The sequence below is a fragment of the Bidens hawaiensis genome, unplaced genomic scaffold (genome assembly GCF_021521415.1).
Source record: "Bidens hawaiensis isolate Kalapana, Puna unplaced genomic scaffold, B.hawaiensis_p1.1 tig00006773_1, whole genome shotgun sequence".
In the NCBI taxonomy this organism is placed as follows: Eukaryota; Viridiplantae; Streptophyta; class Magnoliopsida; order Asterales; family Asteraceae; genus Bidens; species Bidens hawaiensis.
Window position 1 is genome coordinate 931,129 of NW_027491462.1, and position 72,089 is coordinate 1,003,217.

Below are 72,089 nucleotides of genomic sequence, written 5' to 3' on the forward strand. Positions count from 1 at the left end.
ATCTTCGCGATCGCCATCGGGTGCACCTCGGTCAGGTGTACACCGTGCCTCTCCAGGACACGGAACACAAACTTTGTCAAAGGGAACCTAAGATTCCCATAGACAAAGAATGCGGCATATACCCCGATCTTGCCTCTGGGGGCATCATACACCGTCTGATGAGGTTCAGGAAACTCAGGCGCGAGAGACTCGAGCATGAACTTCCTGACGATGTACTGATATAGATCGACAGGCAGAGCACACTGGCACTCGCCAGCAGTACTCTTGTCATCCTTGTCGGATGTGGATGACGGGTGCTCGGCGTACACCCCAGCCTCCTGGGCTGTAGCCTCAAGGTCGTAAGCAGAAGACATCTTGCAGGTATGAAAAAGAGAACAATTTCAAGAGAATGCTCGACTGAAAAGGTGAGTATTCGCCGGAAATCGTTTTGAAGATGAAGAGAAAAGTGAAAGTGTGGATTACAAAGGACCCTCTCCCCCTTTATATACTAATCGCAATTAATGCGATGAATTTAATGCGGAAGAGAGTGAAATCGCAGGTGCAATGAAACTATGACACGTGGCAATGAGCAAGCTGGCAACAGCTGTTGAAAGGACGCGTGCCATTAATTTCGCGGCCACGCGCCCGAAAATTCGCGCCCACGCGCCTGAAAAAGCGCCTGGAATGACCATATACTGTCACGTCGCCATAATTTCCTGCACGTCCTGACACTGTCAGAAGAAACCGTCGGACGTTTCAACAGTTTGGACTGTTCTTATCCTTTCACCAACTCTTCGAATTTCAAAATTTCAAAAAGATTCAAAAGTAAGCGGGAAAATACCCCTTACCCTGGCAACCAAGTAACTATAAGACAGGTGCGAGTATAGTGTTAAGGCAAAACCCTTCACATACTTAGCACCCGCAGGGAATTGACGCCAGGAATACCTTGGAAGTAACCGTAAAACGAGTGCGGGTACAGTGTCAAGGCAAAACCCTTCACATACTTAGCGCTCCGCAGGGAATTCAAACCAAGAAGGATCTTCTGGGTCATGCTTGCGGAAACGGGAATAACATCCCTGCATAGCGGGAACGTCGAGAACTATATTATTTGAAACTCCAAGATGGAATTGGTGGTTTTAACATAATTGATCACTATGTTCAAAACTACCAAAACCTCATGGAGAATCCACACAAGTGGGACTCAACGCTCCTGACTTGCGAGGAGGTTACAGACCTCACGGAAAACCCAAAGATCAAGCAGAAAAGTCGGGAATTTCTGCGTGACATTAGGAAAACCGCGGGAAGAATCCCCACGGAAAACCTTAAAACTAAAAACCCTTTTCAAAACCCCTTGCTAAAGTCCAAAAGTTCACCTCACTTATTAATAATTCATGAGAAGAACATTGGACTGGGGGGACATGAAGAGGTAGGTCCTAGCAGAGCCCAGTTGGACCCGCAAGACTCACCTTGAAGAGGGACGTCTGCGCAAGGACCAACTGCTTCCGCAGGACCCACCATGCTCAGAGAAGACCTTACGCGCAGTACGCCAGCTGTTCCCGCAGGGAAAGCCTCCCAATGGTGAAGTACCCTGCTTGTTCCCTCAGCTGCGGATACAAGCCATCAGGGAAGGCTACCCGCACTGATAGCAAGGCTACACGCACAAGGCACTAACTCGATACTTCAGTAATGTCACCTGAAGGAATGAGCAAGGCGGGAATACTCCCGCCCAAATGAGCCAGTCTGTATGCTTCTGGAAGATCTTTTGTACTATACCTGCCAAGGTATGGGCAGAATAGACGATCTGACCAAAACAGCCCATGAACCAATCACAGGGTGACAGCTCACCGACAACAGTACGAGGAGGAGCACCCTCTAGTACTGTTTGTCACTATTAGCCGCTGCCTACTCACCAACCCTCACTGTGGGACGTGCGTAGCCTACAGTTGGTGGAACAGTGCATAGCCGGCAGTAAAGGAACAGTATACAGCCGGCCTTGTCACTGTCGGCCGCAGCCTATCCACCAACCAGCATGGCTTGTGCGTAGCCCACTGTTGGTAGAACAGGGATACTATTCAGCCGGCTGTACCTTCTTGGAAACCTACCTTCGGCTATAAATACTCCAACACCTTGGAATGGTAAGGACATCATCTGATATCTCATTATCCTATCTTCTCTAGCAATCTCTTAATATACACTTATATTCAGAGCAATCTAGTCTGATTCTCACGCCGGAGGGTGGTCACAAGGAGGAACCCCCCCCCCTTCTCAGTGACGAGCTTACGGTGTCTGTTTTGCAGGTCACCTGAAGAACAACTTTCTTTGCTGGACCTCATCCTCGTGGGAAACATTACTTAACCCCCAGATTATCCGTAATCTGCCCGGGGTCACTTAGTGTTTCTTCAACACATGAACTATAAATGGACAAGTGATACACCACTCGGTACAAAGTTCCATGATTAGTTTAATCGCGAAAGGTTTGAACGTTGTAAAATATGGTAGTAAACGTTTAGAGGCTCGTTCATTAGGCTATCCGCTATGGGGCGCTGAAGGGGGAGAAACGGGGCGCGGTGGGCGCCGTACACCGCGGGGCGCCGTCGGTGGGGGCGCGGAGGGGAGAGGAGTGAAGGGGACAGCCGAGCGCGGTGAGGGCTCTCTCTCTCTCTCCCTCTCTCTCTCTCTCTCTCTCTCTCACACACACATATATATATATTGGGGCGCCCAAGGGGCATTAAACCATAGCGGGACGGGCTTCGACCATTTTCTACGAGGCGATGACGTGGCACGGTGGAGGGGCTTCGATTCCCCCCACCCTAACATACAGCCTTAATGGCTGGAGATGGATTTGGGTGAGAGAACCAACTGCTTATGTTGAAGTTCAAGAACCTCATGAGAAATGCTTGAAATTATTATCATTCTTGCTCCTTAGACCCGATAAGGATGAATGGAGATAGTGCTTAGACAATGATGGAAATTTTTCTGCAAGATCTTGCTTTCAAGTTCTGAAAGGTAACAATCAAAATGCACCAACTTATTTAATGGGTTGGTGTGGATGGATATCTCTCAAGGTAAACTTGTTCGGCTAGAAACTGGAAATGGGCTAAGTACAAACATTTTTGTTGCACTTCAGAGATAAGGCGTTCTAGAAGCAACTAATGTGTGTCTTTTATGTGAAGATTAACTAGAACGGTTGAGCATGTGTTAATTTCTTGCTATCCGGCTTCAGTCATTTGACAATTTATAACTAATTGGTGTCGCACCCCCTCCCAATATAAAATGAAAACCCACTTGAGTTGTGAAAACTCTAGAAACTCATTCTCAACCATATATTTTTAATTAAAGTTTAAATTTTGTGGTCCACAATTAAAATGAATAAAAAATGTAAATATAAATATAACCTTTTCTTTCTCCTGAAACATATATAAAAATTAGTAAAAAAATAGCAAAACATTTTTTTTTATGTTTCAATATTTTGTATTAAATGTTACAACATATATTACATGTAACAAGAAAAAAAAACGATGTTACATAGGGTTTTCACGGGTTTTCACAACTCAAGGGAGTTTTCATTTTATACTTTGCCTATATATACACACACACGTGTGTGCCATTGAGATTAGAGACCTTTTCAAAGAACATTTTTAATATAAGAGCCAAAGAGGGGAAAAGGAAGGTTCTCCAATTGATTATCCTTAGAGCATTCACATTCCATTCTCCATCCCCATCTCTATAATTACACTACAAAACACTACATTTCTCTTTCCTGTTTAATTAAATAATACTTTTATCATTACAGTTTTCTCTCTCCCCTACTCACAACCAATCCAACAAATATTAAAAAATAAATAGGGGCAAACAATGTTCCCTAAATGTTTCCCCAAATTTACAAAAAATCACCACATTTCTCTCTCCACCCTATAATTTACACTCACAATCATTCAAAACTCATCCCTATAATTTACCAATCCCCTCACATAATTATGGGGGATGGGATGGGAATGCTCTTAAGACGTATTGGTTCTTGTGGAAGGCATGAAATGAAACAGTTTTTAACAAGAGCTTTTCTGTCGTTGGAATAAAGGAAGATACAAACACCTCTCGTGCTAATGGATAAAGAACATGGGAAAATGGTTAGGCTAGAATGAGAGGATTGGTGTACGTTCTTGTTTTGATTCTTTGTACCTAGGTGTGCCCTTAAGCAGGGGTGTTTGTTCTTATCGGTTTATGTTACTGTTGAGAATAGCTACCTGTTGATATTATCTTTTGTTTTTAATGAAATTTAGTTGTTCAAAAATAATTATAAGAAATAGGCAGAAAAAATATACGAATCTTAGGGTATATTTGGTTGGAGCTAATGGAATGAAGCCGAAATGGAATGGGACAAGGAATGGAATGGACAATGGAATGAAATTGATCATTATCATTTCTTTGTCTTGTTTAGTTAACCTATAGTATTAAATCAATTATTAATTTTTATTGTTTGGTATCTAAAAAAATTGTATAAATGAATTAGAAATAATAAAAACACTCCTATTAAATACTTTTTAACCCAAAAAAAACCTCTACAATGGCGACGGTGGTAGCTCCGGTGACGAAAATGGTGGTGGTGGCGGTGGCGGTGGCGGTGGCGATGGCGGCGGCGGCGGTGGTGGTGTTGTTGAGAACGTAAGGTGAATGAGGAATGAAATGAAAAAAAGAAGGGGTGGGAAGGAATGGTTTTGATGGAATGGGATTCCATGTGTAATGGATGATTTCATTCCTTTGAGCAACCAAACACTACGGGTATGTTTGGTTGGAGGTAATGGAATAAAGGAAGAATGAAATGGGAGAATGAATGGAATGGACAATGGAATGAAATTGATCATTACCATTCTTTTGTCTTGTTTAGTTAACCTATAGTAATGAAATCAATTATTAGTTTTTATTGTTTGGTATCAAAAAAATTGTAGAAATAAAATATAAATAATAAAAACAATCATATCTAAAAATACTTTTTAACCGCAAACCAAAAAAAAAAACCCTACAATGGCTACGGTGGTAGCTCTAGCGACGAAAATGGTGGTGGCGATGGCGATGGTAGCAGCGGCGGCGGTGGTGTTGGCGGAGTTGGTGGTGGTGCCGATGGTAGTGATGGTGGTGATGGTTGTTAAATGGTTGTTGTCACATCCCGACCAAAGACGGCGGAACATACCGAGGTGTAACGATTGTCCATAAGCACAAGACACTAATTAAAGTGACAGTATTTAATAAACTCATTTCATTTCACAACATCGAAAATGTCACATAACAATTATCCATAAAATAACCATAAACAAGATATCACAAAATATGACAAATTTGATATTGTTCTTTTTTACTAATATCCTAAGGTCTTTGATGTCGTTTTCTTCACAATCATAAATCAACCAAGATGCAAACCTGCAACATTTCATAAAATAAAGTTTGTCAACACAAAGGTTGGTGAGCAATTTATAAATTTAATCATATTAGTATATAATAAAGATAGCCACAAAACTTGCATACGAAACGATAAATAAAAGTGGTAATTTGGATAAATAGATTTCGCTAAACACATTAGCGACACCTAGCTATAAGGGGATGCCAAATAGTCTAGGATTTTATAGTTATCGTTAATTGCATTACGTTAACGACACCTTGCTATAAAGGGATACCAAATAGTCTAGGATTTTATAGTTCCACCAACAAAAAGCGATAAACACATAGGCATATAAGCATAGAACACCAAATCGAACAATTATTTAGGTAAAGTATACAACTACGTTTGTGGTTTAAGATTCAAATACAAAGCATTTTGTTGAATTAGTATGAAATGTCACCCTCAAAATAAAAGATGGAAAATGGGGTATGAAGTACGCACCTTCAAGTAGTAAACTTGAAAGATGATAATTTGGAGATTTGTCGGAACGACGAGTTTAACGCACAATGCCTAAAAAGAAAAGAAGTCTTGAATTTAGAAAGGTTGTCTTGAAGGTCTTTAAACAAAATAAATGTTGAGAAATGTAAACAATTAAAGTTTAAGGTTTTAAAATGTAACTATTTAAGAATTTATAATAATAACCCTTTAAAAATGTAAGTTTGCTCGAAACCGGGTTAAAGTATCTAACCTTAATATTTACTCAACCTATGTTAAGTAATAAGGTAGGTAAAATGCAAGAATGCAAATCCCTTTGGAATAAAGATACTAAAACGGTTTTTTTTATCGAGTGTTCGGTTGTCGGTTCGGGTCTTGATAATTGGTCAAAACCAAAGTCAACTTTCCAAAATATTGAATGTTATGAGATAACTCAATAAAATTTAATAAGACTTAACCAAGTATGTAGTTCCATTGTTTTAGAACTAACCACGCATGTTAAGCGAGTGTTCGGTTTTGTCGGTCTAAACTTTGTTATGAGATCAAGTTGGATCCAACATTTCCAAGTACTTAAGAAAATATTTAAAAATCAATTTGTAACTATTTTTAAAGAAATATACAAGTCTTGATGGTTAAAAAAACACACTTGTGTGTCTTAAGCGAGTAAGAATCGGTTTGGTTCGGTTTCCATCTCACAACAAGTTCATAGATGGTTTCCACATGTCCCAACACTAAAGAACTTGTATAATAATGTACAAATAAAAATACTTTAAGTTTTACAACCAAAAGTTAACATAAAGTCTTTAAACAAAAGTTTGGTTTTTGGTTCGGATCGTGTTTCGGGTTAAGACCGAGGTAAGATTCTACAAACCCATAACCATAGAATTTGTAAAAATGATTTTAAAAACTTAGATCTAACACTAAGTATGTTTAAACAATTATTTAACAAAACTAGTAACAAAGTTCGATTTAAGGTTTAGAGCTATTTATGATTAAACCGAAGCATAGACTCTTAAAAACCCATAACCACAAAACTTGTAAACATGACCAACAAACTAAAATAAGTAAGATTAATATGTATGAACAAGTTATAAAGATGTATATATATCAAGAACACGAAGTCCTCCATGAAGCCTTGCCTTATGAGGTCCGAAACCTCACCGATCAAAATCGGAGAAGTAACTACCAAAGGTAAACAAGGGTTGTATATTATATATATGTTGCACAACCATAAACAGGTATTAATAAGGCTACATAAACTAATTAAGATGAAAGACTAAAAACCTTCAGGAACACGTAAGAAGATAACCTTGAATCTTTGATGTTTGAGAGAGTTTTTTTTTTTTTGAGTTGTAGCAAGGGAAAATGAAGAGGAAAGGTGGTGTATATATAGGGTAATATTGGTGGTCAAATATGGGTGTGAGACACAAGAGTTTTCATGCAAAATGGATCAAGACAAAAACACAAAACAACAAAAATAAATAAATAAATAAATTAAAATAGGATGTTTTCAAGACCCAACAAGTGTGAAACAATATTGTAACATAAATCCATCATTTTGATTATAACATAAGATTCGATTTACAAATCAGGTCGGTTTACATAATAAACAAATACAAAAACAAATACAAACAAGACCCGAAATTGACGAATGTCACAGTGGTGTTGTTGAGAAAGTAAGATGAAGGAGGAATGGAATGAAAAAAAAGAAGGGGATGGGAAGGAATTGTTTTGATTGAATGTGATTCCATGTGTAATGGATGATTCCATTCCATTGAACAACCAAACCCCATTTTTTTCATTTCCACGTAATGAATCATTTCATTCTTACTGTCATTCATGCATACCAAACGCTATCTATTTTTTTTATTCCCACGTAATAGATTCTACTGTCATTTATACATACCAAACACTATCTTAAAGTTTAGAGAGTACTAGTGTTACGTTTTGCATACTATTACACTATTAGACTAAATGCGCAATTGATGATTCACATGCATGGATTATCCAAATAATTAATTCTAGTTAAATGTTATAAATAGCTATGGCATTTTAATGTCCGGTTATTTAATTCATTTCTTTTTACCTAAAATATAGTTGTTTTCCCCAATAAACTTGTTGATAACATGTTTGTCATTTTCAATTATATATGCTACCACTTAGATAAGAGCCATTAAAATAAAAAATAAAGGTAACTAAGGTAAGAGAAATAAAGGTAACTAAAAGATAAGAGATGATAAAATAAGGATAAAAGAAAATTATTAAAATGTTATCTAAATTTATCATTTTAAGAGAGGGGTGTTTATGATTTAGTTTGAAAATGTTTACACGGTCGTTTCGGTTTTTATTTTAACTTTTGAACGGTCAGTTTTATTAATTCAAATCACAGCGAATGGTTTGATTTATAATTTCTATAATTTTAAATCATATAAACTAAACCGAACCATAAGATTAAATATATTCTACTTTTTAAAGGGTTTGGATCAAATACAAATGACTTTTATCGTAAGAAATATACATATAACTAGAGTAATTATGTTAACATCATATTATTGCACTATAACTTTTGAACTAGAGTAACTATTGTTACACTATTTTATTTGTAACATAATTACTCAAGTTATTTATATGTTTATTAGATTAATTTTATTTGTCCCGAATCTCACTTTTTTTTAAATAACTTATGTAATATATTTTGATTATATATATTGTATATATTGCATATGAATGTACAGACTGTCGAGCAGCCAACAATCTAAGTGGGGTTTTATTTGGAGGTGTATGAATATTTATGGTTTAATGTTCTAGTGGGAAATGTTAAAATACAAAGGGAGACAAAAATGATAAATATGAGAAAGATTTGTGACCACACAAAAAAAACCCCTGAAAAAAATTCTAACAAATTAATTAAAAATCAAATCAAAATATAAATAAAAAACAAAAAAATTAAAAAACAAAAATGCTTCCCTTGTCATTCTCGTTTAAAAAAAACGACGAAAAGACACAATGCGGAGACAAAAGACACAATAAGAAAATGAACAAAAGACACAATTATAACTAAAAAAAGATACAGTAAATCGCAAAATATAGCACAATGCCGAACAAAATATAACACAATATCAAGAAAAAAAAGACACAATGTTAAGGAAAAAATAAACAATCACTGACGAAAATAAACACAATGATAAACAAAAAGGCACAATGATTTTTTTCCCTTAACATTGTGGTTTTTTTTAAGAACGAGGAAAACAGTAGAAACATTTTTGTGTTTTTATTTTTTTTTTTTGTTTTTTTATTAAATTTTAAGTTATAATTTTTTATTTAACTTTTTAAATTTTTTTTTAAATGGTTTTTTTGTGTGGCTATAAATCCTTCTCGTCCTTTTTATTTTTGTCTCATTTTATAAAATAACTTGATCCATGTTTTAATTATTTCTTGCATTTGGTTTTTAACAACATTATCCTAGTGATGGGACTACTGTAACAATGCTTAACATGGCTAGATAAGTTCCTCAAGTTTATTTTACAATTTTTTATGACCTCTTGGTAGATGGTGCCTATCCTATGTTTGGACCTTTTTTTCTTTTCTTTTTTTTATAATCTTTGGATATTTGGTGGTTGTGGACATCTTGTTTTATCTAATTCGAACGTTATCTTAGTGGCGGGACTACTATAATAATACATTATTTTCATGTTTTGTGCATTTTTATAAAGACCGCATGAGTCTAAGCCATGAAACAAACCATTGATAACGCTACGACTTGGTTCGGTTTAAAATCTCAATAGTTCATTTTCTGTTTCTCATGCTCGAAAAGAGTTATTAACGATTTAACTTGAATGTGAACACCCCCTATAAGATATCACATAAATATTAATAGCTTTTGAACCCGTGTATTACACGGAATTTGTCAAATAATACAAATAAATAAGGTCTTATTTTAATTATGTTTCTCAAAATACTTATGAAGGTATTAAAGTTGTGTAGTTGATCAAACCTCATGTATGAAAATGATATTTAACTCAATAATAATAAAATCCACACTATGTTATAACCCAATTGACAAAATGGTTTTGACCCATAACCCATCACCCGTGAATAAAATGAATGAGATGAGAGATTAGAAGTTAAGAGGAATGTAAGCTTGACACCTAAGTTTTAACATTTTCTTTTATTAATAGAGTAAGATTGTTGCATAGATACAGGCATATAGCATTTTAATTTTAATAAAAGTCAAAAGCATATTCATATTGTAAGATCCTAAAGTCAATGCATTTTCAGAAAAAGCCCCAACCCTAGATTGATTGGTTTAACAAATTAGCTACCATCACGAGACCAATGAGACGGTGGTGTAGGGTAGAGCCCAGCCGCCACGTGTAATGGGGCTAATAGACGGTGACGTGTGGACGTAACCGTATGTACTCACGCTCCATCCATCCTCATTTCATTTGATTATTATCCTTTCTTTCTCATATATATTATTATTATAATCAATCAACACACAGTCACCGTGTGGCAACTGGGTGTTGTTACACCCTTCATTCATCTCGACGATTTTGTACCAATTTGCAGTCTGTTTCCGATTATTAATAATAATAGTCAGTCCCATCTTCAAATTCGGTGATCTGGGTCTGGGTTTAATTGAGTGGAAATGGAGGGGTTTTTGACAGATGAACAGAGGGAGGTGCTGAAGACTGCAGCTGCTACGGAGGCAACGTTGCTGTCGGCTGGGATTGCGGTGAGGCATGTGCGCCGATCGCATTCGGCCAAGTTCGTTAGGGTTAAGAAAGGTGTGTGTGTGTGGAGTATAGTTTTAGGTTAATTTTGTTTTGCCTAATATTGATGGAGAATTGCATCTGGTTTTTTAGAGTAGATATTCTTATATGACTGAATATAGTTGAAACAATAGGTTCTGCCCTTTCAACTTGTGTTTTCCTGCATCTAGCTTCTCATAAATGTGTGCTTTGCTTTTGGAACCATATGGATGATTCGTTTGATTATTACGACTATCTTTCTGTCTAATTACTGTTTTAAGTGGTTTATTCACTATGCAACTTTCGAGCGATTATATAACAATTGTTTTAATACATAACGAGTTGAAATCAGATTATGTTATTCCGATTAGGGGCGCTATCTATTTATTTGTGATAATGTTGTCATGAAGATGATGATTTAAAATGTGTTTTAAGCTTCATATGCGTATGCCAAGATTACAGTTTATTTTCTAAACTTCATCCTACAACTTTTAGGAAGATTATGGCATTGCTTCATATATAGATGTTGATGACAAGTGTTGGATGTGACTCATGGTCTCATACTTTTAGGCTTCTATCATGTTAGCAAGAACATAATGCTTATAAGGAAGAGCATAAGTCTTCACAGCCATCTTTATGTTTGAATCTTGTTTTTTACTCTTTGTTCAGTTGCATCTTTATGTTTTAGTGCTTATAATATACTTTTTTTGCTGACCAACTTGAAATCAGATGGTGCTGGTGGTAAGGGTACATGGGGAAAGCTACCTGACACTGACGGTGATGCTCGTATTGATCGCAACGACCCAAATTACGATAGTGGCGAGGTAGTAATTTTCATCTACCAAATCCAATCTATGTTTTGAATTGTTTTTGTAGTGCCCATAGAGTTGTGATCTGTTTCTTGAATTTCAGGAGCCATATCAACTTGTGGGGTCTGCTGTTTCCGATCCGTTAGACGAATACAAACGGAAAGTAGCTTCCATCATTGATGAATACTTCACCACTGGTGATGTGATCTTAGCAGCATCTGAACTCAAGGAACTCGGGTCAACTGAATACCATCCATACTTCATTAAGAGACTTGTATCAATGGCGATGGACCGACATGACAAAGAGAAAGAAATGGCTTCGGTTCTTCTTTCAGCTTTGTATTCTGATATCATCAGCTCTACACAAATCAAGCAAGGTTTTTTCATGCTTCTAGAATCTGCTGATGACCTGGCAGTTGACATACTCGACACGGTTGAGATTCTTGCTTTGTTTTTTGCTCGTGCGATTGTTGATGATATCCTTCCACCAGCTTTTGTAACCCAAGCCAAGAAATCATTATCCGAATCATCAAAAGGGTTTCAAGTTCTTCAAACTGCTGAAAAAAGTTATCTTTTGGCTCCACATCACGCGGAGCTAGTCGAGCGGCGATGGGGTGGTACCACCCACATCACGGTGGAGGAAGTCAAGAAACGGATTTCTGACCTGTTAAGAGAATATGCAGAAAGTGGTGACACGTCAGAAGCGTGTAGGTGTATCCGCCAGCTAGGCGTTGCATTCTTTCATCACGAAGTTGTCAAGCGCGCCCTCATTCTAGCCATGGAGAATCGTGCAGCCGAGCCACTTATTTTAAAGCTGCTAAAAGAAGCATCAGAAGAAGGGTTGATCAGCTCGAGTCAAATGGTCAAAGGGTTTAACCGTTTACGTGACAGCCTTGATGACCTGGCACTTGATATCCCATCCGCCAAGTCGTTATTTGAGTCGTTAGTTGACTTTGCAGTTACCGACAACTGGCTTGATTCGTCATTTGTGAACCCACATGGAGATGGTGTGGTCACCGATGCTGAAATCGTTGTAAAACTTAAACGTTACAAAGAAGAAATCGTGAGCATAATTCACGAATATTTTCTATCAGATGATATACCCGAACTTATCAGGAGTTTAGAGGATCTAGGGTCACCTGAATACAACCCGATTTTTCTAAAAAGATTAATCACACTCGCAATGGATAGAAAAAACCGAGAGAAGGAAATGGCCTCGGTTTTACTCTCTGCACTTCACATCGAAATCTTTTCAACTCAAGACATCGTAGATGGTTTTACCCTTCTTCTTGAATCCGCAGACGACACAGCTCTGGACATACTTGACGCATCAAACGAGCTCGCACTGTTCCTCGCGCGAGCTGTGATCGACGACGTTTTGGCTCCGTTGAATTTGGAAGAAATCGGGAACCGGTTGGAACCGAACTGTAACGGGAGTGAGACAGTTCGCGTGGCTCAGTCGCTTATAGGCGCACGCCACGCGGGTGAGAGGCTGCTAAGGTGCTGGGGAGGTGGGACCGGTTGGGCAGTGGAGGATGCGAAGGACAAAATAGTAAAATTGCTGGAAGAGTATGCAACAGGGGGTGTGGTCGGTGAAGCGTGTCGGTGTATACGAGATCTGGGGATGCCGTTTTTTAACCACGAGGTGGTTAAAAAGGCTTTGGTGATGGCAATGGAGAAGAAGAATGAGAGGATGCTGGATCTGTTGCAGGAGTGTTACAGTGAAGGGCTGATTACTACTAATCAGATGACTAAAGGGTTTGGTAGGGTGAAAGATGGGCTTGATGACCTGGCACTTGATATACCTGATGCTGAGGATAAGTTCAAGGTTTATTATGAGCATGCTGTGGTCAGAGGATGGCTGGTTCCTGTAATGGATTAGATGGTTGGTGGTGTTGGTTTATATGTTTTCGTGGGATTTGTTTATTTACTTACGTTACTACTACTACTACCACCACCAGATGTATAAAAATGGTTGTTTTTATTTTTAAAAACCTAGTTTAGGGTGAGAAGGCTGGAACTTGATATGTTACTCATTTTCTTAGTTACTTTTTCTCATGTTATATCCATTGTGGTGTTATGACTGGTGGTGGACAGTTTAGCCTTTTCTTTTATGTGTGTACTTTTGGAATATGAAATTCTGCATATGCATGAATCGTCTTACATTTTACTACATACTTCAAAATGATTTTGAAACGACAAAAAACTGGTTCAAGATGGTTGCAATGTTAAAACTGTTGACATGGCCGACCCCTTTGACCCGTTTTTTTCGTAAGCTGTGGTTCCTTAAAACTAAAAAAGCAGATTTAACACCTCAAAAGTCAAAACTATCATCAAAGTTGACCTTAAAGGTCAAAATGCTTCATGCAGTCTTGTTCTTGTCAAACAAATATATTTAAGTTTTCGATGTTGTTTTCGAATTAGATAAGCGTCTCCAGGATGAATTTCATATTTCAATAAACCCCGTAATTAGAGTGAAGTGTCAAATCGTCCCCGAGGTTAGGTCAATTATGCGATTTTCGTTCAAAACGTGTGGTTTTTTTTTTAACTTGACCATTGAGATTTCTCATTTCTTTCAATTACGTCCAAATAGTTAACTGTGTCTATTTTTATCATTAAGATAGAGGCAGTTCTGTCCTTTTTTTTTTTATTTATTTATTTATTATTATTATTGTTGTTGTTAGTGTTATTATTTTAAATAATAAATAGACTTAAAAAACAATAAAAAAAAGTGTACATAAACCGGAAACCCCCACCACCACCGCTGTCGCATGAGGCCTTCATCACCGCCACCGGCTGATTCCGACACAAATGCATGATCGCTTGCACAATCTCCATCCTCTCAGTCAAGTCAAGGGGTGGGGGTGCTAAATCGGGAATTGATTTGCAGTTTCAGACCCATTTAGCCACCACCATTGAACTCGATTTGGAATTTACGGAAATTGTATGGGGGAAATTAACCGGAATTGATCCCCCTCTTTTGTTTCTATTAATTGAAGTTGATTGCACAAAACTAGAGCTTGAAACAAGTGCGTGTTGTTTGTTTAGCGGCTACGAGTTGATTGTGATCATTAATTTGGTTGTTTAGTTTAGTTTTGGAGTTAACCGGAAACATGCATGCAAGAAGTGGCCGGAAGAACGAGACCATGAAGGAAGGAATGAAATGAGTTTTTAAATTGTTACTTTCATTGAATTATTACATCTTAAACCCTTTCATTTTAACTTTCCATAATTACCCCCAACTTAATAATGAAAATAATTGACAAGAAACAGAAAACTCCGATGGTCCAGCTGCACAAAATAAACTTTTTAAACGAAAATCACATAATTGACCAAACCTCAGGGACGATTTGGGCACTTTAATTTCGTAATTATAAAAATTTAAGGTGACTTGCTGCAGATTTTTGGTTGTATTTGTATGAAAATTACAATAGTACCAAGTTTTTCCGGTCTCATCAAGTAAGCATTGCCAAGCCATAACAAAATTGATTGCCATGAGTATGGATGTATTGGATCAGATAACGGTTTATTATGTCGATGAACGCGGAGTCGATTTGCACCTAAGTGTTAAAAGTGGAACAGTTGAGTGACTTGTTAGGTCATTTTGGCATATAAATGTTTAATGGAACGAATAGTAGGGAGTTAAAGTTATTGTAAATATTGATGGATTTGGGAATCTAATCTAACTATCTAATCTAATCTAACTATACTATTAAAGCAACACAAGTTGTTCATATGGCATTTAACTAGGCATTCCACATAGGATGACAAGTAGATGCCATGTCACTATTTTCTATTATATTATGATCCATGACCCGTTTTCTAATTATAACTCATGACCCATAAAGCTTTATAAAATTTGAAAAATATATTATTGTGTGATACGGGTTTCGAACCTAAGACCTCATGTTTCAAATCAAATGTGCTATTTAACTAGACACTTCACATAGAATGCCAAGTAGATGTCATGCCACTATTTCTTATTATAGTATGACCCATGACCCGTTTTCCTATTATAACCCATGACTTGTAACTAAGTCTGTAAATGAACCAAACGTTCGGTGAACTATTCGTGAACTGTTCGACGAGAAGTTCGTTTATTTAATAAACGAATGAACATGAATAAAAAATTTGTGTCCGTTTAATTAAACGAACGAACATGAACACATGTTCCGTTCGTTAATTTATGATCATGAACATTCGTTTATGTCTGTTTATTTATTTTCGTTTATGTACTAATAGAAATTAATTAAATATTATCTGGATAGATCATCTGCTTAAAGGTTTTATATTTGTTAATTTGTGTTCTTTAAGTGTTTTCATATAAGTTCGTTTATATTTGTGTTCTTTTATATTTGTTCATACATGTTCGTTATCTTTGTTCAATTATGTTCGTTTAGATTTTAAACAAATGAACACAAATGTCCATTTTCAAATAAACGAACATGAACATATATATATTTGTTTGATTAAGTGTCCGTGTTCTTTTAAAGTTAAATGAATGAACACGAACATGCTATAACAAACCATACTAAAGACTAAAATAATCAAAGAAAGAAATGAAGAAATGAGAAAGAAAAGAGAAAAAGTAAAAGGAAGAATGGAAAATATAAAGGAAAAATTCCATCCCACATTGGTGGAGGAAAGAAAATGGAAGGCTTCCACCATGGTATAAATAGGATTTCTAACTCTTGTCCCACATCGCTAGATTACAAAACTTGTAAGCTCTTTATAAGGAAGAGAGTTCACATGATAATGTTCTTATGTGAACAACCGCTCTCCCTAGTCCTAGCGGAGGGTGCGAAGCACCTGATGGCGCACGGGCTCGGGCGCAATGTGGCGCTTTGATGGCGCACTTTGCACTTCGCACGCTCGTTTTGCACCTTTGCGATATGCGAAGAAGTATGCAACGTGTCGAGCCACGTGGCATAGCTAGGGCTGACTCGATAAACCTACTGCAACTTCGCGATACGCGAAGATTCCTTCGCGATATGCGAAGATGCTTGTCGAGCCACGTGGCATAGCTAGGGCTGACTCGACAACCCTACTGCGATACGCGAAGATGCTTCGCGATATGCGAAGATGCTCAAATCCGAGTATAAATAGGGAGGCATCCTGGACTACACAAATCGTTCAAAACTCTTGATCTCTCTCTAAAATTTTCTTATATAAGGCTAGTATTATACCAAGTAATTGTAACGGTACCTCTCCGATCGAAAGGAACTTTTATAACACGAATCCAAAAGCTCTACCTAACCAAGGTATGACATTGTGCCATCGTGTAAAGTTTCATGTCTCGTGATTATCGTTATAATTATGGGTTTATACTAATATAGTTATACTACATTGTGCTTAATCTAGGTGCTTAACATCAGAAGGCTTGTTAAATATAAACTTGCAAGGTGAGACATTCGAGTTTTTGCACAACTCACATTTGCGTGAGACAACTGATTTTCCAATGCTGTCATGATGCTTTTCTAAATCCATTAAACTCATGACGGATAGTTTAAATATTTTCAAAGGATTTAAACTACATTACAGTGATTAAGTCTCTGTAGACTTACGGGATGGTTACTACTGGTATTGTGGGGTTTTGTATACAAGGCTTGCCTACTGGGCTATTACACGTTACTTATTGGACAAGTGTTAGCCAATAAGTAATATGACCACAGTCACAGATACGGTCAAGTGACAAATACCTTTCGGTAATTTGTAAGCAGGCAGATGTAAAAACATCTTAATGCTGTAACTGTAAAATGTGTCATTTATAAATGAATGTACTCACCAGTATTTCCTGCTGATCAAATATTTTTAAACATGTTTCAGGTGACTTGTTAGACACAAAGGAATGATGCCTGCGGGCTTCCAGCTTAAATAAGTGGTTTGTCACCAGAATAAAGAAACGTGTTTTGTAAATTAGGGTTTATCCCTATAAAACTTATGTTTGTATAAAAATGGGTTTTATCCCAGTTTATGAAATAAGAATTATGGTGTTTTTATAGCTCTGATTAATTTTCCTAACTACGGTTCTGATTAAATATTCCGCTGCAAATTATTTTAATAAACATCGATACCACCACTCAACGTTCACGGTTCCCCTCCCGGGGTATAGGGATCGGGGGCTGTGACAGCTGAAGTGGTATCAGAGCCACTGGTTTAAGCAATATAGGTATTTTAACAATACCTAATTAAGTGTTAGGAAATAAATGTATTAACCTATGTGTTAACTTTATGGATGAAATTTTAACTACACATAAATATAAATAATATGATTTTCTTTTGGAAGTCGTTTTATTGTTTTTGATTGAATAGCATGAGTGAGCTTATAGAGGCTTTTGAGAACATATCGGTCAGTACGGAAGAGATGCAGACAGTAAACCCAACAACTGAAGAAAAACCAAATGAACCAATGGTATTCACTGCCCAGTCCTCGACTTCAACCCCAAATCAACCAAAAAGAAGAAAACGATATATGGACTGGAGAAAAGGAATGATAAAACAAAAAAAAGAAAAGTTATGATTCCAGTACCAAAACCACAACCACAAATTCAACCACCAACTGAACCACAACCCCCTACAAAACAACACATCGCTGAAATTCCCATGGAAGAAAGGCTAGACAAATGCCTAGATCAGTGTGAGTTCTTCAAACCAATAGTTAACAACATGGGAGCAGGAACCTCGACCAATCTCAGTTTGAGGAATGGTGGACAAACGATTGGCAATTCCACACAATGACCACAAACCCATACGCACCATTCCAGCCGGAAACTGCCAACTACCCCACGATGACACCGGAGCTTACCACACAACTCCGTCATTACGGGGAAGAACTTAATGAAACCGCCAACCGACTGAGAAACATCGGGGATAGCATGATCTGGAGATTTTACGATAGAGAACCCTGTATATAATATAACTAATATAATATATATATATATATATATATATATATATGTTTATTACCGTAATTTTCTCTTTGTAATATATATATATATGGTGTGTATGTATAAAATATAGTGATGCATATATAAAATATAAGATATTGTATGCTTCTAATCTCTTTATTAATGAAGCATTAGAATGGTGGAATACAGTCCTTCAGGCAAAAGGAAGCAACATAGTTGACATTTTGACCTGGGGTGAATTCAAAGAAATAGTAGAAAGAAAATTTTGTCCTCCACATGAAAGAGAAAAGATTGCTACTGTGTTCTTGAATCACAAGATGGAAGGTGCGAAATGTCGTGAGTATACAACAAAATTCTTTAAATATGCAAGAATGGTACCGGCTCTGGCTTCGCCAGAAACAGTACTAATTTCTCGTTATATTTGGGGATTAATAAGTGAAATCCGTGATCTAGTAAAATTGGCTAGACCTCATACTATTGAGGAAGCTGTTGAACTAGCCAATACCATGACAGACGGATTAATCCGAACACAGGAAGAAAACAAAAAGAAGGAATTAGCCCAGTAAATTTCTCAAGAATTCTGAAAGAAAGGGACAGGGCAAACCTATGCTCAGCCTTTCTATAAAGTCTGCAGAAAGAGACATTCAGGAAGATGTGCTTTTAAAAAGACTAAATTCTGCAACTACTGCAAGATGGCTGGTCATACGGATGAAGAGTGTAGAAGAAAAGAAACCCGTGTTTGCTATAATTGCGGAGAACCTGGCCACATCCGTCCTGAATGTCCCAAGTTGATAAAGGTGTCTGACAATAAAGCTAAGAATACGGATGGACCTAAGAGGAACGCACGAGCTTTTCAGCTTACTGCACAAGAGGCAGCAATGGTTCCAGACGTCATTGCGGGTACGTTTCTTATTAATGACGTTTACGCTAAAGTACTATTTGATTCCGGAGTAAATCAAAGTTTCATAAACAAGAATTTTTGTCAAGTCTTAAACCAACCATTAACCAAACTTAAACAAGTTTGCATAGTAGAAACCGTCGACGGAAATCCTACTTATATTCATGAAGTACTTCAAGGAGAAAATATAAATTTATTAGGTCACAAGTTCAAAGCAAATTTGCTTCCAATGAATTTGGTCGGATTTGATGTTATATTAGGAATGGACTGGTTAGTAGCCAATCATGCTCGAATCCTATGTAATAAGAATTCTGTTGAGATTCGTACTCCAACAGGAGAGATTATTACAATTCAAGGAGACAAAGTTCTTAGACCTAAGAAGTTTATATCGATAATGAAAGCGGAAAATTTCTTAAGAAAGCAGGGTATAGTATATATGATTTTTGTAATCATTAGCGCCAAAGGAAGGGAGCTAAAAGAAATTCCGGTAGTATCGGAATATTCTGATGTTTTTCCAGAAGATTTATCGGGACAACCGCCTGATCGTGAAGTAGAATTCAGAATTCATGTGATCCCAGGAACATCACCAATTGCTAAAGCACCGTATCGCTTAGCGTCAACAGAAATGTTAGAATTGAAAAGGCAATTAGACGATTTGCTAGAAAAAGGTTTTATACAACCAAGCTCATCACCCTGGGGAGCACCAGTGCTATTTGTTAAAAAGAAAGATGGATCGATGCGTATGTGTATCGATTATAGAGAATTAAACAAGGTCACAATTAAGAATCGGTATCCCTTACCGAGAATTGATGATCTATTTGATCAACTTCAAGGAGCTCGATATTTTTCAAAGATCGACTTACGCTCAGGATACCATCAATTAAAGGTGCAAGAAGAAGACGTTCCTAAAACTGCTTTTAGAACCAGATATGGTCACTACAAGTTTACAGTTATGCCGTTTGGTTTAACCAATGCACCAGCTGCATTCATGGATATGATGAATCGGATATGTAAACCGTATTTGGATAAATTTGTGATCATTTTTATAGACGATATACTTATTTATTCCAAAACTAGTGATGATCATGTCAAACATCTTCATACACTTTTAACACTATTGAGAAGAGAGAAGCTTAATGCTAAATTCTCAAAGTATGAGTTTTGGTTACAAGAAGTGCAATTTCTAGGTCACTTGATTAATCAGGAAGGTATTCATGTTGACCCTGCCAAAATAGAAGCGATCATTAAATGGGAAATTCCTAAAACTCCTACAGAAATTTGAAGTTTCTTAGGTTTAGCAGGATATTATAGACATTTCAATCAAAACTTTTCCCGAATAGCAGTTCCATTAACAAAGTTAACATGTAAAAATGTTAAGTTCGAATGGGGAGATAAGCAAGAAGAAGCTTTTGAAACTTTAAAACAAAAGTTAACAAATGCCCCAATACTTGCATTACCAGAAGGAACTGAAGATTTCACAGTTTGTTGTGATGCTTCCAAGTCAAGATTAGGATGTGTATTAATGCAAAGTGAAAAAGTTATTGCCTATGCATCCAAACAATTGAAGAAGCATGAAGAGAATTACACAACACATGATTTATAATTGGGAGCAATAATTTTTGCCCTAAAAATATGGAGACATTATTTGTATGGTAGCAAGTTTACTGTATTCACAGATCATAAAAGTTTAAAGTATATATTTGGGCAAAAGGAGCTCAATATGAGGCAAAGACGTTGGATGGAAATTCTTAACGACTATGATCGTGAAATCCAATATCGTGAAGGAAAGGCGAATGTAGTAGCCGATGATTAAGCAGAAAAGAGCATGAGAAACCTAAAAGAGTACGAGCTCTAAGATTAGAACTTCAAATCAATTTAATTGATGAAGTGAAAAATGCTCAAAAACAAGCAATGGAAGGAAATAACATTGCTGATGAAAAAAGAAATGGTACAATTGACCAATTGACCAAAGGAAATGATGAGATCCTCCGAATGGGGAATAGAATTTGGATACCAATCATTGGAAATTTATGAGAAAGGATTCTCGAAGAAGCTCATAAATCCAAGTATACGATGCATCCCGGAAAAGATAAAATGTATCAAGATTTAAAGAAAACCTACTAGTGGATAGGAATGAAAAAGGACGTAGCTAATTATGTTTCGAAATGTATAACTTGTTCGCAAGTTAAAGCTGAACATCAAAAACCGTCAGGATTACTTCAACAATTAGAAATGCCAGAATGAAATGGAAATTAATAACAATGGATTTTGTTACCAAATTACCTACAACAAGAAGAGGTAATGACACAATCTGGGTGATTGTGGATAGATTAACAAAATCAGCTCATTTCATACCAATGAAGGAAACTTTTAAAATGGAACAATTAGCTAAACTATATGTAGACAAGGTTGTCTCATTACATGGAGTTCCATTATCCATCGTATCTGATCGGGATAGCCGTTTTACTTCTCATTTTTGGAAAAGTTTCCAAATAGCCATGGGAACGAGGTTAAACTTGAGCACAACATACCATCCACAGACTGACGGTCAAAGTGAAAGGACCATACAAACGTTGGAAGACATGCTAAGAGCTTGTGTGATAGATTTTGGTGGAAATTGGGACGACCATTTACCACTGATAGAATTCTCTTACAACAACACTTATCATACAAGTATTAATGCTGCCCCATTTGAAGCACTTTATGGATGAAAGTGCAGAACACCAGTGTGTTGGGCAGAAATAGGAGGAAAACAATTATCAGGTCCTGAAATCATACAAGAAACTAATGACAAGATAATTCAAGTCAAGGAAAGATTAAAGACCGCACGAGATCGTCAGAAGAGTTATGCAGATCATCGCCGCAAACCATTAGAATTTCAAGTTGGAGATAAAGTGTTACTAGAGGTATCTCCATGGAAAGGAATAGTCCGATTTGGTAAGAAAGGAAAGTTAAGTCCAAGGTTTGTTGGACCATTCCAAATTATTAAAAGAATTGGACCAGTAGCCTATCAGCTGGAGTTACCAGAAGAAATGGCCGGTATACATGATGTATTTCATGTAAGCAACCTAAGGAAATGTCTAGCTGAAGAATCATTAAAAATACCCCTTCAAGATATAAAGGTAAACGAAAAATTGAAATGCGTCGAGAAACCATTACAAATTAAAGATAGGAAGATCAAGAATCTCAAGCATAAAAGAATAGTTCTGGTCAAAGTAAAATGGGATTCAAAACGTGGACCAGAATATACTTGGGAATTAGAATCAGAAATGAAGCGGAAGTACCCACACCTATTTCAATAGATCTCGGGGACGAGATTTAAAATAAGGAGGGGAGACTATAACAAACCATACTAAAGACTAAAATAATCAAAGAAAGAAATGAAGAAATGAGAAAGAAAAGAGAAGAAGTAAAAGGAAGAATGAAATATATAAAGGAAAAATTCCATCCCACATTGGTGGAGGAAAGAAAATGGAAGGCTTCCACCATGGTATAAATAGGATTTCTAACTCTTGTCCCACATCGCTAGATTACAAAACTTGTAAGCTCTTTATAAGGAAGAGAGTTCACATGATAATGTTCTTATGTAAACAACCACTCTCCCTAGTCATAGCGGAGAGTGCGAAGCACCCAACGAGCACGGGCTCGGGCGAAGTGCGATGGGCGCAATGATGGCGTACTTTGCACTTCGCATCGCCGCTTAAGGGTCGTCTTAGTATTTTTTTCACCTTTGCGTATCGCAAAAGTATGCAACGTGTCAAGCCACGTGGCATAGCTAGGGCTGACTCGATAAACCTACTGCAACTTCGCGATACGCGAAGATTCCTTCGCGATACGCGAAGATGCTTGTCGAGTCACGTGGCATAGCTAGGGCTGACTCGACAACCCTACTGCGATACGCGAAGATGCTTCGCGATATGCGAAGATGCTCAAATCCGAGTATAAATAGGGAGGCATCCTGGACTGCACAAATCGTTCAAAAACTCTTGATCTCTCTCTAAAATTTTCTTATATAAGGCTAGTATTATACCAAGTAATTGTAACGGTACCTCTCCGTTCGAAAGGAACTTTTATAACACGAATCCAAAAGCTCTACCTAACCAAGGTATGACATTGTGCCATCGTGTAAAGTTTCATGTCTCGTGATTATCGTTATAATTATGGGTTTATACTAATATAGTTATACTACATTGTGCTTAATCTAGATGCTTAACATCAGAAGGCTTGTTAAATATAAACTTGCAAGGTGAGACATTCGAGTTTTTGCACAATTCACATTTGCGTGAGACAACTGATTTCCAATGCTGTCATGATGCTTTTCTAAATCCATTAAACTCATGACGGATAGTTTAAATATTTTCAAAGGATTTAAACTACATTACAGTGATTAAGTCTCTGTAGACTTACGGGATGGTTACTACTGGTATTGCGGGGTTTCGTAACAAGGCTTGCCTACTGGGCTATTACACGTTACTTATTGGATAAGTGTTAGCCAATAAGTAATATGACCACAGTCACAGATACGGTCGAGTGACAAGTACCTTTCGGTAATTTATAAGCAGACAAATGTAAAAACATCTTAATGCTGTAACTGTAAAATGTGTCATTTATAAATGAATGTACTCACCAGTATTTCCTGCTGATCAAATATTTTTAAACATGTTTGAGGTGACTTGTTAGAGACAAAGGAATGATGCCTGCGGGCTTCCAGCTTAAATAAGTGGCTTGTCACAAGAATAAAGAAACGTGTTTTTGTAAATTAGGGTTTATCCCTATAAAACTTATGTTTGTATAAAAATGGGTTTTATCCCAGTTTATGAAATAAGAATTGTGGTGTTTTTATAGCTCTGATTAATTTTCCTAACTACGGTTCTGATGAAATATTCCGCTGCAAATTATTTTAATAAACATCGATACCACCACTCAACGTTCACGGCTCCCCTCCCGGGGTATAGGGATCGGGGGCTGTGACACATGCCCCTGTTCGTGCTCATTCGATTCGTTTATAGGCTTTCACTATTCACATTGATGAATACATCAGTCTCAATCTATAGGCTTTGCCGATTTTATTTGTGTTTGTTTGTGTTCGTGACCCGTTCATGAACACATTAATATCCTTAATGAACGAACATGAACATAAAACCTCATTCAGTAAGTGTTCGTGAACCGTTTGTGAACACATATATTCTTAACGAACGAACATGAACAAGACCTTGTTCGTGTTCGTTCGGTTCGTTTACAGCACTACTTGTAAGGCTTTATAAAATTTTGAAAAATATATTATTGTGTGATACGGGTTTCGAACCTAAGATATCATGTTTCAAATCAAATGTGCTTACCAACTCCACTAAAATGGTAATTGTGCTTGATTTCTTGTCTTAACATATATAAATGTGATTTTCTTCAAGTATAAAACCAAAATTATATTTAATTGTTAACATTTTTATAACTTAGAATATGATATTGTCTTTTCATATTTCTTTAACACAACCATTTAAGATTGTTCATCATTTCTCTCTTTATTTTAAAATATAATATATTTTTATTTATTTTTTTTACAACAAAACCATAGTCTTTGTAAATTTAGTTTTTAAATTTGTGACAACAATTTTTCATAAATATCATTTTTATACACACAATATTGAATATAACAATATCGATATGAATGTTTTATTTGAAATAAATCAAACATCAAGATTTGGTTTTCAACTTAAAATTATAGTGCGTAATATATCAAAAATTTAATAAAAAAAGTCATAGATAAAAATTATTATATGAAACAATTACATTTATGTATTACATATAATATTTTTTTTATTTTTATTAAATTTTCATCCGTGTGAAACACGGGCTCTAACCTCCACTAGAGGCACATGTTATTTATTCGGGCCTAATAGATATTTGATTAATCCGAACTATTTGAAAACTTTTAAAATCCATATCCAAATTCGAATTAGTTATTCATATTGGTTTATTTGGATTTCAGTTTTGGTTCAAATTTCGGCTTTCATGAACACCCCTACGACCCATGAAACACTCATAACATAACAAAAGAACTTAAGCTAACATGTTCAATAACTTTATGTTCACTTAGTCTAGTCTTAGTAGAATAACCAACAAAGACGAATTCAATATCATGGGATTAAGTCTAGTATAGGAATTAATGTACATAACCCATCTTAAAAAATCAACTAATCCTGTAAAAAAGGATGGATTTTACATCTTAATGGTCAATCCAAACAACCGCCGAAAACAACCTCAAGCAACCATGGACATGCTTAAAGCGGGTTTGATTGAATCTTCTCGGTTGACCATACCAACCACACACTAATCATAAAACTGAACCCAGCTCCCACGGTCGACCCTAACAACTGTGTCAAGCGACCGCCGACACTTCAAAGTGAAATATCTGGATTTTACTAAAACAATGTTTTATTCAATCATATTCAAATTCAAACCTTAATAATAGGGGTGTCATAACATATCAAACACAACACGATAAGACACGACACGATGACCTGTTGGGCTAAACACGAATACGACATGATAACTAATCGTGTCATTTTTTTCAAGCACGAACACGAACCTGTTTAGTAGCAGGTTAACCTGTTAAGGGACCTGCATAAAGACAAAATGAATAATGCATATGTAGCAAAACCAAAATTTTCAAAACGAACATAAAAGTCTTAATTAATAGATAATCCATAACATATTTGAAACAAAAAAAAACCACAAATCCAAAACATACTAGAAACAAAAGACGACAAATACATAACGTACTTGAAACAAAAAACTATAGATGCAAATAATAACATCCATAAAAAATATAATATCAGGTTCTGACGGGCATTAGTGAAATATCGTTTGTAGGTATGACTTTAGGTTTAAGACTTTAAGAGTGTATATATGTATTTATTTTTTAAACATAAAAATCTACACATATAACTAACTGGTTAACATGTCTTTAACTTGTTAGGACACGAATTTAAACATGTCTTAAATAGGTTAACCTGTTTAAGACACGAAACCTGTTAAGCTCAAACCCAAAACTGTTAAAACTCGTGTCGTGCCATGTCGTATTAACGGGTCCGTGTTATAAATTGGCAGCCCTACTTAGACTATATGATATAGATGCCATTTTGATTCTTGCTTTACAGTGCCATGTCAGCGACACATCATACCCTACTTTATTTTATTTTCGTCTACAATATCATGGAAATGGACACCAATTTACCAATTCACCACTTTTTAAATAAAATAATAATATTTATAATTCTAAAATTAATTTAATATAACTAAAATTAAAAATAAATCACATTTATTAGTTAAACACAATGTCTTTCATAACCGAAGATTTCCTGGTTAATGGTTGGAAGTAATAACCGGATATAAGCCCAATTCCGAAAAAAAAAGCCCAATTCTGAAAAAAAAAAAAAAAAGGTTTAGGTGCTGTTTGTTTTTTTAGAGGTAAAATGTCTGCAGTCTGCGTACCAAATCAATTGACAAAAAAAAACTAATCAATTAACAACTCAATTGAACAAATTAATTGACAAGAATTCAATTAACAAAAACTTAATAACTTAATTGATATCTGATGGAAATAATGAGTTTAGAAGAGGTTGGAAAACTATGGTCCAAGTCTTCACCAAGAAGAGGGCGCACAAACGTTTTTTAATGAAACGTCTTCGAAAAAACAAACAGTCTGTAGAGGGCAATGTTTGCGCGCTGCAGACAAAAGAGGCCAAGAAGATATTTTGTAAAAAAACAAACACCACCTTAATCATCATCCCCTTCATATACGCAGCCATCATCTCCTCACCTGTTCATTTGAAAAATAATAAAAACCTAAAATTATACCCTGCTCGTCTCTATATTCTTCTTCCTCTATTATTTTCAAGCTAATGAATAATTATGTTCCCTTCCATTTTGCAAACACGGAGGCAATTTGAGATTCAGAAATTCACCGCCATCGGTGCCGATTTGAGCACCTGCCACATCAACATGTTCATCGGTATAATGGCTTCCATACTTAATAACCTTTTAATCAGGGTATTAAAAAGCTCATTCTTTAATGTTTTTACCCATTTTATAAAAACAGTCCCTGCATTTAACTTTCTTCCAAATTGAATCCCTAGAAAGTATAAAAGGAAGTTTATCCACTCCAGAGTCAGACAGACTTGTTGAAAATGCAAAGCCTCTTAAACCCACATCCAATCTCCTTCCACCCACCCAAACCCCCTCTTAAACCCTCATCATCATCACACACTCCAAAACCCTTCCATCTCACCCTCAAAGCCAATGCCTTCTCCACCGACGAATTCCCAGTCGACGAAGACTTCATCCACAAATTCGGCCCCAAAGACGTCGAAACCGAGGACCAAGCTCGCCGCCGCAACTGGGTCGAAGGTGGATGGGCCCCATGGGAGGAAATCCTCACCCCCGAAGCCGATTTCGCCCGAAAATCCCTCAACGAGGGCGAGGAGGTCGAGTTACAGAACCCCGAAACCATTGAGGCCTTCAAGATGCTGCGCCCGAGCTACCGGAGGAAGAAAATGGAGGAATTGGGGTTAACGGAGGACGAATTTTACGACAAACAGTTTGAGTTTAAAGGGGAGATACCGGAGCCCTTGCGGACGGTGTGGGCCGGGCCGATGGTGGTGCGGCATGTGGCGCCGAGGGACTGGCCGCCGAGGGGGTGGGAGGTGGACCGGGAGGAGCTGGAGTTTATTAGGGAGGCTCATAGGTTTAATGAGAAGGTGGAGCTTCATCAGGTGTTGAATGTGGCTAGGAAGGATACTGATGGGTTGTGTTTGGATAGGTATAAGGTGTTTTTGAAGCAGTATAATGAGTGGGTTGAGGCTAATAGAGATAGATTGGAGGAAGAGTCTTACAAGGTTTACTTTTAATATTCTGATGATTGTTGTATCGGTTTTGGTAGGGGTGTGCACGGTTTGGTTTTGGGCGAGAAAATGGAACCAAAAACAGAAACTTTGGTTTTTGAATATTTCAAAACTGTTCAGTTTCAGTTTTGGTTTGGTTCAGTTTTGGTTTTGCCTCCATTTGAGCTTCAAATTTTTTAGCTGAAAAAGAAATTGGCTAAAAAAATGAATTTGGGCCTAAATCATTTTGTTAACTAATAACTAATTTATTATTTTACATTTACCCTAAAATAATTGAGTTTGATATTTATTAAATTCTTATAAATTACTTAAATAAAAATAAAAAAAATAAATAAATAATGTTTTGTTAGTTTTGATAATATGTTTGAAATTTTAGAGGATTCACTTTGTTCTAAAACTTGAAATATGGTTAACATTAAGCATGATTATCTGGTAATTTGACTTTGATATTATTTCTAGTGATTTATGTTTATATGTACTAATGATGATGATATCATCGGTAATGTGCATGCAGTATGATCAAGATTATTTTCCTGGTAGGAGGAAAAGAGGGAAAGATTATAAAGAAGGAATGGTAGGATTGATTGTTCTGTTTTGATTTGTATAATACAACTTGTATAGATTAATCTTAAAGTTTCTTACTTTTTTTTTACCTTTTATCAATTTCAGTATGAGCTACCATTTTACTACCCAGGACAAGTAAGTTCTTTGCACATCATGATCTTATATAGTATTTCATATAATATAAAGAAGTTAATTGGGAATATATATTATATTCTGCAGATTTGTGTTGGTAAAGTGACTACTTTGCATCTTTATCAAGGTGCTTTTGTTGACATTGGAGGTGTACATGACGGGTAAATATCTCTCTTTCAAATCTTATGTTAGCAATTTTAAGTTTTTAGTTATATTTTAGTTATTTGTGAAATTTCGAAGAGAAGACAAAGTTTAAGCTCTGGCTATTTCAGGTGGGTCCCCATTAAACGTAACGATTGGTTTTGGATCCGACATCATATAAAAGTCGGTATGCATGTCATTGTTGAAATTCTGGTGAGTTTTAACTCTATAAATACCTAAAGCTGTAATCATTTAATTGCATTTGAAATGCTGTATTATGCATTTGTTTTTAACATTAATTTTTATTGCAGGCAAAGCGAGATCCTTACCGTTACCGATTTCCTATTGAGATGCGCTTTGTTGACCCTAATATTGACCACCTTATGTATGTTTAAACTCTTTTCTTCAACTTTATATAGTTATAATAGTTAGAGGTGATGCCATCTCTAACTGAAAGTATCAAATTCTTGATATGTGATGTCACTCTATTCTTTTACTTGCAGTTTTAAGAGATTTGACTACCCGCCAATTTTCCATCGTGAGGAAGATACTAATATGGATGAGTTGCGTGTAAGTATTGGGAAAAAATGTTGATTTTTAATTGTTTTTTTAGGAAGAAAATCATGAAATAGTAAATCATTTAGTCAACTTTCAATATTCTTTCATTAAAGTCACTCAAACTTCGTTTAAACTCTCTATAACCACTCAAGTTTCAACATTGTTTCTGTTTTTATACAAGGTTAAACAGAGTGATCTAAAAAGAACGATTCTGAAGCTTGATTACTATTTAGGGCCTGTTCGTTTCAAGGATTTGGAAGGAATTCTAAGGAATGGGATTTTAAATCCCATGAATTGATATGTTCGTTTCATTAAATGAAAGAATGGGAATGGAAACTAAATCCCATCAAATCCCACATTTCATGGGATTTTAAAATCCCACCTATTTTAAAGGATTGTTAAGGATTTTCTTATTAACAATAAAAACCCCTCCAAAAAAAATTCAAAAAAATTAATAAAAAAATCATAACTCAAAATATAAATAAAAATCGAAAAATGTAAAAAAACTAAAACGTTTCCGCCTTTGCCCTCGTTATTAAAAAAAAAAAAGAACCGAAACCGAAAGTCGACCAAAACAAAACACAAAACAAAACTGAACCGAATTTATGGAAACCGAAAAATCGATCAAAACGAAACAAAAAAACTGAAACCGAACATAAATGAAACTGAAAAAACGACCACAACGAAACAAAAAAACTGAAACCGAACAGAAATGAAACTGAAAAAACCGACCACAACGAAACAAAAGGCCGAAAACGAATCCGTAACCGACCAAAAACAAACAAAAGAAACCGAAACCCAACCCGTCCAGTGCTCCGAAACCGATCAAAAAGAAACAAAGGAAACCGAAACCCAACCCGTCCGGTGCAAAAACTCGTGTCAGCTCGGAACCAATTCCAATACATATTAACCAACCAAACACATGATAGGGATTCTCAAACATTCCATTCCATTCCAATTCCAAATCCTTTAAAAAAAGTCCGTGAAACGAACGAGCCCTTAGTATATTATTTTTATTTCACAGTTACATGTTACTTTCGATTAAACTGGAAATTAATAATCACTAAAAAATTACCAACAAGTTCTATAATTGTTCTATTTATGTTAACTAGTTATTTGGTAATATTAAGAAACTTGATTTTTTGAAATGTTAAAATTATGTGGTAAACGTTTGATAATCTCAGCGTGATTGTCGAAGACCACCTATTTCTATAGATGATCCAGGAATCAAGGTGGAGGAGGAACCGCTAGTATGTAATCACCCTTACGTTAATACGGTAATCCTCTCAGACTCTTCTGGAACAGAGATTTTATATTTATTGCGTGAAATAAAATTAGATGTCATATATTATTTTTTATATTATTTCGGTTTGCAGTTATGGCAAATACACGTTGCTGAACAAATGATTATGGATGATATGGAGATTAATCCAGATAAATACAAGGGTAAAAAGATATCAGAGTTAACTGATGAGGTGGAATTTGATGAAGAAAACAGCGTTCAATATACAGAAGATTATTATAAGGATAGTTTGCTGCCTAAAACAATCATGGTGAGTACCCTTTTTGCTCTAAGCACTTTGCTTGCTAAATTTTCATTAACTCATATTTTTTTAAAAATTTTATATGCATCAGAACGTGAGTATAAAAGACCTCGACTTGGAAGCCGCATTTGAAGAGCGCCATGTGAGCAAAAAGTTTCTTAATTAAAAAATGTTGAGTCTCACTTTAATATTGTTCTGGGGGTGTGGATTAGTACTTACTAATTATTTCAAAACACACATCCAAACACCGTATTTTTTATGGATTTTAAACTGGTAATTTTTGCATATAAATCTAAGATATATTTTGGCACAGTATCATAATGCATTGAAGGAACAAGCCATGGAACAAGGCGCGACATCTTACCGAATAGAGAAGTTGAGGCGTAACCATGAAATGGATGAATATGATTTAGTTCATTGGCGCCGGTCAGTTGAGGAGAGAGAAGCTTTACTTAGAGACATAAGCTGGTAAGTTGCATATATTTTCCCTAGTCTTTTTGGTAAACCCAGTCTCATACCCGGTTATTAGGCGTGTAAATGAGCCGAGCAGAGCCCGAGCTCGGTTCGTTCAACTTAAGAGAGCTCGAGCTCAGCTTGTTTAATATCTTTTTAGTTATTTTATTTAGACTAAGTTTCGCTTTTCGTCCATGTGGTTCTCCAAGCTTAGCTACTTGAGTAAGAGCTCTCTTTTTTACTAAATTGTGGCTTGAATTTTCGATTTTTTAACCATTTTTGGCCAACGATTTTTCTGTAAAATGGAAAGGTGTTTTGGTCGTACATATGAGGGGCTATTTGTATAAATTACAAAGATTATTTTTTAGAGGGCTGTTTCTGTAATCTATGTAAAATATTAAAATAGTAATTTCATTTTCGCCTACCGTTTTTTAATAAAAATAGTCGCCCTTTCTTGAAGAACACTTGTAATTTATGTAAGTAGCCGTCATATGTAAAATGACCGGAACACCCTTCTATTTTATAGAAAAATCTGACGGTGTTGGCCACAAGGACTCTAATGGTTAAAAAATAACTCCATACGAAAAGAGAAATTAATTCTTTTATTTATATACAATATAATATCTTTTAGGTATGTTAATTTTTAATTTGTATGTATAGCATAAAATATATTATTTATCATAATTTTACATATAATAATAATTACTATGTAATTATATTAAATAAAATTTATGTAAGTAATATGCTTGACATGTGAGATTCAGGCTCGATGCTTGTTCACTAAAGGAGCTCCACTATAAGCTCAGGCTCTCATTTAAGGTTCGCTTGATTTGAGCTTTTAGCGAGTTGATCTCGGGTAGCTCACAAGCAGCTTGAGTGCTTGACTAACTAATCATCTAGGATAATTACTAATGTGAATTTGTGGCAGCCGAAGAGCGGTTGGTCTACCAACAGAAGAGCCTGGAAGGTTCCATGATCCAAGCACGGTGGCAAAAGACAAATATGACCCTGAAAACCCATTATATAGATACGATTATTGGGGGGAACCGAAGAGTTCAGAAAAAACGAAACAAGAGCGATTGAGAGATTTTCATAATAAAGGAATTATAGGAAGGGGAACGGTGTGGTATGAAACATCATATGAAGATGCAATGAATAACCGAGATGAAACACGGGCCAATGAAATGAAACAAACGGAGCACGAAGAGGAAGATGACGATGATGAGGTGGATGATATTATTTATGAGATAGTTTCAGAGCCGCAACCGGAAGTTAATGGTGTTCAAACTAATGTTTTTTCGGATGAGTATTATGATTAAGTGGTTATTGTTGTTGTAGCATGTATGTATAGATTATTGTGAGATATTAGGAGTGTTTTTGAATGTTCTGTGCTGGATTTAGAAATTTTTGATATCATGAAAAGTGAGTTGAGGTTTTATATCTTTCGACATTTGCTCACAGATCCAATGGCACAATAAAAAATATAGACCAAGCGAACCAAAACCACATTTGGCGGTCGAGACCTAATTGATGAGATATGATAAAACCGGAACTATTACCAAAATCCTAAGTCCTGCCCAACGTAAGAATGGACCGGGGACTCCATTTCCGGATCACCCAGAGATAATAAGTAGAAGCCGGTCAGCCCATCTGGTTGGGCTATCCAGACATGATTTCCGGATAAGACAAGCGCAACCATTTATGCTTACTTAACCGGAGGTTAAGCCTGTAAATGAACCGAACGTTCGGTGAACTATTCGTGAACCTTTCTGCGGGAAGTTCGTTTATGCTCGTTTATTTAATAAACAAACGAACATAAACAAAATATTTGTGTTCGTTTAATTAGACGAATGAACATGAACACATATTCCGTTCGTTCATTTATGTTCATGAACGTCTGTTTATGTTCGTTTATTTATGTTCATTTATGTCTGTTTATTTATGTTCGTTTATGTATTAATATAAAATAATTAAATATTATCTAGACAGGTTATCTGCTTAAAGGTTTTATATTTGTTAATTTGTATTCATTTAAGTGTTTTCATTTAAGTTCGTTTATGTGTGTTTGTGTTCATTTACATTTGTTCATGTATGTTCGTTTATCTTTGTTCAATTATGTTCGTTTAGATTTTAAACAAACGAACACAAATGTCCCTTTTTAAATAAACGGGCAGAACATAAATATTTGTTCGATGAAGTAAGTGTCCATATTCTTTTAAAGTTAAATGAACAAACACAAACATGCCCTTGTTCGTGTTCATTCGATTCGTTTACAGGCTTTCATTATTCACATTGATGAATACATCGGTCTCAATCTCTAGGCTCTACTGATTTTATTTGTGTTCATGAACCGTTCGTGAACATATTAATTTTCTTAAAGAACGAACACGAACATAAAATCTCGTTCGGTAAGTGTTCGTGAACACATTATTTTCTTAACAAACGAGCATGAACAAGGCTTTGTTCATATTCGTTCGGTTCGTTTACAGCCCTACCGGAGGTAAATACTTTCCCTTGGAGATAAGAACTCAATCAGACATGTATAGTCGTAGCAAAGATATGCGACTTGACAAGAAGATTCACTGGGAATGCGCCTGACAGGCAAGAGACCTCAAGGCCCGTCGGTTAATAGGAGTTGTATATACTCAACATCATCTTGTAATGCATTTAATTTAATGCTTAACTTCTGCTAATTTATTTTGTTTTCTTGATTATGAAACCCACCAAGGACGTGGAATTGTGAACATTAACCAAAAAAAAAAAACAGTCGGGTTTGGGCTCCATCCCACATCGGCCAGGTAGAGAAACCAAATGGGTTGACCTCAGTATTTAAGGAAGCAGGTGCCGAGAATGAAAACCATGCAGCCATGCAGCCATGCAGTGAGCACAAAGCGAATTATTCCTTCGCCTTTTATTAAAGAATACCGTGTGTTTGTTATGCAAAATGGCATACTCCTATTTGTGGAGAGTCCCTTCTATTTTTAGAAGGCTCCAACCAGTATCAAGTCGAAGGCTTTTAAGCTTCTATTTGTGTGCATAGCTAGAACTTCGCTTGAATACAAAAAAAAGTAGTTCGTATGTCAAAGGTTTATCACGACCATGACATACGAACTATGTGTGTGGGTTGGAAAACTTTAGATGAGTTCAACCAGAGGCCATTCAAGTTGGTTTTGACTCGTTATATTTTGAGTTTTATAGACTTCAACTAGATCAGATTCGATATGTGGAGCAAATTTATGCAAGCTCTATTTGTTAACTTATGTTTTCACGATTTTGATCATCAGTGACCGGCTTACAGAATAAGTGAATAACGCATACTTTGGTCAACTATAGAAAAACTTAATCGATAACCACAAAATTTTACAATACCAATCACGTCAACTATAGAAAAACCTAATCGATAACCACAAACTTTTCCAATCACGGTCTCACTCAATCGATAACCACAAAATTTTACAGTACCAATCACGGTCTCAAGAAATGAGAAAAAAGAATATAAACTACCTAAAAATATAATCACACAAACTTCCATATCATGGCAGTTTCATATTCTGAAATAAACAAAAGGTGAGTATATGTACTCCCTCAACTAAAAATACCTTATGTGAGAGGGATAATATTGTTTTAACGATGGTGGACCCACCAAGTTTATGAGAGGGTGCGCTTAGTAACACCCCAAACAAAGAAATTATCTGGTCGGATAAGGTTCTAATAAATTTATCATAGCTTAACATGTCTAGAGAATTCTAAGCTAGCTCCTTCTAGGGCATACCAAAAGGTCCAAAAACCATCTCAAGTTTTTAAACTTTGAGACTAGAAATATCTGATAGAACATAGAAGTGTGAAATTCTTTCATGACATGAACCTAACATGAAAAATACAAGTTTAGGTTTAGTTTAAATGGGTTCAGGTCAGTGTCAAATGTGTTCGCACCGTTAATTTTCATAAATTTTTAAATTATACGTTTTACGTCATAATTTAATATGGGTGAGTAGAGGTGGCAAATGGGTTGGGTTGGGTCGAACGAGTCATGGGTCGAAATGGGTTTGGGTCGAAACGAGTTTGGGTCAGAATGGGTCAACTAAAAAAAGGGTTGTTTTGGTTTGGGTCAGAATAGCTTAGAGTTGGAACGAGTCAGAACGGGTTTCAAGTTTCTTTTTTTTCCTTTTTACGAGAATAGCAACGGAAACATTTTTGTATTTTAAAATTTTTGTTTTTTATTTATATTTTGAGTTATGATTTTTATTATTATTCTTTTTTATTTTTTTCTAGGGGGTTTTCTATTAAGATCAAAACCCCTCAAAAAAATAGAATAATAAAAAAATCATAACTCAAAATATAAATCAAAACAAAAAAGTAAAAAAAAAAACTAAAATGTTTCCTCTGTTGTCCTCATTTCATAAAAAAATAAAAAAAATATATAAAAAAAACCCACCAAGAAATCGAATCGAAATTGAAAAATCGCTGGATTTGAAACCAAAAGCCAAAACTGAACCAAATCAGTCGAAATCAAAAAAATCGATCAAAACGAAACTAAAAAAATTGAAGCCGAACAAAAACGAAACTAAAAAAAGGACAAAAACAAAACAAAAAACCAAAAACGTGTCCGGAATCGACCAAAAAAAAAAAACAAAACCCAACCCGTCCTGTGTGAAAACTCGTGTTGGCTTGAAACCTGAACCGAACTCGTTCCAATCTCAAACCCATTTCGTGCCGAAACCTGTATTGTGCGGTAACCCGTTCCGATCTGAAACCTGCCACATTTTCTTAGGAAACTAACCCACATCAACCCTCAACCCATTTCTTTGAATATGTTGGCCCATTTTGACCCGAAAATAACAAGATGAAAAAATAATAAAAAAAAACCCACCAAGAAATCGAATCGAAATTGAAAAATCGACGGATTTGAAACCAAAAGCCAAAACCGAACCAAATCAGTCGAAATCAAAAAAATCGATCAAAACGAAACTAAAAAAATTGAAACCGAACAAAAACGAAACTAAAAAAAGGACAAAAACAAAACAAAAAACCAAAAACGTGTCCGGAATCGACCAAAAAAAAAAAACAAAACCCAACCCGTCCTGTGTGAAAACTCGTGTTGGCTTGAAACCTGAACCGAACTCGTTCCAATCTCAAACCCGTTTCGTGCCGAAATCTGTATTGTGCGGTAACCCGTTCCGATCTGAAACCTGCCACATTTTCTTAGGAAACTAACCCACATCAACCCTCAACCCGTTTCTTTGAATATGTTGACCCATTTTGACCCGAAAATAACAAGATGAAATTTCAAATGACTCATTTTAACCCATTTAATTAAAATCTCTGACCCAAACCAACCCATTTAATTTTTAAAACAACCCAAATTAACCCATTTAAAATAGTTTGGGTCAAGATTGTCACCCCTAGGGTGAGCATTTAATGCCATAACTTAAACGATACAATAGAAATAAACATGAAGTTTTAAAGTTAAAATGTAATATATACATTTGCGTGTTTTGTTGTAAGTTTTATAATTTTTTTATTAATACGCTCAAGTTAATTTAAAACGTATTGTTAACTCGTTAAAACTGTGTTGTGTCTGAGTTCATGTGTCGACACTATTTTCAGGTTCATGTTGTATTATGTCATGCTTTCGGCTTCATGTCGAATTTGACTGGCCGCCAATGAACACAACTCATTAACACCCATACGAACAAAGAAAGCAGCTATCAATAAATCCTCACCATATTAATAAAAAGACTTATGAGTTAAAAGGTGTAGCTAAACAGGAAGCATGGCAAGATTATACATTTGTACCCATTGGTGAAAACAAATTTTTAATCTTTTGGAAGCTTAGATGAACGTGTTAAATGGATTGATGAATTACAATAAATGGTGACGGGTTGGTCTACTTAGGTAAATGGAGGTCATTCTAAACATAACTGTTTAATTAAACGAGCTAGATAGATTAACCTGTTTATTAAATGGGTTACCTAATGACGTCTAAAACCTTATTATTTTTGTTTCATACTCATATTTTAAGCTTGTTTTGAAAAAGAAATGATAATTACATAACTTCAGCATTTAATAGTTAAATGACACAGAGTCGGGTGTTAAGCTTGTTTTACCGGCTCATCGCTGTCGTGCCGTGTGGCGGGCGTGAAGGTCGGGTTTTATCCGGGGAATCCCTCAATAGGTGAACCGCTAGAGGCTCCGTCCGTCCGGACTCGTGACCGGCTCGGGCTACCTTTAGCCATTTGTGCCGCGTACGGAGTACCCGGCGTTACTTAGTTGGTCGTTCCAGAAAAAAAAAATAGTTAAATGACACAGAGTCAACTGATATTTATTCAATCTTAAACACCCATAAAGTCCATCAATCAAAAAACAAGAACCCTAACTTCACAGTTTCCCCTTCTCCTTTTCAAGCATGGCTCGAACCCTCATAGGCAACCCATACAACCTTATGAACCCAGCCGCATCTGCCTGATCATAAATCTGCCCACTTTCAAAAGACGAAATATCCTCCCGATACAAACTAAACGGGCTCTTCCTGCTAGCCACAATCACCGAACCCTTGTACAACTTAAGGGTCACCGAACCTGTGGTGGTCTTAGTAATATTCTCCATGAACGAGTCCATTGACTCACGAAGAGGGTCAAACCACCTGCCCGCATAGACTAGCTCAGCATACTTAAGAGCCATGATGTCTTTGAACTGTATGGCTTCTCGGTCCAGGGTTAGACTCTCAAGCTCACGGCACGCGGCGGCTAAGATGGTCCCCCCGGGGGTCTCGTAGACCCCACGGCTTTTCATTCCGACTAAACGGTTTTCCACCATGTCGATTCGACCGATACCATGACGGCCACCAATGTCATTTAGCTCGGTTAGTAGAGATGCTGGGGAGAGTTCTTTCCCGTTTATGGAAACTGGGAGCCCCGAAACGATACCAATTTCTAGGTATCTGAAATAACAATATTTATAATATGAGAAAACATAAAGATAGCAATAATAATCAAACATAAAGATGATGACACTAAAAAATAGCAATAATAATCAAACTTACTCAGGTTTGTCGGGTGCATCTTCTGGGTCAACTGACATCATGTACATATCTTTCTTCGGCTCGTTAGCAGGATCTTCCAAGATATCACCCTTCAAAACCACACCAGAAAAGCCAAAATAAGATAAATAATAACAATAATAATGATAGTAACAATAATAAACACCACTTGGGGCAAAACTTGTTCAGGTTGAAACAGTCATTTCCGACACGACACGAAAATAAATAGGTTTTGGGTTGCCATATCGAACTAGTATAACAAACGGGATGTTTGGGTTGACCTTACTAACTAAATTGGGTAACCAGCTAACCGGTTTATGGCATGTTTAACCTGTTTAATACAATCCAATTAACACATTTCCAACTTGATTACTACCCGTCAACCATTTGACAAGTTTAGATAAACAGGTTGTGTCCAGGTTGACCCTTTTAACTAAATAACTTGACTTGCTAACCCTTTTAGGACCTGCTTAACCCATTTATTACAACCCAACTACCATGTTTACAAATTACAACTTAGTTACTACCCTTTAACCCCTTCGACACGTTTAGACAAATGAATAAAACAGGTCGTACCTAGTTAAACAATTAAGTGTTCATGTATTAGGATTGATGTTTTCGAGTTGAACAGTTCAACCCACCAACCTGACATGATTGACAACCGTAAACACAGGTACGACCGAGTTGGGTCAACCCACTAATACTTTTGTGCAAATTTCAAGTCTTTTATAAACAACAATGCGTTAACTATGATTACAAAAAACAATACTTCTACAATTAAAGACTTTGGATGACTTTTAACCCGTTCACTTGTTAGCTAACTTTATTTTATTTAAACGGTTTGAGATAGGAACAACCCAAATCAACCGTCCATAATAAATGAAAGGAAAACATACCTCATGACTGAGATGCCACAGGTTCCTGTCTCGGCTATAAATAGATTTCTTTGTAACTGGAACGGGAACATTGTGCTTTTTGGCATACTCAATAGCATCTTCCCGCCCTGTTATATCCCATTCCCTCCAAGGAGCCACAACTTGAAGATCAGGATTCAGTGAAAAGAAAGTAAGCTCAAAACGCACCTGTATTTTAAAAACAAAACAAAAAATGAAAAACTGATTATATTAATATGCTATTAATCCGGCCGAAAATTAAGGTGAAAAGCATGCCTGATCATTTCCCTTTCCTGTGCATCCATGAGCAACAGCATCTGCTCCAACTTCTTTTGCCACATCCACCATTGCCTGTTAGTATTATAATTATAGATGATAAGATTGGTGAGCAAAATATTATAATATATGCATTTGGGCTTCACCTTTGCAATAACGGGCCGGGCCATTGAGGTTCCCAGCAAGTACTTTCTTTCATATACTGCACCGGCTCGTAAACAAGGGTATACATAATCCTTCACGAATTCTTCGGTCAAATCTTTGACGACCAGTTGGCAGGCCCCACTTGCTTTCGCCTTTGCTTCCAAACCTTCTAGTTCTGAAATCCCCTATAAAACAAATAATAGCCTTCTAAAGTTAATGGGGAAATATGATTATAATACCATAACAACAAAAATCCAATAAACTCTAGATAACTTACTTGACCAACATCTGCAGTAAAGCAGACAACTTCACAGCCATAATTCTCCCTGCAACAAACAAAAAAAGTTAGTATTTAAAATATTTTGTGCATCTTTTGAAGCAAAAAGAGGATCGTAAGAAATTTAAGCCAACTTCTGATTGTTTTTCTTTGAAGAATAGGCCTAGCTTTTAGTATTTTTACCTTAGCCAAGGAACAATTACTGAGGTATCCAATCCACCACTGTAAGCAAGAACAACTTTGTTCAATTTGCCACGTAGACCTCTTCCCTTGGTAGCATTTGATGCATTGGTTTCCTTATCACTGGCCAACACTGCTTGAATTCCTGTTCATCAAGCAAATCCCTTATATTAGGTCCCACAAATATTTGGCATGTGTGTATGCTCTATTAACACATGTTAAAATGCATATAATGTATCCTAGATCCAACTTAAAGAATAGCACATATAATATATAGATTGGGTGTCCAAGAGCATATGTTAAGATGCACTTAATGTGTCCTAGATTCTACTAGAAAAACACTGTTCTGTATCAATCCAATTTTCAACAAAGCCTTAATATAACAATCCACTTTCAAAAAACGCGCCAAGACCTTAGTGCAAATGCACATCTGAGTTAACATTGGTGAAAATTAGGGCATGCAACCAAAGGAATGAACTCAATGAAGAATGAAATGATTAAATTAAGTAGATTCTAGGGCACATTATATTATAGCTACAGTAGCATATGTCCTAAGTTAAGAGAATCAATCACACATGTAATAATATTATAAATCTGACAAGGTATACTGAAGCTCAAAGTAATTGACCTAATTCAGAAATCAATTTAAAACAAAAAATAATAAAAAAGATGAAACTAAAAGTACCTTGAGGTTTACAAGATGTCTGAGACAGATTCCTAGGGCTATGAACATGATGCACAAATGAAACTCCACGAAACTCACTTGCTTTGGCTCCTAATTTACACTCTATAATATAGTAATTAATTAAACACATTCCCAAACAAACTGTTATAATCAATCAAACGAACAGAAGCAATCACAGTCACGCAAGCATTCAGTCAATCGTAACTGCAGATAGATTAATTACCTGAATTTAGTGAAGGAACAAGAGGCTTTGCTGAAGATGAGGTGACCTGCAAGTTAGCCATTTGAGTGGCGGCTTCAGGCGTAGAGTACTAGCAGTAGTTTGTAGGAAGGACACTTGTGATGATTAGGGTTTTATAAACACTAAAGAAGATTATTTATATGGTCTAATAACGGATGTGATTTGTTTATTAAGAGCACAGTTACACGTTACACATGTAATCACTCTTTTTATCTCTTCAATTAAATAATATTTTTTTACACCTTTATTATTACAGTTTCTTTTTTATCTACCCATATCTAATTCAACAAATATTAAAAAGAAATATTTTTCAAATTTATAAAAAATCATTAACTTTTTTCTCCTTTTTATTCACAATCACTCTTAATTATATCCTGTAATTTGCAAAACTTACTAAAAAGAATTTAAGAAGCTATTAGAAATGCTCTAATGAGCTATTAACATAATTTGAAACTATAATTTTTTATTTTATTGTTTTATCATTTTTAAACTTTAAAGATTCTAGCAGGGTATATGGTTCTAGTGGAAAACCAGTCAGCACCCGTTATGACATGGAATCAAGTGAAGTGATATCACACTTGTGACACAAATGCAATTTTATTCATTTAATAATAAAGTATTTTAGCTAAGGTGGAATTCAAATTTCTGGTTTTTGGAATCATAGGGAACGATATGATTAGTAGTCAAAATTTAAATTTTAATTTGTATAGGTGTTTATAAGTGTAGGAATGATAATAGGCCATATATAAGGGGCCATGCCCATCTAAGTCTCATATCAATTGTATCGATTGTCACATTGTATATCTACCAAGTGCTTGTTACTCATTGCGCATTGATTTTACTGATTATTTATTTATTTAGTTATTTTTACAAATATCGAATATACCTTGTTTATGATCTTGTTTGATTGAAAATTACACGTTATAATTTCTATTAACCGAAACCCGATCTTAAACACATCCTAGGAGTTTAATATATTAGAAATTCAACTATATTTCTATCACTTAAGCAATTTATTTATAACCTCAAGTGTTTAACAACACAAATATTTATAAGATATATTTTGAAGATTATGTGTATTAAAATAATATATTTTATTTTGACAGATGCATAAATGCATAGATCGTATACGTTAATTAAATGTGTATATACTGATATTATACACCTCCAAAACTCAAAATATATATATATATAACAAGGCACCTACCATGTCAGGAACTTTGTATACAACTAAAATACAATTAGGTTTAAGAAATTTTGTCTACAAATATTGTCTCTTAGTTTAAAACACAACTTTTTCACTATTATTATTGATTTTTCAGGAACTTTGTATACAACTAAAATACAATTATTATTTACTAACGCTTATATTATCCTTGATGAGAGCTTCGTAACAAACCAAGTCCTGTCTAAAATAAAGCTAAGATAAATTATATATTAATGAAAAAAATTGTGTGTTTGGAATATAAAAGTTATAGAACTTTTTGAATTTTACTTATCCAAGCCTCGTGGTAGGCTTCGATCTCAGTTCAATGCATTAGATCGTCGATCCATGCTATAAGGCTTAACGGACAAAGAAAAGTCCCATGCATAGGGATGGCAGTGAAACCCGAATCAGATAGGAAAACCTGAAATCCGACATAATTGGGACGGGTAATTCCCGACACATTAGGGTGTGGGATGGGTTTGGGTTAGTTTTAACATTTTTCATGGGTTTGGTACGGGTTTGGGATTTGTAATATAGCAGATTACCCGACCCGATTACCCGATAACGTTGATCCATTTACCTGATTATATACCTGACACAACTTTTTTATATCTATATTCTAATTCTTAAATATATTATCAATTCAGACTTTATATTCAATAGTTAAATACAAATATAACACATGTTCCTTAGCAACTTTCTAATCTCAAAACTCTTTCTTGGTGGTGCAATCTAAACCATGAGTAAGAGTGATTGTATAATTTAGTGTTTTGAAACAATATCAGGTTTCTTTGGTTCATTTATGTGTTGATGGACTGACCACATGTGTTTTTAATTTTTAAATGACTCCGCAAACCTTATAAAAAAATCCTCTCTTTTTACTAACCGATCTATTTTGAAACGACACTAATTGGTTGAACCAATACATTAAAGACATTTTAAAAGTACATTATCATTGTGCCAATTATTTGAGACATTTTATAGTAATCTTTGTTTGAAATTGATTGGTTAATTTTTATCAAAACCTCAGAAACCAGACAAACTTTGGGTTAGGAATACCCGATGGGTATTTTTTCAAAACCCGATAAAAACCCGAAACCTGGTGGGTATCCCGAAACCCGACGGGCAATTACCCGATAAACAACCGACAGGTTTGGGACGAGCTTTAATAATCGTGTATGGGTTTGGAAATATCTAAACCCATCACAAACCCGATCCATTATCATCCCTACCCACGCCTTGTAGTCTATCAGTAAATGTAACATAATTGGAAGTTTTGTCTATAGACAAACCTCCTCGGCCTTATATCTCGGTCAAAGAGGCCTTCTATGACCTCATGAAAAAATAATTAGAGGTTTTGTTTATAGATAAAATTGGAATAAATACGAAAGAAATTCAAAAATAAATTAGTTTATATTTTAACTCATAGTCATTTTTATCTAGATTTCTTTATGTGTTTTTCTTGAAAAGAAATCATTTGTACACATAAGACGAAGTAAAAACTTAAAGTAGAATATAATTGGAAGTCTTCCTTAAATATTATTTCCTTAAGTTATAAATAAGTGGGACGCATCTGCAAGCATGTTGTGACCATGGGGCATGGACAGTGGGTGTGTGTGACATTTTTTAATGAAAAAGAAATAATAAATTATAAAAAATTATGTTAATTTATAAAAAATTATAAGAAAAAACCCGCAAATAGTAATTCACTAAGTTGTTTTGTTCTTGTTGAATGCCACATGTTAGAAAGTAATATGCATTTCTTATTAATATTGTCGTTCTATGACTTATAAGAATTTGAAACTTAATTTAAACATATAAAAGTTTTTGAGAAACTTAAAAAGATAAACAAGCCGGCTCGATGTCTCACGAGTTAAAGCTTTTCACAAGCTAAACACATGCTCAACATTTCAACTTATCAAGATCGTCTTGGATAAAAACAGTAACATAGATTATTTCGTTTACTTCTAAAAGATAAACTATATGCACCATCTTATATACTTAACTCATATTTGTAAAGCTTATATTATTTAGTCTACTTTTAAGATTCTATGATTAAGTTTATAGAAGCTTAAAAGCAGACTAAATAATATAAGCTTTACAAATATGAGTTAAGTATATAGGATAGTGCATACGGTTTATCTTTTAGAAGTAAACGAAATAATCTATGTTACTGTTTTTGTCCAAGACAATCTTGATAAGTTGAAATGTTTAGCTTTACAAATATGAATTAAGTATATAGGTGGTGCTGCTGTTGATGATGGCCGGAGAAGGTGGTGGTGGTGGCCGGAGAATGTAGCGATGGTTGGTGGTTCATTTGATCTATGGATCTGTTATTCTGTTTTTTGATAAGATGTACCACCACCACCACTAATAATAATAATAATAATAATAATAATAATAATAATAATAAATACAATCAATAATAACAACAATTTTTGTTTAGGCTTTTTTTATTGTTTTTTATTTTGTTTAAATAACAAGGTCAAAAGACAATATTGACCATCACTTAACGGTTAAAATTAACGGAGTTAACGACTTGAACTACATTGGCAGGTGGCAACGATTGGGAAACCTCAAGGGTCCATATGCACAAAAAAAAGTTTTTTGGACGAAAATCGCAAAATCAATCAAACCTGAAGGACGATTTTGGCACTTTACTCAATATTTTTTTTATAAAGTTTGATCATTTGTTATGGGTTTGAATAAAATACAAACTAAATTAACGTGTAAAATATGCGAATCAAGTATTGTAATTATAATTACAACATAGTGTAATTATAGTGCAATGTAATTACAACATAGTGTATATATAATAACACTACTTGTTTCGCACAGTTAACACGTTAATTTAATTTGCACGTTAACTTTCCCCCATTTGTTATAAACCTTTATAAAGTAAGGTCATATTCCTTCAAAACCAGCATAAAAGTTATGTTATAACTTTAGTTATAAGAGAGAAATTACCAATACACACACAAGTAACATAAGAAAATTCACGTCAATTGAGTCACACTTACCACAATATTAAATGACAGAAATAAACCATTGTACAAGATATCCACAAGACTGATAACTTTTATTTCTATCCCAACTTATGTCAGATAAATTAACCAAAAAAGATAAATAATCTTGAAAATTACTACAAGAGACATGGGTGAGGTGGGGATGACAAACAAACTAACAAATTGGAAAAAAAAAAAGAAAAACAATTAATTATTAGTTAATAAAAAGAAATTTAAAAAAGAAAAAAAAAAGGCTATACTTGTACAAAGATGGCTTTTTCTAACCATCTACTGTTACATGAAGTAGCTGAGAGCCTTCTTTCTTCTAGAACCTCCCTCTCCATACAACTCATTCCATTGCACAAGCTCATTCATGTTTACAGACTCAGATGACACACTTGCGCAAACCTATCAAATGAAAAATTACCCTTTTAACCTCCTAAATCATTTTAGTAACAAAATAAGACAATAACGCATTCTTAACCTGCTCATGAGCGAATTTAAAGTCATCAAAGTTTAAAGGCCGAATATCAGAACTTTCACTTAAAGCCGGAGCCAGCTTTCCATCCGCTAGAGCTGCGGCACGCTCCTGCCATTCAATAAAAGTTATTATAAAATTTAGAGAGAATTGCACAAATGGTTCTTGCGCTAGGTTTTAGAAAGGGAAAATGCCACAGAAAAGTAACCAAGTTTCAAAAGGGTTCCAATTCGGTAGCTCATGCAATTTTAGCCCAAATCAGGCCACTAAATCTTCAAATCGAGCCTCATCAGATTTTTTATGCGCCAAGAAAGCAATAGAGAAGATGTGGGGGTCGGGATTTGAAATATATCTAGTTATATTTAAAAATTAAAAAAATGTTAACTATATTAATAATTAAAAAAATAAAATTCACGTTACCACTCCACATCAATATCAAAAAATTATAAAAAGATTTCCTCATTGAAAGATAAATGAATGCTAAAAAAATGTTAAAACCTATAATTTAAATCATAAATGTAAGTTGAGTGACTTAACTGAAACACTTTTTAAACTTGAGTGACCTAATTGTAACACTTACAAAACTTGGTTACTACTCTATTAACGGAAAAATTATGTCATCTTTCAAACTCCAGAGCTCCTCATGTGAAAGGCAAATGACATCGCTTTTCCACTAAAAACTAACTGGGATTTAAGGATGGAAACTAAACGTGCAACCCTCTCACAAATGTTTGAATAATTTTGCAATTTTCTATAAACTTTATGAATACCTTTTTTTCCTTCTCTATGATCTCTCTGATTGGGCGATGTGCAGCGGTTACACACAAATTCTGCAATATAAAATATCAAAAGACATAGGTCACTTACAAGTTACTAGTTACAACACTTCCCATTACTAAAATTTAAAAAACTAAAAAGGGAGAATATTAAAAACCTTAAGGTCACTTCCGGAATATCCTTCGGTCATGTTAGCCACTGCATCCAAATCTACATCGGGAGACAAGTCCTCTTTGGCTAGAATAACTTTTAGAATCTTTGCTCTATTTGGTGCGTCGGGTAAATTTACCATTAATCTTCAAAAGGAAAAACATAAAAAGTCTTGTTAGCATACAAATGGGTTGAACCTGTAAAGTTAAAAATACAATGTTAGCTAAAAGGAAGCGGGTCAAACGGGTAAAAGTCGTTCACTATGTATTATTAATACGTTAAAGTATTAAACCCCCTAAATCATTTTACTCAAAGTAGATTACCATTCATAAAACTTAAACCAAAAAGTAGGTGTATACATGTGTCGGTTTGCTTTCGTTTTGGGCTCAAACCGAACCAAAGACCAAAAAATTCGGTTTACAGGTTTTTAAGAACCGTCCGGTTTCGGTTTCTACAATGAGCTTGGTTTAATTTCGGTTTTACCATTTGGGCTTGAGAATGTTGAGTCAGAACAAAAATTGACCCAACATAATGTATTTAGCCTGAAATGTTGAACCTAAATCTTATAGTTTATAAATTATTAATTGATCATTACATATTTAGATTTAAATTTTTTGGGCTAGACCATTTACTAATTTAATCAGTTTTTCGGTTATTTCGGCTCGGTTTTTTCAGGTTATTGATAGCAACCAAACCAACTGTAAACGGGTTTCTGATTAATGTAAAACTGTATATACTAAAAGAGATGACCCATTCCTTATATAGAGTTGGAGAGAGGCCTTTAAGCAAATAATAATTACAACAGACCGGTGCCTAGCATACATGCTAGGACCTATAGTTAAATACCTAGGTTGCATGCAAGGGCATAGATAAATAACTTACTAACACCATCAAATCGGTTTTTTAAAAAACACATAGCCAAACTGCCATTTTTTAATGACTTGATTTACGTCTGTTGATTCGGTTACAGTTCGGTTATATTTCGGTTCCGTGCACACCCTTACAAAAAAGTGTTTCTGGTCAACCCAAACTGTGCAAAAACCTACCCGTTTTCACCCACAACGGGACCCACCATACAGAATTTGGAGCATATGATACCTGCGGGGAAGCCTTCTAATCACAGCTTCATCAAGATCAAACGGTCTGTTTGTGGCCGCAAGAACAAGAACCCGTTCTGTATCTTTTGTGCGAAGACCATCCCAATTCACCATGAATTCGTTTTTCATTTTACGCATGGCTTCGTGTTCTCCAGGATTCTCCCTCCTCCCCAACATGCTATCCACCTTGAAAAATAAATCAAGGTATGCTTTATCAATTACTTATTCAATATGATTATAAAATAGAATAAGTTCAATAATCATACTTCGTCCACGAAGATAACACTGGGAGATATTTTGCTAGCCAATGTGAACACAGCCTTCACATACTTCTCACCCTCACCAAACCACTGAATAAGAGAATATAGAAAGAAAAAAGTGAGCAAAAGCTTTGTCAAAAGGCAACTCTTAACACTTATATAGAGAATAGAGAACGGGTTAGACAATGAGTCAAACGGGTTCAAGTTCATAAGGGTCTTTTTACAATAGTCCAAATGCCTTCAATAGTCCCACAAACACTTCTTTGTTTATTTCTTTAGACAAAAAAAAAAGTAAGGGTGTGCATGAAACCGAATTACCCGACCCGTAACCGAATTAAACGAACCCGAATTAAATGGGCCTAACCAAAAACCGACAAATCAGTTTAATTTTTTTTTTTTGAAAACCGAAAGTAGTGGGCTATGGTTATTGATATATCCATCACCGAAAAAACCGAGTATGCTACATACATGGTTAACCGAACTGACTTAATGCATATTAATATTATGGATTATATAATTTTTCAACACTACGAAAAATAGACAAATGTGAAAAGATAAAGCTCAAATTATTCAATCTCAAATGTCTAATAGCAATTCATTAAGTAGTTCAAAATTTCAAGCCCAAACTTTCAGGCCCAATTACATTGTTTTGAGTTACTTTATTCAAGCCCAAACCTTTTATGACCAATTCTAGTTCACAGTTAACAGACCAGACCTAGAACCAAACCAAATCAATATGTGAAACCAAGTAACCATAACCAATCGGTTAGCATTCTCTGGTTAACCAAATGTTCAATTATGATTATGGTTTTGGGCCAAAACTTATCTGATCTCAACCAACCTATGTACACCCCTAGAAAAAAAAATAATAATGTACTTGAACTGTCTTTAGTTGAAAAAAAAATGATTAATTTTTAGGCTTGTTTAATTTATATGCAGAAACTTGTGAAACCAAGTAACCATAACGTATCGGTTAGCGTTCTCCGGTTAACCAAATGTCCAATTATGGTTATGGTTATGGTTTTGGGCCAAAACTGATCTGATCCAAACCAACCCATCTACACCACTAGAAAAAAAAACAAATAATGTGCTTGAACTGTCTTTAGTTGAAAACAAAATTGATTAATTTTTAGGCTTGTTTAATTTATATGCAGAAAGTTGTGAAATTAATGTGTTGACCTTTGATGTGATGCTTGACATGGATATATTTATAAAGTTAGCACCAGCTTCAGTAGCCACAGCCTTAGCCAGCATAGTCTTTCCGGTTCCAGGAGGCCCAAACAAAAGAATGCCTTTGCATGGCTGTGATTTTAAAACTAATATCAGATATCAATTTGCTCCAAATATATATATTCAAGCTTAGACATTTATATTCATGCCAGCTTGGTATGCAGAGTAAAAATGTATATATTATATATTCAGAAAGAGTGAAAACCTTGGTTAATTGGCCTTTGCAGAAAAGTTCAGGTCTTTGTAGAGGGAGCATAACCAACTCCTTTAATGTATCTTTGACCTTTTCAAGTGCTCCAATATCATCAAAAGTTACTCCAATGTCACTAGGAGGTATGACATCACCCAGAAGTCTTTTCTCAAATTCATTTTCCGTCACAACATCCTATAATTGTATAATATTATTATATCAGCAACATTGGTATGCAACGGTTTCAGGTAACAATCAACCAACATAGATCACCGAAATCACCTTGAGAGACTTCTTCAAACTCTTGGATTCATTTTGAATTGCTTGGAGCATTTCAATACCATACTGTATACTGTCAGGTAGCAGTGTATAGAAATAAGAAACAGGAAACTCTAAAGAACGAAAACAAGAGACTTTTATAATTTAAATACCTCTCATTTGATAGAACAAGTTTTGCATCGGGATTGGCTTGAGCATGTTGCATTAAATGATGGCTTAAAGCCCATCCAACCACTTTCTCAGCACCTTGAATAACCAAAACTTTAATTAGTTTAAACAATAATTTCTCTTATGATATATCTTAAATGTAGTATATGTAATATGATGGAAGAAAAAACACTCAACATACTTTCGTTTGTAAGCAACTGATCCTTGATGCACAATGTGTCCAGCACGTTACATTCTAATCCACTGCGGTTAAGAACCTGCATAGTAATTGTTGTCATTATGCATTAAATTTTATAGATTGCAGTACCCACAAAGTTGGTAATTGGTAATTAACTATAAATGAAAACTTGCTTACATTACGTAAATGATTAAGATTCCCTTTCATCTTTAAGGTTTCAGCATCTCGGTCCAAATGTTGTTTCCAACTAGCAAGGAGATTCTCATCCTGCAGAATCTCACAATTCATAAATGTGTGTGTGTGTGTGTATGAGACAAGAAGCCAATCAGACTTAGGCACAAACCTGAGGAATGTGAATGGCAACTTTATTAGGAAAAAATCTAGTTAAAAGCTTAGTTGCCTTAGGAACTTCCTTCCCCCTTTCATGTAATCTTCCAATATCCTGAAAAATGTTTTTTCTTTAATTTATTACACCAAGGTTTCTTGTAAGGTTTAACTTAAGATATTTTTTTACACGGATGATATAATAGAGGCAAAAGCCATTACCGGAAGATTAAAGTCAAGCAGAGCGGTTTGGTGGCTACCAAATTTTGTGAAAAGTAAACCACCAGGATGTGACTGTAATAAAAGCATATTGAATGCAATTATTAACAAAGATAACTCATTACTCATTTAGAAAAGCTATAAATCTAAAAAAAATAAGTGTAAAAGGAAAATAAACATAAAGATGGTACAGTGTCCTCTCAAAATTAACAACTATGTGATTTGATTTACCTTTTCTTTGCGACTGTCGGTGTGAGTTTGTGAACCGATTACAACAACATTGTTTGGGAGCTTTTCGAGCCAGTCTTTAAATGTGGAATATGAATCTGAGCTCCCAACAATGGACTTCTCTGCATCTTTCATGAACAAAATGAAAGGAATAGTCCTACTCTCACTGGATACAACCTGCCAGGAAAAAAAACAAAGCTATAAAAAAAATATAATTATGCTAAAAAGCTAAAGCTGTGAAATCCAAGCAAAATATAATTATGCTAAATAGCAAAAGCCTACCTCAAACAGCGTGCTGATGAGTACTTTATCAAGATCTTGTGCACCCATGGAATCCAAGCGAAGCTCATTGACTGGTAGAGAGAGAGAACACGTATAATGAAACACCATGTTAGATGGAGTAAAAATGTCCATGAAAACAAGATACTTCAAGTTTATGTGCATGTGGAAAATTAACAAATTACCAGAGCAAAAGAATCCATAACCACCATCACAAAGTCCACCTAAGTCAACCCCATCAGAAATTGGTTTATCAAATTTTACACCGATTTTCGAGAGAGAATTGTCTTCAAAAGGTAAAAGAACCCTCCCACGAGCCCCAGAAGTTGGACCCCTAAGGTCAAGAAAACATAGCAACCATGAAAATAACTAAGAAAAACATTTAAATAAAAACATAAACCATTTTTTTAATAAAATACTTTAGAAGATTGTATGATATATAAGCATGTAAGTGGAGGCGGCAAGATGTGTTAAATACGATATGTAAAAGCTCACATAATAAACCAATATTTTAATAATATGACTTAGAAGTTGTATGCACTAATGATACACTTCGGGTGACTTTCCATCCATTTGACCATTCCATTTTTGAGATATAACAAAACCAGTAATTGGCTCATTCATAAGAATACAGTTCAAGATTGCCATCTGTGAACCTATAACAGATATTTATTGTATATAATATGACTACAAATACTATATTTTTACATTAATAGTCTAAAATGAACATCGACCAACTTTTAAAACTGGTAAAAATTGCCACCTCATAAATACTCAGAACTTAAATTTAGCTTTCACACAGACAACCAAACGAACAAGTTGAAGTAACCAAATTGCACCTTAAAGAAGATGAAGAAGGGTATATGCTTCCTCCAGATGCAGAACCTATAAACTTTACTCTATCACCTACAAATTTGTACTTCATTTGAGTTAGGAAAAAAAACAAAAACAAAAAAAGAGAAACAAATTAAATAAGCAAAGAATAAACAACAATTCAGTTAACAGAACGTACCCAGTTTGAATGTGGGACTTTTGGAGGTTCCTGCAGTAGGTGTAACAAAGTCAGCCTCCATTTTCTGTTGTGGGTCATGAGGAACATTTTCATTTCCGGATACATCTAATTCATTATTGGTACTTGTAGTTCCAGGACTTCGCTTTGAAACATTGCTAGTACTCCCCTCTTTCAATAGCTCAGCTTTTGATGATAAACCCTGCAATTCAATTGAAAGACTTAGTTTTTGTAAAACTAATTCTAAAAGAGATTAACTGTAGAATAATGATAGATCTTACACCCAGAAACGAATGGCTATCAAATATAAGCAATTTAGCCCCATAATAATGCGCAAGCGCTTTTGTTAGCATCTCCTGATAAATTTCAGAACCTGAAAAAATGTTTAGAAAAAAATATTTATATAAAAAAGAAAGATTCAAACTTTAATTTGATCAGATGATAAAAAAGTAGTATTAGTAACATACTTGCAGGACCAGAAAGCAAGATTCTAGGATTCATTGTAGGGAGTTCAGAAGCATATTTAGCTTGGTCTCTATGCTTCAAGTGTATATAAGAAGCTGCAATAAGCACATTTTTGGTGTTCTCGCTGCATAAAGTAACAGCATTTAAGTAGCATATCCTTGCATTCGTTTATAACATAAACGTGAGATTAGATATAAAACCTTAAATAATATGGAAAATCATCAAAAGAAACATCAATTTCACGCCCATCAATAATCGCAGCAAGAATCTCTTCCTTCAACATTGCCGATCTTACAGACATTCCTGGTGCCACTGCAGGCTGTGCCTGTCCAAAAATATATTTGCATAATAACCCAACCACAGCTGTTGAAATACCTTAAAAATAATTAGGTAAAAATCATACTTACATTTCCTGTTTCGGTAGCTCCAATTTCAGATGCACTATCTTTGCCTGTATTTGTAGCTGAATTTACTTCTAGACCATCAGTCTCATCATTATCAACATTAGTTGCCGTTTGCACAACTTTCTTCAAATGAGACAAATCTGGTCTCAGATTAGATAAAGATGCCAATATAGAAGCACCTGCAACTGCTGATGCGTCCCCTGCATGCCTTTCAATATGCAGCCTTTTCAGGTCTCCACCACGAACATATGTACGCGGTCTTATCAAATCGTTTGGTAGTTTCTGAAAAATCTGTTTGAAAAGAAGTTAAAGAAGATCTTGAAAGGGAAAATAGCAAACAATGCATTTAACATAACATTTATGCTAAAAGAAGGATACATAAGCGTGATTCCCAGAACCAAAAACAACTTCATCCCCTGGATTCAAAACACAGCTTGTTCCCTTTTTAATAGTCTTTCCATTAACAAGAAGAGTTCCCTTGCTTCCTTTGGTTTCAAGAATAGCTACAGGACCACCTTCGCGCTGATCATGTCGACAAATAGTAAGTATTCATACTGCAAATAGAAAATATGGAGTTCATCTCCAAAAACCCTAATAATCCACATGAACTATTTTTGTGCTTAATGTAATGTGAATCCCTTAAATAGTGGCATGAAATCAAAAGTTCAAAACTATTACTCAATACCTCATCACGCTTGATACTGCAAAGAACAGCACTTATATCCTTAACTATAAGACTAGAATTCTTGCTTGATCCAATTATAAAGGTGCTTGTATAAAGAGTTATTGATTGGTTCTACAAAAAAACAATGCATTTCACTATTTCAGCTTCATAATATTAATCACTCGTAGCATGTAATTATTCATTTCTAAAGGTGTGTACAAACCAGTGAAGTCTGAGAAAGAAGTCTGCACCAAGGTGAAGCCACCTCACATCTTTGACCTTGCTTCCATGGATGATACACTCTCGGTTTCTCTGCTAAAACTGGCGCTGCACCTTCATAACAATCAACACAGTCTCATCTTTAATCCCAATTTTCTTATTCTTAACATTTTAGCAATTGATTGAACCTTTGTAGGTAAAGAAAGCAGATATAAAGTTAAGCAAGCAATCATGCATTTATGCTGACTTATCCAAACCTAATTTGATTCTAAATCAACATGGTCTCTCATCTTTAATCCCGTTTTTCTTTTTCTTGAAACATTTTAGCAATTGATTGCATCTTCGTAGGTAAAGAAAGCAGATACAAATTTATACAAACAATTATGCATTTATTTTAACTTATCCAAACCTAATTTGATTCTAAACCAACACAGTCTCTCATCTTTAATCCCATTTATCTTATTCTTTAAACATTATAGCAACTGATTGCATCTTTGTAGGTAAATAAAGCAGATATAAACTTATTCAAAACAATCATGCTTTCGTGTTGACTTATCCAAACCTAATTTCCTTCCAAACCAACACAGTCTCTCATCTTTATTCTTATCCTTCAAGCATTTAAGCCATTGATTGCATCCTTGTAGGTAAACAAGACATATATAAAGTTAAGTAAACAATATGCAATTATGTTGACTTATCCAAACCTAACTTGATTCTAAACCAACACGGTCTCTCATCTTTAATCCCACTTTTCTTATCCTTCAAACATTTAAGCAACTAATTACACAAACAATCATGCATTTAATGTTGACTTATCCAAACCTAATTTCATTCCAAACTACACACATGCATCCTTCCTCATTTCAATCTCATCAGACTAGATTCAACAATGCAGAACCACAAACACATCCAACAACACACATGCAATCAATTCATATCACAAGCATTCAACAACTCACCTTGAGCTATGGGAGTAACAACAACCGAAGCAGCCGGAGCAACCGCCTCGCCTCCGTCTTTCGGTCCAGCATTCTCCGCCCGATCCGAACTCAGTTCCTTGGATTCTTTCTCCTTCTCCACAACAGGCGTCGATTTCTCCGATGCACCTCCATTATCAACCTATAAAGCAAAATCAGTCCAAAAACGAACATGAAATTAATTGAATTAGGCGGAAATAGCGTTACGAATTACCTTCTGGCGTTTAGGAGACGGTGGTTTCTGATCAGAAGATGATGATGACGAACGTTTGTTATTGTTGTTGTTGGATATGGATCCGCTGCGACGCGTAGACACCATATCTTCTGTGTTCGTCTTCGTCCTCTCGTAGAGAAGAGACACACAAGGAAGAGGAGGCTCTAGAGAGAGAAACCGAATGTGAACAAGGGAATAATTATAATAATGATATGACAAAATATATTTTTTCCTAAAGAAGAAGATTAGTGATAAGTTATGTGTTATGGCGAGCAGACGTTGGAGTTACCACTTTGGTTCCTCTTACACACTTTGGGGTATCTACCTTTTGAATTTTGTACTTTGTACCACCATTGTTTGATTTATCATGTGCAAATACTTTAGGGTGAGTAAGTTTACCAAATTGGGCGAGTTGGTTAGAGTTGGTTATGGTTAAAACCCGAGCGTGTTAAAATAAGAGAGTGACAGTTTGATTATGGTTAAAACGAGTTTTGAAAAAACAGACTCGACTTTAAATAAGTTGTTTACTAAGTTCACCTGATGGCTAGTGGTGGTAGCAGTAGTTGTGGCCACGAAAATGGTGTCGGTGTGACGGTGACAAAGATGGCGAGGTTGTGTCGGGGTCGATGTGGTGTGTGGCGGCAAATGTGAATGTATTGTTACTCCTACTTTTGAATAACTGAGGTATAAAATTTTCATGTATATGAATACAAAATTGTCGATGAGTCTTTATACTTTAAACCATGCTAATTGTCCTTACTATTTTGTTCTTAGACCTATTTAGTCACTTTTGTGTAAACTAAAATGATCCGACATTAAGCCTTTCAAATGATTAACGAATATTCGCATTCAACAATACTCCTATAATGTTTTTAATGTGATATTATTTATCGATGTGTAATTATGTCAGCTTGTTTATTTTCTTTTTGCAAATTCAGTATAGTCTTTCATCAAATGTTTATATAATGTTTGTGAAGCTGTTAATAGATTTTGTCTCACGTATATACCTTTCAAAATGAATATTCATAATTTCTAAAAAAAAATACGTAAAAAAGCATGTTGATTATATCCAAATTTGGAGCACCAATCATTTTAATTAATCATGGGTAGTGATACTATTGCTGACATAATAACCTCTATACGAAATGCCGATATGTATAAAAAAAGCGTGGTTCGAGTAGCATCTACTAATATCAGCCAAAGTATTGTTAAAATACTTTTACGAGAGGGTTTATCGAAAACGTGAGAAAACATCGAGAAAACAACAAATATTTTTTGGTTCACATGCTTAGTTGTGATTTGTAATAACATGTATTTTGTAAACTCCGTTTATCATATTATTCAATTTATTCTAAATTTTTAAAATATTTATCCTCTGGTGTTTGCCTTCAAGAGTTCAGAAAAAGGTGAATTTCGAAAACCTTTAAATGCAATCCATAAACATTGAGGGGTTAAAAAATATAATGAAATTAACAATATAATTGAAAAACATAACTTTCAAGTTCCAATAATGTGTTTTTGGTTAGTGATAGAAGAAAAATGAAATTGGAAAATATTCACTCATTCATTGAAATTCAACCATCGTTTATATAACCTATGAAATTCAACACATTCCATTAGAATGTTTAAACATTACCATAAAGCCCATTCTCATCAAAAATAATATATGGTCAAACGAAATTAGTTTTCTTTTTACTTTTCCTGTTGATTTTCAAACAATTGTACCTCTATATAATCCTGTAAACTAAAATAATTCTTCTTTCCTAATTTCTTGTTTTTCTTTCTCTCCCGTTTCTTCTGTACATAAATATTGATCATTTCATCGGATTAAAATGCATATTACTTCATGAGCTTAAATTCAAAACTAAACTTACTAGAGAAAAGGTAGCGCCTTAAAGTAAAATCAATTGGAAAAAGTAAGGTAATTGGTTTGACACGTTAATGAAACTTTGTTTTGCTTATCATTTTTTTTTCTGGATTGTTTATCTACAAAGACGAATTTTCTTTTAGTGTTGGAGGTCGGCGCCAGTTTATTGGCTCATGGATTGTATACGATTTTTTTTTATCAAAAATAGTGGCTTTAATATAAGAAAAATGGCTTTAGGTCTTTGACAAGGAAGTAAATGGGATTTAGGTGTCCAGTCATCTGGCTGGATTGAGTTTCCGCCTGTTCCCGCAGCTGCGGATACAAGCCATCAGGGAAGGCTACCTGCGCAGCAAAGCTACACGCACAAGGCACTTAACTCTTAAATAATTCAGTAATGTCACCTGAAGAAGGAGTGAGCAAGCCGGGAACACTCCCGCACAAAGCCGGGAGAACTCCCGCCCAAATGAGCCAGTCCGTACGATACTGGAGGATCTTTTGTACTGTACCTGACGAGGTATGGACAAAAGATCTGACCAAGGATACGACAGCTCACTGACAACAGTATGACGAGCAGCACGCTCTTGTACTGTATGTCACTATTAGCCGCTGCCTACTCACCAACCTGTCGGAGGACGTGCATGGCATGGCCTGCAGTTGGTGGAACAGAAATAGTACACAGCCGGCCTGGTCACTATCAGCCGCTGCCTATCCACCAACCACCAGCATGGCATGTGCGTAGCCCACAGTTGGCAGAACAGGAACACTATTCAGCCGGCTGTACCTGCTTGGAAACCTACCTTCGGCTATAAATACTCCAACCTTGGAATGGTATTATCTTATCTCATATCTCATATCTCATATCTCATATCTTGATATATTACCTGATATCTGCTCTAGTCATTCTCTTAATATACACTTATATTCAAGAGCAATCTAGTCCGATTCTCACGCCGGAGGGTGGTCACAAGGAGGTACCCCCCCCCCTTCTCAGTAACGAGCTCACGGTGTCTGTTTTGCATGTTATCAGAAGAACCATCTTCGCCGGATCTAACCCCTCGTGGGAAACATCTATTTAACCCCCAGATTATCCGTAATCTGCCCGGGGTCGATTAGTGTTTCTTCATTGGCGCCATCCGTGCATAAAAGCTATAACTTAATTCTTTTTCAGTTTTCTCAAAACTTCTGGAAAGATGGTTAAAGTTACTCCGGTCCCAAAACCAACGAGTGACCAAGAAACCCCGGTAACCACAACCCCAGCTACTGGGGGGAATACCGGCGACTACACAGTTTTTACGAACACTACCCCGGTTACCCAAGCCGGAGCAAGTGCAGTAAATTTTACGAACACTACCCCAGTTACCCGAGCTGGGGCGAGTGCAGTAAATAATCTTTCACTGGGATTCACCGATACCCGGTTAGAGAGACAACGAACGAGGATCCCCCGCAAAACACTCGATGAAGTTAAAGCGTGGGCGGAAGCACGTCAAAAAGAATTCCAAGCTGAGTTGGATGAACGCTTACGTTCACTCCAACAGGCTGTTGAATTCGGAGAGTACTTGGACGATGATTCGGAGGAATCCGATAGTGACGCAAACCCTCGTCATAGGGCGAAAGGGAAGCGTAAGGAAACGGACTCCCAACCGAGAAGGCATTTTGGAGAAACCTTCAAACCAAAAAACGCGGGTGGAAACCCACGTGACTTCTCCAAAACATTTAGACCAACTGCTGCAAATGCGGGAACGTCCAAATTTGCAAGGGACATTGCGGAAGCAATCGCCCCGAAAAGTGCCAAACAGATGTCCAACATTGGCACTTACGATGGTATATCTGATCCAGACGATCATTTGAACAGATTCACAGCGGGGGCAACCGTCAGTAGTTTGACGGAACCTACGTGGTGTTACATGTTCCAAATGACGCTTGTTGGGGCAGCTAGAGCGTGGTTCGATCGTCTACCGGTCCACCACATCTACGATTGGGCAGACTTCCAGCAGAAGTTCAGCCAACACTTCAGCCAACAAAGAAAGTATACCGAAGAGCAATGGACAATCCTCAACTGCATCCAAGAGGAAGATGAGTCTTTACTAGACTTCATCACGCGCTTCAATTCAAAGAAGCTAAGTCTGGGCACTATCAGCGAAGATCTTGTTCGCGCTGCTTTCATCCAGGGCGCGAAAGACCCAGAGCTCATCTGCACCTTAACGGGTAAAGATGGCATGCCGTCCACATGGGATGCCATCATGACAGCAGCTAAACGCTTTGCGGAAACGGAGAAGCAACTGGGTAGAGATCTCCCCCAGAGCACAAACCTCTACACCCAGAAAACAAGAGAAGACAACGTCCTTACCGCCCGACTAAACAAAAAGCGGAAGCTAGGCATTTGGCAGTCAAGGGTAAACTTTGACACCTCATCCAGCTTGCAACATCGGTTAGGCGGAAGGGATAACGTACAGTCGAACCAGAACTCCAGATGGACGCCACTCACCAAAAGCGTCACCGAAATATTCGCCACTGAGAAGCTCCCATGGCCAAAGGCTCCAATAATCCGACATCGTCACAATGCTGATCGAAGCAAATACTGTGACTTTCACAAGACAAAAGGCCACAACAATGAAGAATGCACAGACTTGAAGGACAGCGTCGAAGCATTTGTCAGAGATGGGACGCTCGCGCACCTCGTGGCGTAACGAACGCTGAGCAGGCTGATGCGTGTAGAACCCCAGTTGGGGAAAACACGAATAAAACTGCAGCTTCAATGTTGGAGACTACATACTGCGTAAACAACGAGATTCCGAACCAAGTGCATATCGGCTCGAAAGGCTCGATGACACTCCCAAGAACATGTAAGGGAGCTCAATTACACAGTCTGCATGTAGATCAATTCCAAACTTGTAAAAGAAAAGGCCCAGAGCCACTTCTAATGGAAATGATTCTCCTTATCACATTGACGCTGATGATCTTACATTTATACTTATGAACTTTCCACACTAATATGCCGGTCTTCACCGCATACATAAGTGGGGAAAGAAGTCGTTGCGTGTGGAAGGCGGCAAAACCCGCATAAACACAAAGAACGACAAACCTTCACGCAGGTCAGTCATAGGTAAAGTTCGGTCATCCCACTAAATGAAAGTGCCGGTCTTAGCCGCACAAATCATGATAGAGGAAACCGAACTAACCTATTGATAACCGCGCGTCGAACGGTTAATTTATTCAAAACACTGATGCCGGTTTTCACCGCATAAGTGTAAAGAAAGCGTTGCGTGTGGACGGCGGCAAAACCCGCGTAAACACAATAAACGGAAAACCTTTACGCAGGTCAGTTATAGGTAAAGTTTGGTGATCCCACTAAATGAAAGTGCCGGTCCTAACCGCACAAATCATGATAGAGGAAACCGAACTAACCTATTGAAAACCGCGCGTCGAACGGTTAACTTATTCTAAACACTTAGAAAATTTCTAACGAAAAGATGAGGAAAACCTTCACGCAGGTCTCTCATAGGTAAAGTTTGTTCATCCTACTAAATGCAAGTGACTGTTTTACCCGCACAATCATGATAGAGGAAACTGAACTTTAACCTATCGACAACCGCGCGTCGAACGGTTAACTTATTCAGAACACTTAGAAAATATCTTCAAGGAAAAAATGAGGAAAACCTCCACGCAGGTCAGATATAGGTAAAGTTTAGCCATCCTACTAAGTGCAAGTGACGGTCTAACCCGCACAATCACGAAAGAGGAAGCAAAACTTTAACCTATTATCTGCCACGTGGATAGGTTAACTTATTCAAAGTACTTAAGAAATTGCTAAGTTAAACTACAGTATGCACAAGCGAATCATACATTGTTTATGCGGCAAAACAAGTGCCAAATTAAACTATATGCATGAGCAAGTCGTACAACGTTTATAAAGCAAGAGTAGCGGTCCTACCCGCACAAAGATTTATATTCCATAATAATTCAAGTATTACAAGAATGGCCGGGTATCTACCCGCCTACAAGAATACAAATCTATACAATGTAAACATATCCTAACAGTGGGAAGGAATCTAAAGGTTCAAGCTTCAGGACCACTCCCTCCAAACCCACTTGTACCCGCACCATCAGTTGGCTGTGGCGGTTCAAGGAAGGTCTTAAGAATGGTTAGCCCATCATCAGCAGCACGATCTTTGTGACATCTGCCCCGATCCGACCCGACCCAGGTACCCGTTTATCTGACCCGATCTCTTTCTTTTATGATTTAGTATTTATTTATGCTTATACTTTACTTTTAATAATAATATATATTTTCCTTCCCGCCTCTTTCTCTCTCTTTCTTTCCGCCGTTCCGTCCCTCTCCTTCTCTCTTTCCGCCTTCTTTTCCCTCTTGTCGCCGTCCCGCCCTTACGCCTTGTTTCCCTCTTTTTCTTCTAACTCTTTGCTTGTCATTTGTTCCTTCCCGCCTAAGGTTGTCTGCGCAGCTCCACGCGCCAGACCCCTTACAAGGAATCCTGCGTGAAGACCACTTGTTTCAGCGATACGCGAGACGAACTCTTCTCGCAGCACGCTAAGAATTGTAATTCTTCTCGCAGCGCGCTAAGAACGGTAGTTCTTCCCGCGACACGCTAAGGATTTGTAATTCTTCTCGCAGCACGCTAAGAATCGTAGTTCATCCCTCGACGCGCGAAGAATTATAGTTCTTCCCGCGGCGCGCTAGGAATTTTAGTTCTTCCCGCGGCGCGCTAAGAAATGTGATTCTTCCCGCGGCGCGTTAAGGTTGGTTCTGTCTGCCTTCGCGCTCGCGCACTTTTGCCTTCGCGCTCGAGCCTCCTCGCGCTAAACCCTTTGGGTTTTCTTCTGTTTAATCTAGCCGTTTGCTTTTGTGTTGTCTTATCTTTTGTGCTGTTGACCTAATCTGCTTTATGTCTGAAAAGTTACTTTCGGCGCAGCATGCGCACCAACCCCATTGGTTGGCAGATAAAGTGACTGACATAATCTTTTAAGATCTGCTTTTGCCATGCTTGACCGGTACCTTTTTCTGATCTGCCCATGCTTTTTTTTACTGTTCCCTGACAGCTTTATCTTGCCCCCTGCAGCTGCCATATCTTTTGATATCTTTTGCTTTTGGAATCTTTTGCTTTTTGAGATCTTTTCCCCTTTTTCTAGGGATTGTGTTCCCTAGGGTTTCTCTATAAATAATAATGTTATTTTTCTTAACACTACACACACAAACACTTAATCTCTCCTGTTCTCCTTGCTCTCTCTGCCGCCTCCCTCTCTGCCTCCGTCTTCCTCCCTGTTCTGCCCTGCTTTTCCGGTAATATATATTATAATTTACTTATTAATTATGCTAACTTATAATCAAGACTTAAATCAATTCATTAAAACAATAATCTTATTTATAGGTTAACTTGTGCTTGTTTAAAGTTGGTTCTTGCTTTATCTTACACCGCATCGTTTATCAAGTGAGTAATCTCGTACCTAATCCCTTTTTGCTTTTAATGTTTTTGGATGTTCATGTGTTCATACAAACTTAGAGTCTTAAACTTGTTTATGAGCTTTAGTCGCGCAGTATCCCATGTGTTGAGGACGTTTACTTGGCTGTTTATTTGTATGTGTGTATCATTAACCGCTTTGTTCGGCCTATTCCGCTGTTTTCATGGATCCATTAGATGAACACGGGAGACCTATCGTTTACGGTTTTCTTTGTTTACACTTGCACAGATGTTTTCTCGTTTTTGTGCTCAATTGGGAGCACGGATTGAACTATGAACTATGAGCTATGATCTATTTAGGCTTGATCACAATCTGATTGCACCCTTGTTAAACACCAGACATACACGTGTTGCGCGCAGATTTATTGTTATCTATGTATTGTATTAAACTTGATTTCTCACCAACACGCAAGTGTTTGACGTTTATTTTAACACATGTTCAGGTTTGCAGTAGCTGTTTTGGAGCTTGTGGACACATAGGACGTTTTTACTTTTGGACCTAGATTAAAATGTATCAAGACAAGTTATTGCTGTTCGAATATTATGATTTATAATATATTGATTTATGTTGGTTTATTTATATCTTGTGTTTACGTTGCGCGTGCGTGAATGAATGTATTTATTAAATATTGACACCCAATAGTGTCACGAGTAATGAAACAATACGTGGCGCCCCGATGTATAATCCGCCTTTGGTCGGGGTGTTACAGATTGGTATCAGAGCTCGTTGACTTTAGGATAGGTGGTTAGACGTAACGGCCTAGAATACCTAAGAGTCCCTTCTCGCGCATGAGAGAAATCTCATGTTTGCGCGCTTATTGTTAATTACTCGTTATTTATGAATATGCTCGCGCTTGCGCAGTATATGATTTTATGTTTTATTTCGCGATATTTCGATTTTTGTTGAATTTCGATTTTTATTGATTTTACTTACATATTCGTTTGTTGGGATTGAAAATCCGAAAAGTCATGGTGATACATGAATAGTTGATTTTCAATTTCCATTTACGATTATGTTCTGAGGTTGGAGACTTGAAAAGTCATGGTGATACATGAATTGTCAACCTCCAATACTCATTTTCTTGTATGTTTTATATTGAAGATTGAAAAGTCATGGTGATACATAAATCGTCAATCTCCAATACTCGTTTACTCGTACATTTTAAATTGAGAATTTGGAAGGTCATGGTGATACATGAATTGTCGATTCTTGATTCGAATTTGTTACCTTTATTAAGTCTGCATTTAAAGTCATTTATTTTACTTTAACTTTTGATAGTATCTAACTCCGTGAAACCAAGCTTTTCGAGGATATACTTTGTGCTAAAACCAAGATATTAACTAAAATTAAAATTTTTATAGAATGCCTCCGCTATCTCGCCGATTTCAGAGAAGAGAAGCCTCGCGCATGCGTAGACAGCAACGATCCCAGGAAATGGCCGCCGCAATAGCCCAAGCTTTGAGCCAAAACAATACCAACACCTCTGGTTACAACATTAAGTCCTTTAACGCGGGTAACCCTCCAAAGTTCACAGGTCTTGAAGGAGCCACCGTGATGCTCCAGTGGCTTGAGAAAATAGAAAACACTTTCCTCCACACCCAATGCCCCTCAGACAGACGAACCCTATATGCTTCCAGTGTCCTGGAATCTAGAGCGCTTACATGGTGGAATGGAGTAGCCCATGCGCGTGGCGCAGAAGCTGCTTCCAGCATACTCTGGGAGGAATTTAAGGATCTCTTAACGCGAGAATTCTGCCCTCCCAACGAAGTTAAGCGCCTGGAGGAAGAATTCTGGAACTTGAAGCAATACAGCGGTGAAGCGCGCGAGTACGCGACGCGCTTCCACGAGCTAAGCTTACTGGTCCCTCACCTTGTTACCCCTTCACGCCGAGCCATAGAGAAATTCCTTGGGGGTCTCCCCATGGAAATTCAAGATTCTGTATGGGCCAGAAACCCAGTAACCCTCTCTGACGCCATCGAGTTGGCCGCTGTGCTCAGCGACAACCATGTCAGAGCAGGAACCCTGTTCCTGCGGGGAACAGAGAAGACCAAACTCACCAAGACTGCCCCTGAACCAACAGAAACCAAACCAGAACCCTCAAACCGTAACAACCTCAAGCGCAGGCGCAAAGCTTATGCGCTTACCAACCCGCCCATTGTCCAGCAACCCATCTACCAACCCCCAGTTTACGCGCCTAACCCTCTGTCAGCCTACCCAACACCTCCTGTAGTTCACAACTATGCCTTAACCAATCCCGCACTCCCTGCCCCGCCACCTAAGAAACCTTACACAGGAAATCAACCCTTTTGCCCAACCTGTAGACTTCACCACCCAACCCAAACCCCGTGTCGACAATGTAACCGATGTGGCCGCGTTGGTCACTCTGCCGAATACTGTAGAGTCCCTCTCGCCAACCCAATTGCGCCAACACCACCAGTCTACCCGCAGAACCCACAACCAACCTACCAAAACCCACGACCCAGATCGTGCTTTAACTGCGGTGATCCCAGTCATTTCCGGAACGCGTGCCCAAGACTACAAGTTCAGATTACGCAAGCGAATCCGGTGAACCAGATTTCAAACCAAGTAACGCGTGAACGAGCTTTTAACATAACCGCGCACCAAGCGCAAGCGAATAATGACGTAGTTAATGGTACATTTTTGCTTAACGGATTTTATGCTTCTGTACTTTTTGATACTGGCGCCGATCGAAGTTTTATCTCTCGCGCCTTCGAGCAGAAGCTTGCGCGACCGCGCAGCGATTTAAAAGAAGATTTTTCAGTTGAATTGGCTAATGGTGAAATTATTTTAATTAACTCAGTGATTAAAGATTGCACGCTTAACCTTAACGAAAACGATTTTCTGATCGACCTCATCCCCATGCCTCTTGGGAGCTTTGATGTTATCATTGGTATGGACTGGCTCTCGAATAATCGCGCCGAAGTTATTTGTGCCAAGAAGATGATTCGCATTCCTCGAGAAAATGGTGATCTTCACATCTACGGCGAAAAACCCTCCAGTGGTCTTAAGCTTATGTCTTGCGCCGAAGCCCAAAAGCTTATGCGGAAGAAGTGTATTGCATTCTTAGCCCATGTGGTTAAACCTGCTGAAGAGAAGAAGCTTCGCGATATCCCTGTTGTGCGTGATTTCCCTGAAGTTTTTCCTGATGATCTTCCTGGTATCCCTCCCGCTCGTGAAGTTGAGTTCCGTATTGATCTTGTCCCTGGTGCTTCCCCCGTAGCTAAATCTCCTTACCGTCTTGCGCCCGCTGAGATGCAAGAATTGGCCAGCCAACTTCAAGAGTTGACTGCTAAAGGATTCATTCGCCCTAGCTCTTCGCCCTGGGGTGCTCCGGTGTTGTTCGTTAAAAAGAAAGACGGATCGTTTCGCATGTGTATCGATTACCGCGAGTTGAACAAACTCACCATTAAGAACCGGTATCCCTTACCGCGTATTGACGACCTCTTTGATCAACTCCAAGGTGCCTCTTGTTTCTCGAAGATTGATCTCCGCTCTGGCTATCACCAGATGCGCGTCCGCGATGAAGATGTTCCGAAGACTGCTTTTCGAACTCGTTATGGCCATTTTGAATTCTTGGTCATGTCCTTCGGTTTAACCAACGCACCCGCCGTTTTCATGGATCTAATGAATCGGGTGTGTAGACCTTTCTTGGACCGTTTTGTGATCGTGTTTATCGATGATGTTCTGGTGTATTCTAAGACCAAGGCCGAGCATGAGCAACATCTTCGGTTGGTGTTGCAGAAGCTTCGAACCGAGTAGCTCTATGCTAAGCTTTCCAAGTGTGAATCCTGGTCTGATGAAGTACAGTTTCTTGGTCATGTTGTGAACAAGATGGGTATTCATGTCGACCCATCCAAGATTGAAGCAATCAAGAACTGGATTACGCCATCTTCTCCTACCGAAATCCGTTCCTTTCTGGGCTTAGCTGGTTACTACCGGCGTTTCATTTCGAACTTCTCAAAGATCGCATTGCCTTTAACAGCTCTAACGCACAAAGGTAAACCGTATATTTGGGGCTCGAAGCAAGAAGAAGCCTTTCTAACGCTCAAGCGTCTGTTGTGTGAAGCTCCTGTTCTTGCGCTACCTGAGGGTAATGATGATTTTGTCGTGTACTGCGATGCCTCCAACCAAGGTCTCGGTTGTGTTCTTATGCAACGAGGCAAGGTTATCGCTTACGCATCAAGGCAACTTAAGGTTCACGAAAAGAATTATACAACTCACGACCTCGAACTAGGCGCAGTTGTTTTTGCCTTGAAGATCTGGAGACACTACCTTTATGGTACTAAGTGTATCCTTTACACTGACCATAAAAGCCTTCAGCATATCTTTGATCAGAAGGAACTTAACATGAGGCAACGCCGATGGAACGAACTCATCAGTGATTACGATTGTGAGATCCGGTATCATCCTGGTAAGGCTAATGTGGTAGCCGATGCGCTCAGCCGAAAACCCTGCCAACTTAACTGTATCTTGCCGCGCACCCAGCTTCACTTCGCGCCGATCCAAAGCAACCTTGAATCGCGTATTCGTGACGCGCAGCGCGCATCCATCAGTAATGGTAACCTTCGCGCCGAGTTAGCGTGTGGCGCGGAAGCGCACTTTGTCCCTAATCTGAGTGGAATTCTCTGCTATCTAAATCGCATCTGGATTCCCTTTGATGAGAATCTTCGCGCTGATATCCTGAGTGAAGCGCACAAATCTCGGTATTCTATTCATCCTGGCGCTGATAAGATGTACAAGGATTTGCGCATTACTTATTGGTGGCCCGGTATGAAAAAGGATATTGTCGTGTTCGTAGCTAGATGCCTGACTTGTTCTAAGGTAAAAGCTGAACACCAACGCCCATCTGGTTTGCTCGAACAACCAGAAATTCCTACGTGGAAATGGGAATGTGTAGCGATGGACTTTATTACCAAGTTACCTTTGACAGCAAGCAAACATGATAGCATTTGGGTAATAGTGGATCGTTTGACTAAGTCTGCTCACTTTCTGCCCATTCGTGAAAACTACCGTGTTGAGCAACTCGCGCAGCTTTACGTCAAAGAGATTGTCTGCCGCCATGGTACTCCTTTGAGCATCATATCCGATCGCGATGGCCGTTTTATATCTCGCTTTTGGAAATCTCTCCAATCTGCGCTAGGAACTCGCTTGGACATGAGTACGGCATATCATCCCCAGACTGACGGTCAGTCTGAGCGAACTATTCAAACTCTTGAGGATATGCTCCGATCTTGTGTTCTTGATTTTGGAGGTAATTGGGATTCACACCTGCCTTTGATTGAGTTCTCTTATAATAACAGCTATCATTCCAGTATCGGTATGGCCCCATTTGAAGCACTTTACGGTCGTAAGTGCCGCTCCCCGATCTGTTGGAGCGAAGTGGGTGAAACTCAAATCACAGGACCCGAACTTGTTCAAGAGACAACCGATAAAATCGCCAAGATCCGTGATCATCTGCTGACTGCCAGAAGCCGACAGAAGAGTTACGCAGATCGCAGGCGAAAGCCTCTCGAATTTCAAGTTGGTGATCTTGTTCTCCTCAAAGTGTCGCCCTGGAAAGGTGTTGTCCGCTTTGGGAAGAAAGGTAAGCTTGCTCCTCGTTATGTTGGTCCATTCAAGATTCTCGCGCGTGTGGGAAAAGTTGCCTACAGACTTGACCTGCCGCCCGCGCTCAGTAATGTGCATCCAACGTTCCATGTATCCAATCTCAAGAAGTGTTTAGCTGACGAGAACCTTCACATTCCACTTGATGAAGTTCAAGTTGATGAAACTATGCATTTCGTTGAGAAGCCTGTTGAGATTATGGATCGCGAGGTAAAGCAAACCAAGCGCAGTCGCATCCCTATCGTGAAAGTTCGCTGGGAGTCCAAGCGCGGAGCCGAGTTTACATGGGAAAGGGAAGATCAAATGAAGATCAAGTACCCGCACCTGTTCTCTGCGCAACCTACTTCGAGATAAATTTCGGGACGAAATTTCTTAAAGTAGGGGAGACTGTGACATCTGCCCCGATCCGACCCGACCCAGGTACCCGTTTCTCTGACCCGATCTCTTTCTTTTATGATTTAGTATTTATTTATGCTTATACTTTACTTTTAATAATAATATATATTTTCCTTCCCGCCTCTTTCTCTCTCTTTCTTTCCGCCGTTCCGTCCCTCTCCTTCTCTCTTTCCGCCTTCTTTTCCCTCTTGTCGCCGTCCCGCCCTTACGCCTTGTTTCCCTCTTTTCTTCTAACTCTTTGCTTGTCCTTTGTTCCTTCCCGCCTAAGGTTTTCTGCGCAGCTCCACGCGCCAGACCCCTTACAAGGAATCCTGCGTGAAGACCACTTGTTTCAGCGATACGCGAGACGAACTCTTCTCGCAGCACGCTAAGAATTGTAATTCTTCTCGCAGCGCGCTAAGAACGGTAGTTCTTCCCGCGACGCGCTAAGGATTTGTAATTCTTCTCGCAGCACGCTAAGAATCGTAGTTCATCCCTCGACGCGCGAAGAATTATAGTTCTTCCCGCGGCGCGCTAGGAATTTTAGTTCTTCCCGCGGCGCGCTAAGAAATGTGATTCTTCCCGCGGCGCGTTAAGGTTGGTTCTGTCTGCCTTCGCGCTCGCGCACTTTTGCCTTCGCGCTCGAGCCTCCTCGCGCTAAACCCTTTGGGTTTTCTTCTGTTTAATCTAGCCGTTTGCTTTTGTGTTGTCTTATCTTTTGTGTTGTTGACCTAATCTGCTTTATGTCTGAAAAGTTACTTTCGGCGCAGCATGCGCACCAACCCCATTGGTTGGCAGATAAAGTGACTGACATAATCTTTTAAGATCTGCTTTTGCCATGCTTGACCGGTACCTTTTTCTGATCTGCCCATGCTTTTTTTTACTGTTCCCTGACAGCTTTATCTTGCCCCCTGCAGCTGCCATATCTTTTGATATCTTTTGCTTTTGGAATCTTTTGCTTTTTGAGATCTTTTCCCTTTTTTCTAGGGATTGTGTTCCCTAGGGTTTCTCTATAAATAATAATGTTATTTTTCTTAACACTACACACACAAACACTTAATCTCTCCTGTTCTCCTTGCTCTCTCTGCCGCCTCCCTCTCTGCCTCCGTCTTCCTCCCTGTTCTGCCCTGCTTTTCCGGTAATATATATTATAATTTACTTATTAATTATGCTAACTTATAATCAAGACTTAAATCAATTCATTAAAACAATAATCTTATTTATAGGTTAACTTGTGCTTGTTTAAAGTTGGTTCTTGCTTTATCTTACACCGCATCGTTTATCAAGTGAGTAATCTCGTACCTAATCCCTTTTTGCTTTTAATGTTTTGGGATGTTCATGTGTTCATACAAACTTAGAGTCTTAAACTTGTTTATGAGCTTTAGTCGCGCAGTATCCCATGTGTTGAGGACGTTTACTTGGCTGTTTATTTGTATGTGTGTATCATTAACCGCTTTGTTCGGCCTATTCCGCAGTTTTCATGGATCCATTAGATGAACACGGGAGACCTATCGTTTACGGTTTTCTTTGTTTACACTTGCACAGATGTTTTCTCGTTTTTGTGCTCAATTGGGAGCACGGATTGAACTATGAACTATGAGCTATGATCTATTTAGGCTTGATCACAATCTGATTGCACCCTTGTTAAATACCAGACATACACGTGTTGCGCGCAGATTTATTGTTATCTATGTATTGTATTAAACTTGATTTCTCACCAACACGCAAGTGTTTGACGTTTATTTTAACACATGTTCAGGTTTGCAGTAGCTGTTTTGGAGCTTGTGGACACATAGGACGTTTTTACTTTTGGACCTAGATTAAAATGTATCAAGACAAGTTATTGCTGTTCGAATATTATGATTTATAATATATTGATTTATGTTGGTTTATTTATATCTTGTGTTTACGTTGCGCGTGCGTGAATGAATGTATTTATTAAATATTGACACCCAATAGTGTCACGAGTAATGAAACAATACGTGGCGCCCCGATGTATAATCCGCCTTTGGTCGGGGTGTTACACTCTTGTACTGTATGTCACTATTAGCCGCTGCCTACTCACCAACCTGTCGGAGGACGTGCATGGCATGGCCTGCAGTTGGTGGAACAGGAATAGTACACAGCCGGCCTGGTCATTATCAGCCGCTGCCTATCCACCAACCACCAGCATGGCATGTGCGTAGCCCACAGTTGGCAGAACAGGAACACTATTCAGCCGGCTGTACCTGCTTGGAAACCTACATTCGGCTATAAATACTCCAACACCTTGGAATGGTATTATCTTATCTCATATCTCATATCTCATATCTTGATATATTACCTGATATCTGCTCTAGTCATTCTCTTAATATACACTTATATTCAAGAGCAATCTAGTTTGATTCTCACGCCGGAGGGTGGTCACAAGGAGGTACCCCCCTTCTCAGTGACGAGCTCACGGTGTCTGTTTTGCAGGTTATCAGAAGAACCATCTTCGCCGGATCTAACCCCTCGTGGGAAACATCTATTTAACCCCCAGATTATCCGTAATCTGCCCGGGATCGATTAGTGTTTCTTCAGTATTACTTTCACAATCATTATCACTAAAAAAATGATTATATCGTCACTTTCTTTCCTCTTGGTAAAAATATATAGCGCGGGAGTTGGGATAGGTATACTCATATTATTTCCAGGTCACATGAGATGTAAAGATAAGACCACCCGGCTGCAGTCGGTGCATTATTAAAACTCATGCATACGTGTCTTCCCCCAAAATATATAATTTTTGTTTTAAATATCACCTGTCACCAAGTTTTGTTTTGGATGATGGATAAGATCAAGAGAAAAAGCCAATAACATTGACTCTCATCTTCACCCTCCACGTGTCACCATCAACGGCCCACATCTTTTACCTTCAAAACCAGGCGCAGTTTCCCGTCTGTGTGCGGACGCCAATAATAACAACAGAAAACGAACTGCTGCGTGATCAGGAGAATGGTTGCGGAAGAAGGTGTTAGTCCTCCTCGGAGTCCAGAGGCGAAGTTAGGGATGGAGGTGGAGGAGCTGTGGGACGTACAGGCTCACTCCTACCGAGAAGCTCAATGCGTGTTTCGAGAGTATTCCCGTCTCTCAGTTTCCTCATGCCTCGCCTTCACAAGGTACTGATTGCTAGGTTTTTTTGACTTTGATTGATTTGCTGATGAACTTGTGATATTTTGTCGTAATTTCTATTGGAATTTATGTGATCCGTATCTTAATTACAGAATGAATTTTTGATGAGGGTGACATAAATAAAGGACACGCAATTATAAAAGAAACCTAATTGAATCATATCTTTCTAATTAGCATATTGATTATAATTATAAAGGACACGTGTAGGGGTGTTTGGGATTCCTTGTTTTTCCCTCCTTAACTTATGACTTATGATAAGTCAAAAAAAATTGTTTGGGTTTTCTTATCATGTGGGAGTAAATGTTGATAAGTTACTCCTTATAAGTTATAAG

The 72,089-nt window shown here is 37.1% G+C and overlaps 3 protein-coding genes, 1 non-coding gene and 2 pseudogenes across 6 annotated transcripts in view; 4 read left to right on the forward strand and 2 right to left on the reverse strand.

Annotated features, from left to right (window-relative positions):
- Window positions 1-10,496: 10,496 nt before the first annotated feature.
- Window positions 10,497-13,290, forward strand: LOC143633526 (MA3 DOMAIN-CONTAINING TRANSLATION REGULATORY FACTOR 1 pseudogene; annotated as a pseudogene). The gene is made up of 3 exons (XR_013153682.1): window positions 10,497-10,635; window positions 11,329-11,423; window positions 11,512-13,290. The product of XR_013153682.1 is annotated as an MA3 DOMAIN-CONTAINING TRANSLATION REGULATORY FACTOR 1 pseudogene (transcript).
- A 14,110-nt stretch (window positions 13,291-27,400) lies between these two features.
- Window positions 27,401-32,870, forward strand: LOC143633534 (protein PLASTID TRANSCRIPTIONALLY ACTIVE 10-like). Its single transcript, XM_077101817.1, has 12 exons — window positions 27,401-28,108; window positions 28,629-28,688; window positions 28,784-28,813; window positions 28,898-28,971; window positions 29,083-29,164; window positions 29,263-29,336; window positions 29,455-29,521; window positions 30,694-30,786; window positions 30,886-31,062; window positions 31,145-31,195; window positions 31,367-31,521; window positions 32,435-32,870. The coding sequence occupies exons 1-12, from the start codon at window positions 27,401-27,403 to the stop codon at window positions 32,823-32,825; spliced, it is 1,962 nt and encodes a 653-aa protein (XP_076957932.1). The 3' UTR covers window positions 32,826-32,870.
- A 1,507-nt stretch (window positions 32,871-34,377) lies between these two features.
- On the forward strand, window positions 34,378-34,496 carry LOC143633536 (U5 spliceosomal RNA). The gene has a single exon (XR_013153686.1). It is a non-coding gene; the product is annotated as a U5 spliceosomal RNA (small nuclear RNA).
- A 3,388-nt stretch (window positions 34,497-37,884) lies between these two features.
- On the reverse strand, window positions 37,885-41,285 carry LOC143633508 (argininosuccinate synthase, chloroplastic-like). Its single transcript, XM_077101802.1, has 9 exons — window positions 41,224-41,285; window positions 41,001-41,102; window positions 40,319-40,460; window positions 40,136-40,184; window positions 39,861-40,043; window positions 39,715-39,789; window positions 39,442-39,627; window positions 38,549-38,637; window positions 37,885-38,446 (listed from the first exon to the last, which is right to left on the reverse strand). The coding sequence occupies exons 1-9, from the start codon at window positions 41,282-41,284 to the stop codon at window positions 37,885-37,887; spliced, it is 1,449 nt and encodes a 482-aa protein (XP_076957917.1). The 5' UTR covers window position 41,285.
- A 4,428-nt stretch (window positions 41,286-45,713) lies between these two features.
- On the reverse strand, window positions 45,714-55,092 carry LOC143633535 (uncharacterized). The gene is made up of 27 exons (XM_077101818.1): window positions 55,031-55,092; window positions 54,076-54,185; window positions 53,874-53,984; window positions 53,567-53,710; window positions 53,192-53,479; window positions 52,985-53,109; window positions 52,787-52,908; window positions 52,601-52,692; window positions 52,323-52,521; window positions 52,150-52,216; window positions 51,496-51,644; window positions 51,314-51,384; window positions 51,035-51,208; window positions 50,807-50,878; window positions 50,604-50,702; window positions 50,438-50,527; window positions 50,264-50,339; window positions 50,067-50,160; window positions 49,918-49,987; window positions 49,651-49,830; window positions 49,395-49,517; window positions 48,222-48,305; window positions 47,957-48,141; window positions 46,866-47,004; window positions 46,702-46,761; window positions 45,938-46,042; window positions 45,714-45,861 (listed from the first exon to the last, which is right to left on the reverse strand). The coding sequence occupies exons 6-27, from the start codon at window positions 53,083-53,085 to the stop codon at window positions 45,748-45,750; spliced, it is 2,466 nt and encodes an 821-aa protein (XP_076957933.1). The 5' UTR covers window positions 53,086-53,109; window positions 53,192-53,479; window positions 53,567-53,710; window positions 53,874-53,984; window positions 54,076-54,185; window positions 55,031-55,092; the 3' UTR covers window positions 45,714-45,747.
- A 16,488-nt stretch (window positions 55,093-71,580) lies between these two features.
- The window catches only part of LOC143633509 (SNF1-related protein kinase regulatory subunit gamma-1-like), a 3,503-nt pseudogene continuing 2,994 nt past the window's right edge, over window positions 71,581-72,089 (forward strand). The window contains exon 1 of the transcript XR_013153681.1: window positions 71,581-71,744. The product of XR_013153681.1 is annotated as an SNF1-related protein kinase regulatory subunit gamma-1-like (transcript). The remainder of the gene's footprint in view (window positions 71,745-72,089) is intronic.

What these genes read in the sequence shown, in the direction of transcription:
- LOC143633534 (XM_077101817.1), top strand. Translation starts at nt 27,401, where the DNA reads ATGCAAAGCCTCTTAAACCCACATCCAATCTCCTTCCACCCACCCAAA. An exon ending in CATTTTACTACCCAGGACAA is followed by an intron (nt 28,814 to 28,897) that starts GTAAGTTCTTTG and finishes TATATTCTGCAG; the next exon opens with ATTTGTGTTGGTAAAGTGAC. An exon ending in ATGTCATTGTTGAAATTCTG is followed by an intron (nt 29,165 to 29,262) that starts GTGAGTTTTAAC and finishes TTTTTATTGCAG; the next exon opens with GCAAAGCGAGATCCTTACCG.
- LOC143633508 (XM_077101802.1), bottom strand. Translation starts at nt 41,284, where the DNA reads ATGGCTAACTTGCAGGTCACCTCATCTTCAGCAAAGCCTCTTGTTCCT. An exon ending in CAGGAAAGGGAAATGATCAG is followed by an intron (nt 39,628 to 39,714) that starts GCATGCTTTTCA and finishes TTTAAAATACAG; the next exon opens with GTGCGTTTTGAGCTTACTTT. An exon ending in TGTGGCATCTCAGTCATGAG is followed by an intron (nt 38,638 to 39,441) that starts GTATGTTTTCCT and finishes GTGGTTTTGAAG; the next exon opens with GGTGATATCTTGGAAGATCC.
- LOC143633535 (XM_077101818.1), bottom strand. Translation starts at nt 53,085, where the DNA reads ATGTCTGTAAGATCGGCAATGTTGAAGGAAGAGATTCTTGCTGCGATT. An exon ending in CCGACAGTCGCAAAGAAAAG is followed by an intron (nt 50,879 to 51,034) that starts GTAAATCAAATC and finishes CTTTTATTACAG; the next exon opens with TCACATCCTGGTGGTTTACT. An exon ending in TGTCAAGCATCACATCAAAG is followed by an intron (nt 48,306 to 49,394) that starts GTCAACACATTA and finishes TCTCTTATTCAG; the next exon opens with TGGTTTGGTGAGGGTGAGAA.